This window comes from Sus scrofa, chromosome 6, assembly GCF_054392235.1.
Source record: "Sus scrofa isolate SSC_HxYL_T2T_F1_AM1 chromosome 6, Sscrofa_HxYL_maternal_Yorkshire_Landrace_v2.0, whole genome shotgun sequence".
NCBI lineage: Eukaryota > Metazoa > Chordata > Mammalia > Artiodactyla > Suidae > Sus > Sus scrofa.
The window spans coordinates 158,177,316-158,249,404 of NC_139388.1; the positions used below are offsets into that span (position 1 = coordinate 158,177,316).

Below are 72,089 nucleotides of genomic sequence, written 5' to 3' on the forward strand. Positions count from 1 at the left end.
CATTAGTCATCTCAACTTTCTGAGCTTCAGTTTATCTGCAAAGGGTGACTGATGTTATTGGTCCTGCTTATCTCACTGGGTTTTGGAGTTTTCTTTGTTTCTGTTTTTTGGCCACACCCAGCGGCATGCGTAAATTCCTGCGCTATGGATCAAACTCTTGCCACAAGCTTCTGCAGCGACAACGCCGGGCCCTTAACCTGCTGTACCATAAGGAAACTCCCTCACCAGGTTATTGTGAAGATCAACGGTGATGAGTGATTTTTTAATTAACTGTAAAGATATCTACGAAATAAAATACACAATCCTAAGTTATATTCTAAACTCTTTCCTGAATATTAAAACAGATGTTCAGCATTTTTATAAGTGCTGAATGATTCTATTCTAAAAAATAAAAACCAGCAGATAAGGGTCGCTGTTGCCACTTTCACATTCAAAGTCCGTCTGGCTTGATCTTTTCAGCACTCCAGGTATTTAGTATAAACCCCATTTTACAAATTAGAGAAGCGAGGCGCCAAAGAATTTATCCAAGACCACAACGTCTTCAAAATCCAAGCCTGGGCCATTTGCCAAGGTCTTTACACGTCAACAAAAGTCAGAAGAATCCAGACCCAGGACGCTAATATCTTTTCCCCGAAAGCCCCGCTTCTTGAGCCTGGGAGGGGCCGGTCGACGCCTCAACTCCGCCCCGTGACGCACGCAGCCCCGCCTTCACGCCCTCCGCCTCTCGCGGGATCTCTCGAGAGCACGGCTGGGGTCAGGTCCCATCATGGCGGCAGAAGAGGCGGATGTGGATGTCGAAGGGGACGTCATGCCAGCGGCGGCACAGTCTGGGTGAGACATAGAGACCGGGTTTTGCAGAGACGAGGAGGGGCGCGGATGTGAGAAGGGTACCGTAGAAAGGCCGGGGTTCCGGAAGGGTCCAGGGGAGCGAAAGACCATCCGCTGGGGCCGGGGTCTCTCAGAGGCCTGGGCGGCGCCGCGCCCATCCCGCCGCCCGGCTCTTCCAAAGCGCAGCCGGCGAGTACCTGAGACTTGGGGCGGACAGCGTTTTCTCCTTTTGCTTGGATGCTGTGAGGGCGCCGGTCGCCCCTAGCACATTGCGGGCTCTTAAGCAATTACTTCTTCCGTTAGTGTCACCCTAGAATCCGCCCCCTTGCCACCGCCCAATAATCATGAGAACAAGGGCTGTCCCTAGATGGGACCTGAGCGTAGGGATTCTGGTACCATCGCCTGCAAGCCCTGTGACCTTGGGTGTGTCGTTTTATCCCTACCCCCTATCGATTTTCTCTTCCACATAAGGATAGTTGTGAAAAACTTCCAGAGAGGTATCGTGACTTAAAGGAAAGGGCAGGACGTAGAGTTAGACAGCTTTGGGTTCTCTTGTAATGGCTGGTCCTGCGAGATACTAGTAGTGTGACCTTGGGCCAGACTTTTAATTTGTCTGAGCCTCAGACAGTTCGTGAGTAGGCTGACGATCATGTTAGGTACCTCGTATGATTATTGTGAAGAAAAAATGAAGTGATTATGGGATAGGTGCTCTGTAGATGTGTTCTTTACCGGCCCGTTATCCCTAGGGGTGGTATTGTGAGGACTGCGGCGGGGGGGGTGTCACAATTTATTTAGTATCTCTACCTGCAGAGCAGGCCAGTGGGGTTTTAAACAATAACCTTCAGCTTGAGACATCTAGCCCTTTGACTCCTTGCTTGCAGGGAATGAAAGCAACCATTTTTAAAATATGCTTTCAGAATCTCCTTTTAGTAATGGAAAAGGCCCAGATGGGTCAGGAATTCTAAGACCTCAGTTCTAAACTCAGCTATGTTGCTTGTACCTATAAAGAACGTTCGAAGTCTCTAGAACCATGTGGATTTGCCAATCTTAGACGGTTTTGACCTATTAAAAAGCAATTTCACGTGGTCGAACCTAGTGATAGGGCCTCTGTAAATTTTGAAGTGTACTGGCCCTGCCCATGAGGAACTAAGATAGTGGGTTTAAAGTTCTTCTGAACCCTAAAGCACTGTGAAAATGAGTAACCAACTTCATGTAGTCATTCTCCCTCAAATCTTTAGGCAAAATAGTCCAAAGCTATACAAATGGATAGGAAGGGTTTACTAACAATCATTGTTCACATTTGTGTAGACCTCGTTAATCTTGCACAAGTGCTTTTGCATGTGTGATTTAATTTGCTTTTCACAAGTCTGTGAAATAAGTGGGAGGGATTCTTATCTGCAGCCCAGAGAGAAATGAATTGGCCTTGGAAACACCAAAGATCAGCTGAGAGCATTGGCTCTATCTATCCGTTTTCCATAGGTTCTTTATTTTTCTGATTGTATTTTATTTTTATCCCTTTTTCTCTCTCTCTTTTTTTTTTTATTATTTTGCTTGAGCCTCAGTTTTATTGGTGGCACCTGTGATCATCTTAGTCTCATGTAACCAGTAATAGGGTTATTGGTTCCTGATGGTTAGAGCCATTGCCTTACAGAACTTCAGGGAGCATCAGTAACATATCCTGGTGAAAATTGCTCCCTGGTGTTAGGGCTCCAATCACATAGAATTTCTTGTGAATAAACACTTGAATTGTGTAGTTACAGCTGATAGCATTTGTGGAAGCCTTGAGGATTAATTAAAAACATGTTTAGGTCTCGCTAAGTGCTAGTTACCAAAGTTAGAAGATGGCGTTGCAATGGTTTGATTTCCTTTCTACCTATCCTGCCTCTCTTTCTCATTCTTGTTTTCTTCTGCTTGTTCTTTAAATCTTAATGTTTTGAAATTCCCTCTGTGGCATAGTGGGTTAAGGATCTGGTGATGCTGCAGCTGTGGCTCAAATTTGACCCCTGGCCTGGGAACTTCCATATGCCACAAATGCAGGGAAACACACACAAACAAAAAAACCTTTAATGTTCCAAGGGATTTTTGTCATAAGACTTTTCACTAACCACACAGTCTGTCTCTCAGGATTTAAATTTATTTGTTAGGTTGGACAGTATGAAATTTTGCCAATGTCCCACCATTTTTGACCTACAAAAATGATGTTTCCCAAATTTGTCACCAACTCAAATCTCTCTCCTGAGTTTCAGGTCCATTTATACAATTTTCTGAATCTCTCTGCCCTTGGGTGTTCTGCAGTCTCAGCTTATAAACTTTCTTCATCCAACCTGCCTCTCCAAGTTCTCTAAGTTCAGTCCACCCAGTCACACAAGGCATAGACGTAGACTTTATTCCTTTTCCTTACTTCTCGCATTCTATTCAGTCATTTATTAAGAGTTTATCGATTTTGAATATCCTCTCATATGTGTTCATTCTTCCTATTCACACTGCTTGTTCTTCAAATCTAAGTTATCATTACCTCTCTCAAGTATTTATATAATCACTCTTAACTGTTCCTTGTCTCCTTGGCCCCCTTTTATTCTTTCCTGAAGTTAGAGCAGTCTTTTCTTAACATGCAGATCTGATCATGTTATTCCCCTTAATCCTCAACTGGGGAAGGAGTTCCCGTTGTGGTTCAGCGGAAACGAATCTGACTAGCATCTGTGAGGACGCAGGTTCGATCCTTGGCCTCACTTAGTGGGTTAAGGATCTGGTGTTGCTGTGAGCTGTGGTGCAGGTTACAGATGTAGCTCGGATCTGGTGTTGTGGCTGTGGTGTAGGCCAGTGACTGCAACTCTGATTCGACCCCTAGCCTGGGAACTTTCATCTGCCGAAGGTGTGGCCCTAAAAAGACAAAAAAAAAAAAAAAAAAGAATCCTCAATTGGCTTTATGATAAGAAATCTTTATCCCTTAAGTCCTAGAAACCTGTGTTTCTGCTCTACCTACTTTGTTCATTTAATCATTCAATGAATATCCGTTATTTTCTATATGCCAAGTCCCGGCATATAGAGTCCTTGTTCTCATACAACTAACATTCTTATTGGATGAGACAGACAGTACACCTTATGTGTGTCCCAGAGGGAGATAAACTTGTAGAGAAGTTTTTGCAGTCTTAAGAGCTACAAAATTCTTATCACTAGACTACGTCTGAGAAAGGTCAGTAGCTAAGAAACTTTATAACTTCAAAGTATACAGAAGCAAGTATTAACTTTAATTATAACATAGATTGGACTGTCCCAAACTTAACCATTCAGCCTTTTTTCATATGAAGTGAACACTGTGACTTTAGAGACTTCTTATTAGTGAAAGAAGTGGAAATTAAGTTTAATCACCAGTGGATGTAGAAGAGCCCCCAAATAACCCAAGCTAACTTTTTTTTAATTGTTATTAAAACATCACATTTCTTATCTCTGCATTGTACTGTCCTCCTTTGAGTATTTTCTTTTTGGTTCTTCCATCTGTTCTTATTTTTCTTTTGAGGAAGGTGCTGTTGATGGGTAGCTTTTATGCTTTAGATATAACCAAAACAATTAATTGTAAAATTGAATTCCTATATCCACATTCATATCCATCAAAGAAAATCAGAAGAGTTGGTTCATAGCCACAGGACATATTGTGGTTGTGGCTTTGGGGTATTTTTTTTCCTCAGGAAGTTGTTTATTCTTAGGAAACAAAAGAAGTGAACAGACTTGATCAAAATAGCGTGGCTTAAAGCCACTTATATATTTCATAGGCCAGACATAGAGTAGACATCTGCAATGTTAAATCTCTTAAGGGGAGAAAGGAACTAAATTATTTGCTTAAGATCTGAAGCCTACCAGTCATTGTACTGTGTAAATCACATTCATTAACTGGTATAATCTCACTCTTATACCCATTTTCTTTATTATTACAGAAGTGATGAAAATACAGCATCTGTTTTACAAGACCACTATCTTGATTCATCGTGGAGAACTGAGAATGGTCTTATTGTAAGTATTTTGTGAAATTATCAAGTCCAGTGCCTAGAGAACTTTTTTTTTTAAACTTGGTTCTAGTTCTCAGCACAGAAGTAATACATTGAAGTATTTTTTCATTAAAAATAGAATGAACTTACTTCTACCTCTTTTGACTTTGAAAAATGGTCTTTTGGAAACAACTTTGGAGCCAGCTAGATTTAAGTACACATCGGTGCTCTCCCACTTATCAGATTTGTGAACCTCAGTTGGTTCATCTTAAAAAAAATGGGATCATTGCATGGTTCATTTCTTCATTTAGCAGTTATTTATTAAGTACTTACTATGTGCCAGACATAATAGGCCAAATTTGGGGGATACAGCTCATCAAGACAGACATGATCCTGTTCTCAAGGTGCTTATATTCTAAAGAGGAGTCAGGTAGTAAACAGACAGACTAATTATAGATCATGTAGAATATAAGCAAGATGCTGACTGAGAGTATCAGGGTGGGGAACCTACTTTAGATAAAGTTTACCTCCTCTGTGAGATAAACTGAGGAGGTGACATTTCAGTTGAAAAGTTAATAGGAGTAGATAAGTGAAGAGTTGAGGATAAACATTATAGGTAGAAAGAATAGAAGTAAGACTCTGGTTGAAACCCAGTGTCTGGAGCATGGTAGGAAAGGGGAGGGGATGACAGCTAAGACAAGGTTGGAGAAGCAAAGGACAGCTCTGTCATACCTGTAGGAAGAGGAGGGGAATCAAACTAGGCAGGAAACATTTGTACTAATCTAGACAAGATTTGGTGGTGGTTTGGCCTGAGGTTGTGGTAGAAGTTGGCAGATTTGAATTATGTTTTGGAGATGGCACTGCTTGGTGTACTGGATGTGGGGATTGAGGGGAAAGGAAAGAAATCCGGGATGATTCCTGGGTTTCTAGCTGGAATAGCTTGGTGACTGGAAGTGTTCTTTACAAAGTTGGGAAGGCAGGAGGAGAAGCAGGTGAAGGTATACGCTGGTGAGTTCTGCTTTGAATATGCTGAGAATAAGAAGTCTATTGGATATCCAAGTGGAAATTTTGAGTGGGTAGTTAAAATAGTCTAAAAAGAACTTGGAGAAGAGACCTGAGCTGAAAATTTTTAAGTTTTGAGAGTTGAAAAGGTGTATGATTGTTTAAGAAGAGATTGTGGGCTAAGGGAAAAAAAAAGAATTGTGAATTTTGGAAATAGGTGAAGTATCTAGCAAAATGCCTAATACTTCATAGTTCCTCAAACACGGTAGACAGTATTACTTTATCATCGGTAGGAGCCTGAGCTTTGGAATCTAAGCCTCAAGTCTCACCTTTTCCACTTGAAATGTTAGTGAATGCATCTATGGAAGTAATAATGCCTATCATGGCATTATTGTGGGAATCAAAGATAAGTTTGTGTGCTCACTAAGTGGTAGCTTTTTTAGTTGTAATCATTGTATTATTTAACAAGACAGAAGGTAATTTTAAAATGCAGAAAATAAAAACTATTCTTCCTTTTTTTAAATAGCCTTGGACTCTGGACAGCACCATCAGTGAAGAGAACAGAGCTGTCATTGAAAAAATGTTGTTGGAAGAAGAGTATCCTTTAATGATTATGAGGAAAGTAAAGATTTCAGGGTTAAAAATCTATAAATGCAAAATTTACACATGAGACCATTGTTAGCTACTAGACAGATTTTATTTGGCCCCCAACTGCTAGTATATAATGCTTCTGCCTGTTTTGTTTTACCTTTAAGTCTGAGATCTGACTCCGTGTTTTTGAGCCAACTCTTTATACTATTGAATAGAAATTAGAGTGTTAAGAAAAATCAGCTAGACTCTTTAGTCTAAGTCAAGTCATACAGTCCAAACCTCCATTTTCATTTATATAAGCTGAAACCCAGAGATGGTAATTTGTTCAAGGACAGAGAATTAGAATATGTAAAAGTTCTCACTTCTCACTCTGCCAATTTACAGGTGTTGAGTGGGAGGGAATCTAAGTAAAAAGCCAAAATTATAGAATGAAGATTTTTCCCATAGAAGTTGTAGGTCCTTATTCACAGCTCAGCAGCTTCTGGCTTCTTGTCCTTATTTCTTTCATCCATTTGCTGTCTTTGCAACTTTTTTGGGACTCTGTTTTCTTGTATATAAAATGAAGGGATTGAACAAAATGATTCCTGATTTTATTATTTATGAAGATTATTAATACTAGTCTGATAAGTAGTGGTTTATTAACCCATCTGTGTTGCATGCACTTTTACCTCTTTATTTATTTATTTATTTTTTGTCTTTTTGTCTTTTGTTGTTGCTATTTCTTGGGCCGCTCCCGCGGCATATGGAGATTCCCAGGCTAGGGGTTGAATCGGAGCTGTAGCCACCGGCCTATGCCAGAGCCACAGCAACGCGGGATCCGAGCCGCGTCTGCGACCTACACCACAGCTCACGGCAGCGCCGAATCGTTAACCCACTGAGCAAGGGCAGGGACCGAACCCGCAACCTCATGGTTCCTAGTCGGATTCGTTAACCACTGCGCCACGACGGGAACTCCTTACCTCCTTTTTAAAGCCAGAATTTCTGTTCTTTTTATTCCCAGTTATTGCTGTGTTGTTTTCAGGGTTTCTGTGTATCTTTAATATCATAAGTTAAACCCTTTTTTAGGCTTTCCTGTTCTCAGACTCTCCCCAAACATTGCAGTTAAAGCCTAGATCATTGCTTTTCAGTAGAAAAATAGTGCAAGTCACATATATCATTTATAATTTTCTAGCAGTCACATTTAAAACAGGTGAAATTAATAACATTTTATTTAACCTAGTAAATTTAAAATACTAACCATTTCAACATTTAATCAGTATATAAATATTGAGGTATTTTGCTGTCTTTGTTTAGTACTCTTTGAAACCCAGTGCATTTTTTTGTACTTAGAGTACATCTCAGGTTGTGCTAACCACATTTCAAGTACTCAGTAACTACACATATGGCTATTGGCTAATGTATTGAACAGTGCAGTTCTAGATGAAGGAATACTTAAGTAGTCACTGGTTCATTTCCAGATTTGGAAACAAAATGCTGAGAGTAGTAGAAGCTGTATGAGCTCTTTGAGGACAGGGATAATGTTTTCTTCTATCTTTTTCTTCAGCATCTAGTACCTAGCGTAGCAGCTGATGCACACAACACACAGTCACTATTTAAGTGAAGAATATCTCCGACTAATCTAAGAGTGTATCCATATAGGCCAGTTTTAAGAAGTCTGAGAAGGAGGCTCCCTGGTAGATTTGACCTGAGTGTTTGTTATTTTTATTAGGGTAGAGAGTAACACTGAACTCCTCTGTTACCTTCAGATATATGAAAACAAATACTTCCAATTATCCTTGCCAACCAGTTAGATTCATCTGCTACATGTTAGAAAAAAGGATTGTAAAACTCTGAAAATATCTTCTCTTAGCCACTTCTAATAGGGAAGAGAAACTAGCATTTATACAGCACACATTCTGTGCAGGCTCTGTGTGTGACTTCAAGTGTAATGTTTAATCCATGTAACAACCCTGTGAAGTGTATGTAAACCTTTTTATGATAATTTTTGCAGACCTGGACAGTTTTTGAGAGGAATTGTTTCAGCTAGAATTCAAGTGTGACTTTCATGAGTATATAAGTGCCTACTTTAAGTCCCATAAGAATTATATGATTTACTGTTTTAAAAGTTTCTTTAATAATTACAAAGGTATTATTTATCCAAAAAGTCACTTCCAGGAAAATTCTGGCTTGATCAAAAGGAGGATGATAAGAAATATACGAAGAGGTAAAATCAATTTATAAAACTTTTTAAAGTCTGAATTGTATTTTAAAAACTTCTTCACAAGCTTCCTTATTTTTTTTTTTCATGTGGTGCAGTCTGCAGAAAACAGCAAAAATCATGTATGTACTTACATTTTATATTTTAAAATCCTTTTGGTTAGTTAAAAATTATGGGAAAATTAAACAAAAAGTTACAGTTGGCCTGTGGAAAAGCCCTCTTGACCTTGGGTTATATAAAAATATGAAATCAGAATTTCTTGTGCAGGTGTTGGAATGTCACAGGTAATTTTATGATATTATTTGTTTGTTGGAATTTCTTCATGGCCCTACAGAATTAATTCCTTTGGATTGTGGAAAAGATGTTTTTATGGGATTTGTGGTAAAATTAAAGCTGCTTTCTAATATATTAGAAATTGACTTGATTTCTCTTGCCCTGTCACTTAACTTTCAGTCATTTCAAACAAAAATTTGAATTGTCTAGAGAAATTAAGTATTAACTATTTTGTAAACATCCTTTCCCTGTAATAGAAAAAAATTTGATGTTTTTTAGTGTTTTCTAAACTTGCATGTTTATAGTCCCTTAAAGGTTGGGTTTGCAAATTTGCAATTGCTAACAGTTTGAGCATTGAGCATGCTTTGGCATTTGCATTTTGCTGAACAAACAACAATAACCAAAATGTGAAGTCAGTGAAAAGATTAATGGTTTGCTTGAATTAAATTGATGAGCTTCATGACTTTTATTTTTAAATTCTTAATGTCCTGAACTTCAAAAGCAATAAATGTAATAATGTCTTAGTATTTTTACCTCTTTTCTGGCTTGATATTTACATTGATTAACAAAGAAGAATCAGAGAGATGATATTTATGGAGCCAAGTTTAAACTCTGACATGCCTCTCAGGATTTGGAAATGTATTAACATTTGCTGTTTTGTGTCCAGTCTAAGGAAGCCTATTTATCTATCATTGCATTGACTTCCTTTGATGTCTTTTAGTGTTACCTCCACTCAGACCCAAAGATTATGTCTTTTGAGGCTCCTATCATCCTGAGCTAGAGAAGTATACAAGTCAGGGTAAATCTGTTCCCCCAGGTAGAGGCTGTAGCCACCTTCTTCTTCTTTTTAATTCTTAGACTCAAGGTATTGAATTTAGCCCTTGGCTATCTATAACCTTTAGCTGTATAAATATAGAATGTTCCATTTCAGAAATTTTTTTTGCAATTCCTTTTTTTCCCCTCAGGGTACACTCTCCTACAAAACCAGCCAGTTACTCAGTAAAGTGGACGATAGAAGAAAAAGAGCTGTTTGAACAAGGGCTGGTAAATAGAGCAATTTTTAATTTATAGTAAAATAATTCTAGAAGCAAATATGGATAGAATTATAAGGTTAAATTAATTTACAGAGACTAGTGATTTCTTTTTAATTGCAGTGATCACACCTATAGTTTTTCTATAGTTAAGTGGTGTTTGTAGTATAGTATAAGAGGATTCCTTTTAATTCATATCTAAGTTAATAAAATACTAAGATAGATTTGAATTGATATTTTAGATAGTTTTTCACCCCCCCTTTTTGGTATTAATAAAATCCAAGAAAGTGAGCTGTATCTGTGTATATGTCACCAGCTACCTGGATTAAAAGGCAAAATTATTTAGTTACCTGATCTTTTCACTTGGAAAAAACTTGTATGTTTGGAACTGTCTGGGTGTTCAGCTGAGTTGTTTTAATTCAGTTATTTGGCATTGTGCACACAGTCTTAATACTTCAGTGGGTATAATTTAAGACCAGAAACATTTCTTTTGCATGAATGTTTCACTGAGATCTATTTAAATGTTCACAGGTTGCTTAATGGAAAAAATATGTATGCAAGTTTGTAATTATGGAAAAAACTCCTTAATGTAAGGAAACTTAACAAAATGTTCAGAAATATATATTTTTTTAACTGTCAATAGTAGATTATATCTTTGTCTTTAAGTTACATGTTATCCGTTATTATACTAAATTTGAAATTCTATGTATTTATATATTACGTATGTAGAATAATTAATATTTGTATAGAATTCATGAATGCAAGTTGACACATCATTGCTAATACTTTTTTTTTTTTTTTTTGTCTTTTTGCCATTTCTTGGGCCGCTTCCTGCGGCATATGGTGGTTCCCAGGCTATGGGTCCAATCAGAGCTGTAGCCTCAGGCCTATGCCAGAGCTACAGCAATGCAGGATCTGAGCTGTGTCTGCAACCTACACCACAGCTCACGGCAACACCGGATTCTTAACCCACTGAGCAAGGCCAGAGACCGAACCTGCAGCCTCATGGTTCCTAGTTGGATTTGTTAACCGCTGAGCCACGACGGGAACTCCCATCGTTGCTAATACTTCTACAGATTATGGGAAATAAAATGTAGTTGTATTTTTATAATTAGTCATCACCATGACATCTATGTTCTATGATGTTTTATATAAATACATAAACCATCTTGAGGGTTTTATCTCCTTGTGAGATTTTTCTTCTGTACTATTAATTTTTTTATATTGGCATTTTGGTTTGTTGCATGATTATCATGTATATAATCTAATTAACCAATCAATTATTTAAAATTGCTGATAGCTTTAGTTTTTTCTATTACCAAAGACTAGAATACACACACAGACAAATGGGTTGTGAATTTTTCAGTTATTATTGTTGACTTTGGTGTAGTTATAGGGGCTTTATTTGCATTGTTCAAAATTCAAATGGTACCTAAGGTTGTATGTAAGATGTTAGTCTCCCTCTGACTCCTGTCTCAGCCTATAGATGCTTTATTTATTTATTTATTTATTTATTTATTGCTTTTTAGGCCTGTATCCGTGGCATATGGAGGTTCCCAGGCTTGGGGTCCAAATGGAACTATAGCTGCCAGCCTACGCCACAGCCACAGCAGCGCTGGATCCAAGCCGCATCTCTGGGCTCCACCATAGCTCATGGCAACACCATATCCGTAACCCACTGAGCAAGGCCAGGGATTGAACCTGCAACCTCATGGTTCCTAGTCGGATCCATTTCCTCTGTGCCACAATAGGAACTCCAGCCTATAGATACTTTAAACTTAGAATGTTTTCCCACAAAAATGCAGGGAACCATTGCTTGTATTACTGCCTTTTTAACCTACTGGTATCATTTGCTTATAGATTGAATTTTCTCAGGTTGAGAAAAGGGAATTATGTGGTACTTAAATGATGAGGGAAGAGTTTTTCTTTCCTGTCTTGGCCCTTTGCTCTATTTTGAAATTGGTGAAGGTTTTCTTCACTCTTCTCATTAAGGTCCCCTCTCCAGTTTTTATAGTGCCCAAGCCCCTACAATCCTAACAAGTCTAACTTTATCTAGATCTCTCCTGTCTCCAAAAGTGCTCCATGTTACAAGTTACCAATTTGCCTTCATCACATGATAGAGATAACTAATTTTTCAGTAAATTGATCTCAGCGAAGTTAAAAGTTTTTTCATTTTTTTATTAGTTTTTTTGAAATATAGTTGATTTATAATCTTGTGTTAATGTCTGCTCTGTAGCCAGGTGATTGTTAAACATATCCATTTCTTTTCAGCTTCTTTCCCCGTATAGTTCATCACAGAATATTGAGTTCTCAGTGCTATACAGCAGGTCCCTGTTGACCATCCTTCCATGTACAGTAGTGTGCATATGCCAATCCCAAACTCCCAATCCACCCCCTACCCCATTTCCTCTTGGTAACCATAAGTCTGTTTTTTAAGTCTGTGAGTCTGTTTCTGTTTTGTAAATAAGTTCACTTGTATCATTTTTTTTTTTTTAGATCCCAGGTATAAGTGATATACGATACTTGTCTAAGAACAATCTTAAATAATTTATACACACTAATAATTTTTGCAGAAGTACCTTCAGTTTTTTTTTTTTTTTTGTCTTTTTGCCATTTCTTGGGCCACTCCCGTGGCATATGGAGGTTCCCAGGCTAGGGGTCTAATCAGAGCTGTAGCTGCCAGCCTACGCCAGAGCCACAGCAATGCGGGATCTGAGCCGTGTCTGCAACCTACACCACAGCTCACGGCAACGCCGCATCATTAACCCACTGAGCAAGGGCAGGGACCGAACCTGCAACCTCATGGTTCCTAACCAGATTTGTTAACCACTGCGAGTCCCTTCAGTTTTAAGACATTTCCCATATGTCAGATTTTCTAGTAAATACCAGAAGTAAATGTATAAGTTAATCATTTAGGTCAGTGACTTACTACTGTGAATCATGACTGTCTAGCCTGTAAATCTGGCCCTGGGATCAGCTTCTTCGAGTTGTGGATTTTTTTTTTCTTTAGTCTTAAGAATTCTTTTTTTTTTTTTTTTTGTCTTTTTACCATTCCTTGGGCCGCTCCCATAGCATGTGGAGGTTCCCAGGCTAGGGGTCTAATCGGAGCTGTAGCCACCGGCCTACACCAGAGCCACAGCAACGTGGGATCCGAGCCGCATCTGCAACCTACACCACAGCTCACGGCAGCGCCGGATTGTTAACCCACTGAGCAAGGGCAGGGACCGAACCTGCAACTTCATGTTTCATAGTCGGATTCGTTAACCACTGTGCCACAACGGGAACTCCCTTAAGAATTCTTTAAAAAGGCTTGTTGAGTTACTTTGAGAAATAGAGAGTGTCTTGTGTTGGAGATAATATAAAGGAGATTTATGTGTCAAATGATAGACGATACCTAAAAATCCTATCTAGATTTAAGATTATATTGCATTCCTGTCTGTACTTCAAACTACACCAGAGTTCTCAGTTTTTCACTCCACAGCCTCAGTGTCTGCAGGTACCCAGCCTTTGACAGTGGAGGGGTGTAGGGAGGTGTTGGTTGAAGGTTGCTTCATTTGTGATTTCCTGTTGTAAGTCAATTTACTGTGATACGTAGTGTAAGAATATCCGCTAAGGAACATTCTTAAGGATGGAATCTGGGTTAAAGGAATATTTTGAAATTCTTGTCATAATATATTCAGATGATTCTATAATTGGAATATATAACTTGCTTCCATTTTGGGCACTTTTTTTTTTAAGTTATCTCAAATTTGGAACATCATAATGTGTAATACTAATAGGACACTGTTAGGAATATTCAGGAGTGACAATAACTATAAAAAGAAAACAAGTTTCTAAATCATCTTGGTCTCTTTTCAGAAATCAAGATTCCAAAAGAAGATTGTGGGCTTTGATTTTAAGAGTCTTAACTTTATATGAGGCTTCATTGTGTGCTTTAGAAAATAAATAAATATGGGTTCTAGTTTTTGTTTTGTTTTAAAATATGGCAGTTGTTTGGAATATTAAGTAACTTAAAGCAATTTATTTCCATTTTTAAAATATAGGCTAAATTTGGCCGAAGGTGGACTAAAATTGCAAAGCTAATTGGAAGTCGCACTGTTTTACAAGTGAAGAGTTATGCCAGACAATACTTTAAAAATAAGGTAAGCAGAATATAAATGTCCTAGTGATAATATTTAAAATACAAGTCAGCAAAAATAGTTTTTTAATTCAGGCACTAATGTTTTAATGTTCAGAGTCGTTATAGTGAAAGTATTTTATACCCATAAAGTACCCTATAAATGTTTGTCTTCAGAAATCTCAAGGCGTATCTTGAATATATTGAATATTGCTAGTAAATAGGTATTAGATTAACTCCACTTTATTTCATACAGTTAAATAGAAGGACAAAATATTAATTGCTCAAAAACATCCTATAAAGCAAGTAGTATTCCAGAGAGAAAACCTTAGAGTTCATTGTTTCCAGGAAAATATCTTTTCTTCGTAAATATTTGCATTAAACTTTTAAGAATAATTAGCGCTTAGTGGCCATAAATGCTAGTAACATTAATCTAAAATCTTTTTAATAGCAATGAAACTAGCACAGTTGTTTTGAAGAATTGTCTTTGGAAACTTTAATAAATTTCACTGGTCAGAAAGGTATAGTCTAGTTCTTTAATCTTTCAAGTAATTTGTACTGTATTCAACCATGTTGTTTTGACATTTAGAATTATTCCAGTGTGTTCTCCCTGACCTCTGGGAACATAATTATACAGAATTTGAAAGTGTCTTAAGCAAAATTTGATGTTTTCTTTTAACGTAAGTACAGTTGACACTTGAAAAACAGGCTTGAACTGAGCAGAACCACTTATACACGGATTTTTTTTCAGTAGTAAATACCTCAGTGCTACATGATCCGCTGGTGTGGAATTGCACATATGGAGGAAGTTCAAATACTGACGAATCCCATACATGGAGGGCCACCTATAAGTTATACCCAGATTTTTGACTGTGCAAAGGATGGTGTCCCTAACCCCCTTGTTCAGGGGTCCACTGTAAAGGGTTTTTACCCCATATACCAGATTTATCTGACTTAGTGTCATTTAGGCATAGGAAGTAATGGAATGGATTTGTTGTAGATCTGTTGTCTCCATATTTTAACCATCAAAAGCATTTTCAAGACAGCTCACCAGGTTACTTTCATAAAGTACTATGAAACAGAATAAGCTTAATTTTTCATTTCTACTTCCATACCCCTCAGACCAGAATGTGTAGGGTATTTTGGAGAAGTGAAAGGGTACATTTTAATATTAAAAGAAACATTAATGTATAATGAAATATAATGCAAAATTTTATCTAACTTTAGAAAATAAACACAGACTTGAAATAAATAGGGTTGTTGAAGGCTATTTCAAGCTAAATGGCCAAATCCCCATTTCCCTCCTGTTGCTCTTTCCTTCTCCTCTATGTATAAAGCCAGTTACCCTCAAATACAGGATTGTGGGAGTCTATTGTTATAAAAGATCTATAAATAACCTCTTGGGTGTGTTTGTCATATGCAAGAGTTTTCAAAAACTCTGTATATAACAAAGATTTTATTTCAAATCCTACCCATTGCCATTCATCTTTTTTTTGTTACATTACCAGATATTTATGTTTATAATAGATATAAAAGATAATTTCAGGCCTTAAATTATAAACTCTGTAATATTAGAGGTACATTAAATGAACATGTGAAAACCAGTTTGTTTCTATTGACTTCATATTCAAATGAAAGATAGTTTTAATTTACTAACATATACGAGATAAATTCCTTTAAAGAGTTTTTTAGCATTATAAAAATGATTAGTTGAGATATCAGACATTTTGAGAACTAAGTCTTCACAGTGTTTTGATCTTGTAGAGAATACCTTAGTGTGACAATTGTAAGTTCATCATCTATGGTTGATACAAGCCAGATTCCTACTTTAAACTTAATATTGAAAAATAAGTAGTAGGCTTATATAGGTCATAGGTATTTGCTAAAAAATTACCAGACCATGAATGAGTCAAATATATTTATGGAAATTTGAAATTATGGTATTTTATATTTAAGATGAAGCTTTAAACCCTTCAGAGAAAAGCACAATAAAGGTGTAATATTCCATTGACATGCACTTAGTTTTACAACTTGGTATCCTATTTTTTGTGTGCCAGTGATTATGTTTTAAAATGTTAATATTATGGGGGTTTTATTGTATTTTTCAATAAGGTAAAATTAGATGGTCCAGAGAAGGAAACACTAAATCAGAAGAACAGCAGTGATTTTCAGATGAAAAATGATGTTGAAGGCACAGAGGTGTGGACACCTTCAGGTTTAAGGGGACGTGCTGATCCCAACTTGAATGCTGTAAAAATTGAAAAGTTATCTGATGATGAAGAAGAAGAAGTAGACATCACAGATGAGGCAGACGAGTTGACATCTCAAGCTCCCCCAAAGAGTCTTAGCCGTGATCTCTTATTAGACATCCCTAATAATAAAAGACATGCAGCCAGTCAAGGGGAATTCATTGCTTCTGGCAGCCAGGAAGATCCCATTTCTAAATCTTCCAAAGAGTGCCTTGAGAATATAAAGCAAGGTGCGATGGATACACGGACAAGTGCAGGAATTACATTTTGGACTGAAAATCAGAATACCAGTGACCAAAAATCAGTTGAATTAAATGTTCAGAAATGTCATAAACTGATGAAAAACTGTGATAAGCACGATGGAAATGGAATAATAGACGATACCAAGCAGTTGCCTTCTCCAGAGCCTTGTGAAGTTCAGAAAGACTTGAGTGATAATGAATTGCTTTTTCATTCTTCCTGCCAAATGGAGGAGGAGAGCCATGAGGAAGAAGAGCTTAAGCCACCGGAACAGGAAGTAGAAATAGATAGAAATATCATTCAAGAAGAAGAAAAACAAGCAATTCCTGAGTTTTTTGAGGGGCGCCAAGCTAAAACACCAGAACGCTATTTGAAAATTAGGAATTATATTTTGGATCAGTGGTAAGGAAAAATTGTGTATTAGATGCTGTTTTAAAACTGACGATACTCTAGAGTATTTGATTAGGCCTGTGTAGAATTTAGTATTTTACATTCCTAGAGTTCCAAAGAGCTTTAACATAATAATATATTTCAGTAGGCAAAACTTAGAATTTTTCAAAGTGAAAGGAAAACTTTTGAAAGTTTTGGTAGGTATTGACTTCTGTGGCTTTCTTAACCCATGTGTCTGTTCTTTAAGAGTCTTTGGTCCTAGAAGAAAAGGGATAGATGATTGCCTTAATTCGTACTGTTTCAGGAGCTACAGAATTGTTTAGAACCATCTTTTCAGAGGGCTTCTGCTGTAGCCTAGGAAGATTACCAAAGGAAAACAAATAACCAGGCTTATTAAATCAGTAACCTTCATTTTACCCACACAGTGTTAAGTATTTTGACATCTAAAGATAGCCCTATTCTAAAAGGGTTTTTTTTTTTTTTTTTCTTGTTCTTAACTCTTGGTTATCTTGTAGATTGTTGAGATTGGGAAAATATTTAGGTAAGGGTAATATCAAAGTGAAGAATATCTATAAGGAACAACTCTTGATATTTGCATCGTGTTTTATAGTTTACAGGATCATCTGACTCCTCACAATGATCCTGTATAATAGGCGGGAGGTATTTTCTCTATTTGATAGAATGATTTGAGGTTAGGAAAGGTTTCTGGAGCTGCCTTTGGTTATACAACCAGCTGCTGACAGAAGTGGGACTTCACTGCACATCTCGACTTTGTAAATCACTCTTCCATTATTCCGCATTGTCTAATTCACACTATTAAAAAAGATGAATTAAATTAGATCTCTATTGGTATCTAATTTTTAAATAAAAACGTGAATGGCCAAAATTAAAGTACTTCAAAATAATAACCAACTCAAAAACGCCTATATAAATTGTCAGTGATTACTTAATGTTACTTTAATTAGATATCATTTGTTAATTTGAATTTTAGATTTATGAGGCAAAATAATTTATATAGATAGCATAAATTTGGCAGTAGTTTTCCTAATGCCATTAGTTCATGAAACCAGTTAAGTATTGCTGATTCAATATGATGATTTAGCAGAACAATGTGAAAGCAAAAAGGAATGCTTTGAACAGAAACTCACACCTATTCAGAAATAAAGAGAATGTTTAGAGACTAGAGGTGATGTTAAAAAAGGGGCAGGGGAAGGAAGAGTTAAGTTTTAAAGATTAAAAAGTCTTGCTAGATTTGTTCGTAGCTAAAAGATCCTTTTTTTTAGAAGCCTGTGCAGTTGACTCCCTGTTAAGAGCAATATTTCATCAAAATAGTAACCAGTATCATTACTGAATGCTTACCAAGTGCCATGCGTTGTATTTAAATCATTGCTAGTCCTCTTGAGAACCTCATCCTCATTTAACAGATAAGAAAAATGAGGTTCAGAGAGGAGAAAGGACTCTGTTCCCGTTCCAGTTCACTTTAGGTGAAGGTGATTCCAGAGTCTTGACCCATTATTTTCATACTTCCAACTCAAGGCCTTGACTGACTTCAGTCGGCCTTGGATGTTTTTCTCCCACAGATCTTAGAGAATCTTCTCTTTCAGTTTGCTCAAGGGATTTTAAGAGGCCTTCTGTGACCACCGATTGTGTACAATATCTCACATATCTCCTCCCTCTCATTCTCTTACCCTGCATTTTATGTATCTTAAGGAATTTATTACCATTGATAATGCTGTATTTTTATTTGTGTATTGTTGTCTCTTTCTCCACCCCGACCTCCACCCCATTGACATGATAATGTAGGTTCCCTAAAGGCAGACTCTTCTCTGTCTTGTTCATTGTTCTTCCTATTGCTTAGAACAATGCTTGTAATACAGAGGCAGATTGAAAGAATGAATTATTGTATCATGAACAGGTACTTCTAGAGGCCTTACCCTTCAGTGCTGTACTAGTAGACTCTTTGTTTAAAGCTTTTTGATGTGGGTAATCGTTAATTAAATCAACACAGTTTATAGATTCCTACAGTTTTTTAGTTGTTGGGTATAGATAGCATGCTCATTCCAGCTTTCTTGCCTTCATTTACACAGTTCGTTTCCTTTTCTTTCAAGACACACTGAAATCTCACCTTTTTAATGGAACTTCTGATACTCTCACGTCCCAAATTACGTTTTACCCTTCCTGAACTTCTGTAGAATTTATGGTTTAAAATTTAGTTTTAGGCCTTCCCAAAACACACTAAGATATTCTTACCTATTTGTCCTACTCTGTCCCCTTATCCTTTTTTTTTTTCTTGTCTTTTTAGGGCCGCACCCTTGGCACATGGAGGTTCCCAGGCTAACAGTCGAATTGGAGCTGCAGCTGCTGTCTACACCACAGCCATAGCAACATGGGATCCAAGCCACTTTTCCAACCTACACCACAGCTCATGCAATACCGGATACTTAACCCACTGAGCAAGGCAGATTCATTTCCGCTGAGCCATGATAGGAACTCCTCTCTTATGCTTCTCACTCGATCTCCCTAGCACTTAGCACTACTTAACAATATAATGTATATGATTCATTAATTTATTGACTATTAAAATGTAAGTTCAGGAGCTGCAGATTTATCTCTATATCCTTAGTGCCTAGAAATTGTTCTGGTATGTAGAACACAGATATTTGTAGAATAAAAATTAAATACCTGTGCTATATGATATATCTGAATACTTGGTTTATAAAGTCTGTTTGAATCCTGTCACTTCCTTAGGTACTTTAATCTCTCTTACCTTCCTGTTTTCTCATCTCTAAAAATAAGAGTAATAAAATCTACTTTGTAGAATTGTGTATAACCCTTAGTTGGGCATCTGCTATAAGCACTGAGTAATTGTTTGATACTATGACAAAGTTCTCTGAGTTCCGTTACTCAGATTTTATGATACATTAAATTATTCAGTAAATATATGTTTTATTATGTCAACCTCTTCTTTCTTTCATATCTCTTTGGGCATTTCTCGATTCCTTTTGAATGCCCTATTGTATCTGTTTCTCTTTTCCACTTAGAGTACTTAATATTTGTTGGCATAATCATTAAAAACTAATATAAACCTTTTAAGGTTGTAAAAGCTAGCTTGTAATTAAAAGATGCTATCCAGCAAAGTAAAAGTGTATGAGCATAAGTAATGTATTAAAAATTGGAGCATCTAATACTAAATACTTTCAACATATTATGAAAATTCTGTTTTCATTCAGAGATTCAGGCTTGCATTTGGATCTGTAGATAAATAAGCTTTTACCTTCAGGGTCTTAGGATAACAAATCTATTGAATTTAATATTGGTAAAGAAATGATACTAGTAAAAATCACATTAAGTTTGTTTAAAGATATTTTATTTCAGGAAAAAAGTGCACTTGGGTATTATGTATTAGCATTGTACTTACTACACATTCACATTGAGAAGGGGGTACCTTTTTAAAATATTTCAGTATTAAAAGTTTCCCCCAGAAATCTTTGATGCTTTTATTTATCCAAAATAATTGTACTTCCATCTCTTAATTAGGGAGATATGCAAACCGAAATACTTAAATAAGACCTCAGTACGTCCTGGCCTGAAGAACTGTGGGGATGTTAATTGTATTGGACGGATTCATACATACCTCGAATTGATAGGAGCAATCAATTTTGGATGTGGTAAAAATAAAAACCGAACAACGTCTTTTACTCGACATTTTTTATCCTTGCAACCCCCATTACTTTCTTTGATACTTAAAATTCAAGTAGGTTTATTATAGATACAGAATACAGAAAGATGCTGTCATGTTATGGCATAAATACGTTATCAAGGTTTTGTTTTAAAACAGATTTCTGTTGATTAAACTGTATTTCCCTTTAACCTCCAGTAAAAATTGGTGGTGTGATTTAAAGGAACAATATTCAATCTGAGTAGTAGAAATGAAGAATGCAGTTCTTTGTCAAGTAAAAGTAATTTTCTGAAAAGTCTAATCAAAGCCCATTTAATTTGGAAGTACTGTGTTAAATGCTGGAAATAATTTCTAGCAGTGTTTAAATAAAATAATTTATGAGCCTCTACACTTAAATGTAATAAAAGTGCCAAAATATTTTTCATGGTAGAAAGTTTCTTTCACCCTAGTTTTTCTCAAATCTGAAGTCAATGAATATGCATTTTTTAAATGTATTCTGCCCTTTATTGAATTAACATGACAGAATTTTGGAGAAAAATTGTAGTTGCAAAATGATAAGGTAATTAGAATCCTGTAACCCATGGTTTGAGAGGAGCGTATTCTGTATTCTGTGTCTATGAAAAGACAACCAGAGATTATTTTATTTCATGTACAGATAGATAGAATTTACAGTCTGCCCTGGAATCTGTCCTTCACTTCAGTGTCTTTGTTTGCCCAAAGCACCGTAATAGGACTGGCTTTATAGGAAAACAAGATGTCGTAGCTTGCGTAGCCACTAAAGGAACTGCAAAATCATATTTTCTGTATTAGACTTTTAAAGTTAGCAAAGAGGGCCTAGCACTTATTTAATCAGAAATTAAACAAAAGACTTATTTCCTAAATGTTTCATTTTATTGAGATTTCCTTATAATAATAGAAATACTTTTATGTGAGAACTACCAAGTAGCACATCACGTGTATTATGGAGTAAGACAGAAGCTCAGGTATTAAAAAAAAATTAGAAATTGGCTTATAATTAATAGGATAGCTGTGTCTTCCTATTTAACAAATGAGTTCTATAAAATTATAATAGATTGTTTTGTTTTTCCTGGACTCCAATAGAACAGGCTGTATATAACAGGCCACAACCAGTTGATAAAGTACGAATCAGAGACAGAAGAGACACAGTAGAAGCCTACCAGCTTGCCCAGCGTCTGCAGTCCATGGTAAGCAGCCCCCTCTCTTACCAAATGATCTCGCCAGATTGCTCCTCACCCTATTAGGTTAGGTATGCCTATTTCTCTTCACCACTTTAACAAATGGCCATCTAGTGGAAGAACACCTTTTCTCTTGTGTTTCATCTATCACTTTTCTTGTTTCCATTCATGTTGATTTATAAGGCAAAAGACAAACCCTCAACATTTCCTCACAAACTTTACACAGAAGCATGATGCTTCACTAAAACTGCTTGGTTTTGATTCCTATGTGTAATGTATCTTTTAAAACTATACAGTTACGCTCTTTTCTTCTTCTTCATTTGTGTTTGCTTAAAATCCTTACCACAAGATTTAGCTTTTTGGAATAGCTCTTCAAAGTATTTTAGTCTTTATTTTTTAATTCTTTTTTTTTTTTTTTTTTGTCTTTTTTTGTCTTTTTAGGGCCGCACCCATGGCATATGGGAAGTTCCTAGACTAGAGGTCTAATTGGAGCTACAGCTGCCAGCCTACGCCAGAGCCACAGCAACACCAGATCCGAGCCACGTCTGCAACCTACACCACAGCTCATGGCAATGCCGGATCCTTAACCCACTGAGCAAGGCCAGGGATTGAACCTGCAACCTCATGGTTCCTAGTCAGATTCGTTTCCACTGCGCCACGACGGGAACTCCTATTTTTTAATTCTTAAGGTTAGTGAATTTTGCAGTATTCTTATTTTAAAAATAAGTTTCCTAAAAGGCAGAGTCAAATTGTGGTCTTGCTGGCTTTACTAAAAAAAGAGGTTAAATTGGTTAATAGGTGAGATAAATGGAAAAGGAGTATAGATGATTAGAGTAGGTAATTTTCTGAGAGTAGCCTGGACACCATTTCTGTCTAGTTTATTAAGGAAGGATGTTTTCATATACAGTTGCTGGAGTTGGTGCTAGTCACACACTGGCTTCTGGCAGCCAGTCTAGTTTAAAAGCTTCAGTACTATTTTTGTAAAACTGGATGTTACTAATCCAGTAAACCAACTTTATAAGTTTTTGCTATTTGTATTAACTAGGCAATGTCTTCCTTTCTAAGCCTGAGATATAATTATTTTGCTTCTAGTTTTCAATATTTTATATCTCTTGCTGTGTGTTCTTGGAAGTTTTCCACCAAGTCATTTTCTGGGTGGTTCTTTTTGATCTTAAAAAATATTTTTGTCTTTATTGTAGAGCAGAAATTATCACAGCATTATGTCAACTATACTTCAATAAAATTTTATAAAATGAAAAAAATATTTTTTTTTGTCCTAGAGTTTAACTACCAAATAGTGAAAGAAAATGAAAACTAAGGAAAAAATTGGGATGAAATTTAGTACATTATCACTGATTTATTTCTGAGCAGAGTGCCAACTATTGAACATAAATGAATAAAATGTAGTCAGGCATTGCTGATCAGGGATTATAATATTTTAATAGAAAAAAAAGATTTTTAGAATACTATCATTTTGGTTTTGAGTATTAATGTGCTTTGATTTCTCTAAGCTGATCTTGTTATCTTGTTACCTTGTGCTTTGTTTTAATTCCATTGCAGCGCACAAGGAGACGCAGGGTCCGAGACCCATGGGGAAATTGGTGTGATGCAAAAGACTTAGAAGGGCAGACGTTTGAGGTAACTTTGATCCTTTCAGATGGCTCAAAAGTGAAAGTTGTCTTGTCAGTATATATTTGTATATCTTAACATCACATACATTATACTTGTATATGTGTATATATAGATATATATAGTTCCCATTTTATGTATTATATAACATATATACACACACAGATATATATATATGTGTGTATATATATGTATATATTTCCCATTTGTTTAGAAGTCACTAGTAAGCAACGAAGTAGAAGGCATTGAGGATGCAGTTAACTAAGAGTTTGGGCATTTTCAGAACTCGGATTATCTGTCTCTACATTCTGGTCTTTAGCTCTAGAGTATCTGCCAAGGTGCCAGGGAGTTGTGCCCTGTTCATTTCAGTGAAAAGTCATTGAATGATGTTCTGATCTACCAATTAAAATATTGTTCCAAGCATTAGCCGTAAAATTGAATTACAAGTATTAAAGTATTTCTACTAATAAAAATTATGGCCCTAAAAAGAAACATGGGGAGTGAATGTTCGTGTATACGTACATGCGCACACACACATATTCTGTCTATATGCAACATATGAACAACCAGTCAGTCAAGTGGAAAGAATGTGTGAAGGTGTACTTATTGGCTTTGTTTATATGTGTAACCACATCAAATCTCAGGATTTTCTTTATAAAATGTGGATAATAATACCTCCCGCAGAGATTTGCGTGAGTTAAGTGAGGTAAATGAAATAAAATGTATGAAGGTCCTGATACTCAGAACTCAGTAAGCGTTGCATGCACCAAGAACTCAGTAAATGTTCTTTCTTTTTTCCCCATTCTGTGCCTCTAACCGCACACCCGAGCATTGTTCTAGGCACAGTAATTAGTATCACGTGGTTCCTGCCTAGAAGGAACTTATGTTTCTAGTAGGAAAGATAAATCCTGTGTAAGTTCCATGAGATTGAACTCAAGAGGTATAAGGTCCTCCCAAAGGGCTGTGATCAGGGAAAGTTCCGCAGAAGATGCGACGTTTGTCATCTGTGACTTGAAGGAAGAACAGAGAATCTCAAAACGTGGAAAAATAGAGGAGGGAACTCCAAGCTGAAGGAGAGGCTGAAGCAAAGGAATATAGGCACGGGAAAATACCAGATATATTCTGGAAAATGTGTAGTCCATTTGGGCTAGAGTATAAGGTTGGTAGTGGAAGTGAAATGAGAGAGATCCAATTCATTTTGTATTTATAGAGGCCTTAGTATATCAGACATTATTGTCAATATTTTACAAACATTAACTCACTTAGGCTTTACAGAAACACCTTGACATTGTTATTAGTACTATTATTATTGTTCCCATTTTAAAGATGCAGGAAACTGGGAGTTTACTAGTGGTCTGGTGGTTAGGACTCCATGCTTTCACTGCTGCGGCCTGGGTTTGATCCTTGATCTGGGAACTGAGATTCCCTCATGAAGCCATTGCACCCTACATACCACAGCTAAATAAATAAAAATGAAAGATGTTTTTAAAAAGTACGGAAAACTAATACACAGAAAGCTTCAGTAACTTGGCCAAGGTTGCCCAGGTTGTAAGCAGCAAAACCAGGCATTCTCTCTGCAGAGTCTGTGATCTTTAGCTTTCTGCTGTGATGTCTCTCTATTAATTCTGCCTGCCATGGTTGATGGACCCTTTGATCAACTGGTGCTTATGTTTTAGCATCTCTCTGCTGAGGAGTTGGCAAGAAGGAGAGAGGAGGAAAAATGCAGACCTGGTAAATCTTCAAAGGTGCCAAGACCAACAAAAAGGTATACTGTGATACATAAGTGTGATTTTTTTTTTTTTTAACATGTCACAAGTGATTAGAAAATATATGGAAGGAATATCTGATACTACAATAATGTATTATTCACATTGTTTAAAAATACTGCTGAAATGTTTTATTTTACTCATTAATTTGGGAGACCTTGAGCAAGAGTTTTATTTAGTTCATGTTGAATGAATGTAGGATCCAACATATGTTTTAAAAGGGCTTGGTTTATGACAAGTGGTCATTGAATTCCTTAGACCTGAACAGGTAACCTCATGAAGTAACTAGTTTTCTCTTTGGTTGGTACTGACTGTTAGCGAGGCTTTTTAAAAAAATAATATAAAATTTGTAACTTGAAACATAAAAGCTCACCAAAAGTTGTGTCTTCCCTCCCTCCCTCCCTCCCTCCCTCCCTTTATCCTCCCACGGCATAAGTTCCCAGGCCAGGGGCAGAATCAGAGCTACAGCCACAGAGACACTGGATCCAAGCTGCATCTGTGGCCTGGGCTCAAAACTTGTGGCAATGCTGGATCCTTAACCCACTGAGCCAGGCTAGGGATTGAACCTGCATTCTCACAGTGACAACATCAGGTCCTTAACCCACTGAGCCACAGTGGGAACTCCTGCCTTGATTTTCTAGACCCTTACTTCCTAAAGATGACCCCTGAAACAGGTTATAGTTTTTATTAGTGTCCCTTTTATTTTTTATTTTATTTTTTGTCCTTTTAGGGCTGTACCCGCAGCATATGGACGTTCCCAGGCTAGGGGTCTAATCGGAGCTGTAGCCGTCGGCCTACGCCAGAGCCACAGCAGCGCGGGATCCGAGCCGAGTCTGCAACCTACACCACAGCTCACGGCAACGCCAGATCCTTAACCCACTGAGCGAGGCCAGGGATCAAACCTGCAACCTCATGGTTCCTAGTTGGATTCATTAACCACTGAGCCACGACGGGAACTCCAGTGTCCCTTTTAAAATAAGATATCCAGGAATACTACTCGGTTATTTTCAGTGGAAAGAGCCCTAATACTCAACCAGTTGTATATCCCTGGGTAAGTTACATAAAGCCTTTATAAACCTTGGGTCTTCATTTATATAATCATAATTGTAATAGCTAACCATTTTATAGGTGAGGAAACTGAGAGGCACAAAGAGGTGTATAACTTGCCTATGCTTGTTAGTGATGATGGTGTGATTTAACCCAGGCATTAAAGATTGAGTCCATACCCCTGATTATTATGTTACATATTACCTCTCTAAAATTAAATCAAATGAAATCAACTATGTGAAAAAAAAAAAAAAACATACAGTCATCCACAAGCTGGGACTCTTCATCAACTGTCTAGACATTTGATTTTCTGAGTCTAAATGTAGGACATACTTATTATAATTTTCACGTCACTTCAGTTTATCAGGCTCTTTTTGAATTCAGATCCACTTTTCTCATGTTAGCCTTCATAGTTTTGAGTCATCAACATTTCATTAAGCTTGCCTTTTCCACCATTGACCCCTGACCTTGTTACCACTGTGGCCTGGGTCGCCCACTGCTTTGGTGCAGGCATGGCTAAAAGTTTTACATGTGTTTTTGTGTCTAGCCTTGCTTAGGTGTCCCTCTTTTTATCTTTTTATACTTTTTCATTTTAAAAGATGAGTCTGTCATAGATTTATTTAACAGAACTGTTTCTCATTTATTCATTCAACAAACACTGAGTCCCTACTCCATGCTGAACACCTTATTTTACTGACAAGGGTTTTTGAGAAACTTCCCGTCTCTTGAATTTTCTTTGCTGTATTATGTCAGGGTTACATTTTCATTGAACTTTTGAAACTTGATTTCAGTGTAAGACACATGTCTAGCCATTTATAATGTTCTCCTCTTTGGGTGTTAAAAGTAATTAAGACAACAGAATTGCTTTGTCCCCCAAGTTCTGTTTCCCAGATTTTTAATTGAGTCCAAAAGAACAGTGCTTCTTCCACAAGGATTGTATGGAATGTCCTAAGAAATTCTCCTAGTTTAATAATTTTCTCACTTGTGCAGAATTTAGGTTTATGTTATTGATACGTATTTTCAAGTTTGTAAATAAATGTTAGCTTCTAATTATGTTTTTGAGATTATATTAGGAATGATTTTTTTTTCTTTTTCCTCTTTTCAGCTCATTCGATCCCTTCCAACTGATACCTTGTAATTTTTTCAATGAAGAAAAGCAGGTACTACTTATGCATCACTGAATAACCATAAATGATGCTCTCCTCTCAAGAACTGTTTCTCTTTTCTGTGTAAAAGGCATGTGAATATGAAAGATTGGATAAGGCGTGTGTATATGAAAGATTGGATAAGACGCTCAGTGTCAGCTAAGTGATACAGATGGAAAATGAGAATTTCACCATGCTAGGGGTTTGAATTCTATTATATGTATTTTTAAGTCTTATTTTTGCTGAGCTTTGATTGATAGAATTTGATGTGATAGGTAAAGGAGAAAAGGGTGGACATTCCAATTAGGAAAAACAAAATCTCTATTTTTATGCTCCCCCATTTTTTTTTTTTTATATTTCAGGAGCCATTTCAGGTGAAAGTGGCTTCAGAAGCACTTTTAATAATGGATTTGGTAAGGATATTATATTGTGTTTACTTAGTTATTCTGATTTCTATTCTTGTGTATTTTTATTGCAGGCATAAGAGAGAGTATGGAAGACGTGTATTTTGGATCTTAACTATCCTCTTTTACAAGGAATCTAAAAATAAGTCTTTTCTTTTGGAGAAAAGCCAAACAATTGCATGTTTCCATATTTTAGAGAAAATAAATTAATGTGAGTTTTTGCAGACTGTTTATTCCATTAACCCTATTTTAATCTCCTAGTATTCTTGTCTGCTGCCTTCTAGATAACTGCAACAAAGAGAACAACTCTTAGCATTTGGAGGCTTCTCGTTTTGTGCTAAAACACTGAGACCTCCAATAGTTGTGTGTGTGTGTTCATGATGTTTTTCCATAGGAGGACCCAGAGTGATTTTTCTTTGTATCCTTGTGATACCTTTCCTCAGTAGAGAAAATAAATGTTATTTTCATTTTGTAAATGAAAGAAATGGCATCTTGGAGGGTTTTAGTGTTTGGTTCAAAGTTTCTTAGCCAGCAGTGAAAATAGATCTAAAATCTTAAGCCTTAGTATGCTGAGCCTAGCATCTGGTTCCTCTACTCTGCTACTCTACTTTAGAAAAAAGTAATTACTGCTATTGTAAATTACTCTCCTATGATAAGTGGGATTTTGATTTTTCTTCAGGTGGGTTTTATCTCTGTGTTTGAGTTGAGTCTGTTTTGTATTTCTTCTAGCATGCTCATGTATCTATGGCAGAAGTGATTGGTCTGTTAGGAGGAAGATACTCAGAAGTTGATAGGATAGTTGAAGTAAGTTTTTTTCTTAAAATTTTAAGAATTATTTAGTCCTGCTGCCATACCAAATATTTTTATAGATTTAAGTGCATATAACTAACATACAGAGTTTATGATATAAATGAGAATATGCAAATGTGGAAAGTTATATATTCCCAGAGGTGGGTGGACATTCTGTGTAATGAGCATCTGTTTCCTTTTACCACCAAGAAAAGGAAATGCTGCCAGGCCTTGGTTCCTTGTTGGCCTTCACAATAAAAAACTTCAGCTGCTAAGAGGCTATGCTAACCTTATAGTTGAAACTTGCTCTATATCATTTGCTAGAAATTATCATCATAAATTATTGGGGTCATCAAAAGAATGTACAGATATGTACATTCTTAATTTGTTTAGGTAGAAAAATGGATTTTGAATTCCTAGCATACGGCCCCAGTTTTGGAGAGTAATTCATTTGCAGTTAAAGGCTGCCAGTGATACAGGCAAATGAAAGTTTCTTATCTGTGTATGAAAGGACTAAAACAATAAAGTAAAAGTGTAATCATTTAAGGATTAATCCTTTATAGGTCTGTGCAGCAGAACCATGTAACAGTCTGAGTACAGGACTGCAGTGTGAGATGGATCCTGTCTCACAGACACAAGCCTCGGAAACCTTGGCTGTCAGGGGCTATAGTGTTATTGGATGGTATCATTCTCATCCTGCCTTTGATCCTAATCCTTCCTTACGAGATATTGACACTCAAGCCAAATACCAGGTGTGTTTATAGGTCTTTGTGTATGTAGTCTGTAAATAATTGCATATTCTCACATTCTCTCAAGAGTAATTGTGTTTGTTTAAATTTAAAAAATTAGCTACCTTAATACACACAGGCCATCAAAATAACAGTGGTAATTCCTTCCAGAGCCTTCAAAAATAATGGGAATGACTGGTACAGGGACTGGGTACAATTGAAATAATTTGGGAATATAATATATTTTGCATCTTTGGAAGAAACAAGATTTTGTTTTGTTCTGCATTTTGTATTTGATATTAGGATGTTTTTCCCACAGGTAGCTGTTTATAAATTATTACCACATTGATAAAGATTACAGCTGAGGGGTAGTGAATATGATTTGTAACTGTATTGATGCCAAATATAGATCTTGCAGGCCAGGCAATCTTTTTTTGTTTTATTTATTTACTTATTTATTTATTTATTTTTGTCTTTTTAGGGCCACATCCACGGCATATGGAGGTTCCCAGGCTAGGGGTCTAATCGAAGCTGTTGCTGCCAGCCTACACTGCGTCTGTGACGTACACCACAGCTCATGGCAATGCCAGATCCTTAACCCACTGAGCAAGGCCAGGGTTTGAACCTTGCAACCTTATGGTTCCTAGTCGGATTCGTTAACCACTGCGCCATGACGGGAACTCCCAGGTGATCTTTTTAATGGTGATCTTTTCAAGTTGGTTTGAACATGTTTTGGCCTGAAAAATTTAGGGTACAAAATGAATATAAAAGATGCTTAATTTCGTTGCTGTTTGGAAGTGAATTTTTTAACACATCTTTGCATTCCCTTTTCTTCTATTAGATGTTTAAAATGTTAGTATGGGTAAATACTAACTTGTAAATGTATGTAGTTGAAACTAATTACACTTTTTTTAAATTGTAGAGTTACTTCTCCAGAGGCGGTGCAAAGTTCATTGGAATGATTGTTAGTCCCTATAATCGAAATAATCCTTTACCTTATTCTCAGATTACCTGCCTTGTTATAAGTGATGAAGTTAGCGCAGATGGCTCTTACCGTAAGTTTTCAACAAAAACAACTTCAACTTTATCCTACTTCTGCCTTCCTTTTTTTGAATCACTATGCAAAGCAATTTTATGGAAAAGTTTGTGTCCTCAGCTGGAGCATCACTGCTTGGATACCATGTAGTATAGCCACCTGCTTTCCTTTTAGGATTTCCTTCTATATTCAAGTCCCCACTGTTACCATGGCCACTGGGCAAAAGGATTACGACATAGAGAAAACTTATTTATGGCCTTGGAGACATTGCAGTTAAAAAAAAAAAAAAAAAAAAAAGACAAAATCTCTGTTCTTTTAAAATTTTTTGATAAAGGCAGACTGGCTTTCTCTGTGATGGCATTGAAATGAAAAAAATACAAAGAATAATGACCACCCTATCACCAGCTCTCCTTGACCTCCCAGTGTAGGCTCAACAGTGCCTAATTATTTTTATATCTCTTAGTTTCCATTCTATCTCAAGAAATAATTTGGTTGGTTCAGCCCATCATATGACTTGGTTCCTTTGGGATTTATACCCACTTCTGGTCTAGTCAACTCTGGCTGGATAGAGAGTTAATGTAGCAGACCAGGAAAAGTAGAGGGGGCGTAAGAAACAATAGCATCTCTAGCATATTGTCTTCATCCTTAATACCTCTGCTCTGGGTCACTGCTGTCTCTGAATACTGTCACTCTACGTTATACTTTCCCCCATTAGCTCCTGAGCTCCTTAAAGGTAGATACACTATACTTCTTTTTCTATCCTCAGTTTCTAGCACAGGGCCTGGCATAAAGTAGTTAATAAACTAATGTTTAACAAATTAATTTCTTCATTTTTAATGATACCATTTAGATGCCCTCTCTTTGGTAAAGACCTCAGAACTACCACGCCCCCTCCCCCCCATGTCATTTATTATTAGTTGCTCTATTTGTGTTCTTGCCTTCATGGTCACTTTCGTCTCTCAGTGTAATTTATCTCCTTAGCCCGTCTCACTAAACTCTGAGCCCCAAAGAGCAGGAACTATTTCATCTTTGTATCTCCAGTAGCACCTAATCAGTTGCTGTCCACCTAAGGAATGTCGGTGGTCTGTAGGATTTTATTGGCTGAATAGTACTGACGTTAACTGTAGTACAAAATGCTCATTTTGAACATAGCACATGTATACATCATCTTACCCCAGTATAATTTTACAAAAAGTTACAAAAGGAATCACAGTTTACTAGTTTTTAATTTAAATCATGTCTTAATATCACATTGTGCTAGATTTTGGCGGTGAGCTTCTATTCTTGCTGTCTAACAGATGTAGCCACATGTGCTGTTTAAATTAATTGGAATTAAATTTAAAATTCAATTCCTGGAACCCTACTTCTGTCCCAAAAGAAGTAATAAGGACTTGTCAGAAACAACCAAAATACTGGACAAAATATATGAATTAGTGGTTTTTATGATATACCATCAGGCAGTGAAGGACTATATAGAGAGATGAAAAAGGGAACCCAAGTTACCCTGGTTTATTAACTTAAAAGAGCTTCTGAGTATGGCCTAAGAAGGAGAAACCCACGCCAAGCCTAGCAGTCTCTGAGTTGAGATAATAGAGGTGAGACCAAGGAGACCAGGGCAACTAAATTTGTTAAACAGAACAGGAAGCCAGCTGCCTAGAGAGCAAACTCTGAGATCTGTAGACAGTTCGAATATATAGATAGAGACCAATGCTTGTGTGTGAAGGAAAAAGAATCACTCAAGATTAGCAGGCACAGTGGATGCTCACATCAGACAGCGTACAAGTATTCCACGTTGTTACCGTTGTTGTAGAAAGTTCTCTTGGGCAGAGCTGCCTCTTTCCTGACTTGATCATTGTCAGTACTGCTTATTAGGTCTTAATCCTTGGTCTTTCTCTTTGTTCCTCTTGGAAACCCTGCAGTTAAAAAATTAAAATTTCCTTGGGATTTCCTGGTAGTCTAGTGATTAGGACTTGAGGCTTTCACTGCTGCAGCCTGGGTTCAGTCTCCCGTCTGAGAACTGAGATCCCGTGTTGTACACTTTGACCCACCCCCCAAAAAAGAATTTCCTAGAACCCGTGGGATACCTTGTGTTACAGTACCTTGACTGAGTCCATTATTTATTTGTTCATTCATTGATTTGTTATTTCCCCCCTGTGTTATACACCCAAATTCTTTCAGTACAGTATCTCTAATGGTTAATCAGTTTCTCTATTTGTAATAGGCAGGAAATGTACTTGGTGATTAATTTTTTTCTGGTGTTTCAGTAGCCAAAAAAATCAGTACAAAAGGAGATTTTTACTGGTCTAGTGCCATTTTTTTTTAACTTAGAAAATGTTCTTAATATCAGATACAATGTGTATACAATGTGTGTGTGTTATTTTTTTTATGAGCACAGACTGAAATCTTTTAGTCTCATTTTTTAACTTTCATTAAGAGTAGGAGTTGCTCACCTATATTCAGATCCCAACTCTCACATTTATTATTTTGCCTTGGACAGGTTATGTAAGCCCTCTCATTCTCCTTTGCCATATCTGTCAAATGAGAAAAAAACTTTACCTTGTTTAAAGGGGGGGTTGTAGAGACTGTCAGTAATATATATATATATATATATATATAAAGTGCTTAGTAAATAATAGGTCTAAAATAGTATTATAGGCTGTTGCCTGTGCTTGGTAGGTAATCGAAACATATTAAGTAAATGATTGTTAGCACAAAAAGAGTTTGCTTAATGGCTTGTACACTGTAATGTGTCTCTCTTCTTAAGTTCTTGGAGGGAGAAAATGAAATGGAGAAAAGACCAGTTATATCTTCAGGCTTGCTGTTCCCTTCTTCCACACACCCGAAAAAATAAAGGGGAGATGAAAGCCTTTTAGGAGCATACTGACAAATTACGGTTGTATTGTGAGGAAGTATAGTTATGACTTTTTCTTTGTCCCCCTGTAATGACTTCTGATTTGCTAGCATTTTGTTTACTTGAAAAGCTTTATGATAGCAAAAACCCAAGTTGAGAGGCAGTATAAAGATTTAAGAATATAAATGCGAGTCAGACTGCCTAGATTCAAATCCTGGCTCTACCTCTTAGTAATTATATATGTCCAAGAACAGGTTATTTAATAACCTCTGTGTGGCTCAGGGACCTCATCAAAAACAAAAAAAATGGGACAATACCGGTAGCTAGTGCCTTTAAGAACCTAAAGCCTGGCACATAGTAAGCATTATGTAAGAATGACTATTATTATTGTCACAGTATTAGCCTTTACGAATCAGCTGAGCTTCTCATACACCACAAATGCAATTACATGGGGATTTTGAAGGGTATGTGAGAAATGACTAAGTAGGTGCATCCTTTGTTTCTAACTTATGTATGTGATACTCACCCCTTAGACTCGTTTCCTCCAGAGTTTAGTGTGACTCAAATGCAGTTACACCTCTCTAGGATTAAACCTATCCCCTGTCTAGTCTTGGGTCAGCACACAGAGGCAGGTGGAAGAAATGTGGGCTCAGAAGTCAGGCAAGCCTCCTGGGGTTTAAAATCCAAGTTCTAGGGAGTTCCTCTTGTGGCTCAGCAGTACCAAACCTGACTAGTATCCATGAGGATGTGGGTTTGATCCCAGGCCTCACTCAGTGGGTTAAAGATCTGGCATTGCCATGAACTGTGGTGTAGGTTGCAGATGTGGCTTGGATCCTGCGTTGCTATGATGTAGGCTGGCACCTGCAGCTCCAGTTCAACCCCCTAGCCTGGAAACTTCCATATGGGTGTGGCCCTAAAAAGACAAAAAAAAAAAAAAAAAAAAAAAAAAATCCATGCTCTTCTGCTTTACTAGCAAAAGCAGCTTGTTCAGTCTGTCTCAGCCTCAGTTTTATCTGTTAAATAGGAATAATGCTGCCTACCTTACTTATGACGTTGTAAGCTTGATGACCTATGTTAAAAAAAAAAAAAAATCCCTGGGATAGAATATGTCTTGGTTTGCCTAGGTCAATCCCACAATCCCAGTTTAAGCCTGTGGTTCTGGCACAATTATCGATAGTGCCCACTTTCACTCTGAAAGTCTCTTGGTTTGGATGATAAATTATGTGATCATCTTACCTGTCCCAGTTGCTTGCATAGAATTGTCATGCAAATGGCACTTTTATTTATTAATTGTTTGGATTAATAATGCTTGACGGACCAAGTTCAGCCAGGCAGTGCATATTTAATGAATGCCCACTATGTTTAAAGTGCTGTTTGGCTGGTCTGCCAAGCTGCAGTTATGAAAACACTGAAGGGAATTTTAAGTAATTAAAAGGAGATTGGAGATTTAAGAAATAGTTGGTAAAAATGTACTTCTTTATGCTCTTCTAGGTTTACCTTACAAATTTGAAGTACAACAGATGTTAGAAGAACCTCGGTGGGGATTAGTATTTGAAAAGACAAGATGGATAATAGAAAAATACAGGCTATCCCGGAGGTATGTACTGTGGTTTGAGATGGCTACACATCTGCAGTGTTGCTCATTAAATTATGTTTTAGAGAAAACCCAAGTTAAATATAAAATTGTGATGCATGGCGTCAGTGATAGTCTATTACAAAACTGATTTGTTTATAGCATTTGTTTCATCGGTTTGTTTTCATATTTCTTCCAACAGCAGTGTCCCCATGGATAAAATCTTTCGCCGGGATTCTGACCTGACTTGTTTGCAGAAAGTAAGCAGCCTTCATTTTAATTGGTTTCATTGTTCACAGATTCTAAAGCTATTCATCTTAATGTGTTTTCCCATGATGCCTAATGCTTTGTGGATACATTTTCTGTGTATTTTCTTTATTGCTTTTTCCTTTCTAAAATTAATTTCCAAGAGATAATTAGTAATTTGTTTTTGTTGCCCATGCTTGCATATAGTAGTGATACTATTTTAGAATAAATTTGTCAATGTTGGGTGATAAATTTCTTAGCAGATTATTATTGTACACAATGGAGAACATTTTTCTCATTTTATTAAATTCAGAAGCTCCATGTTTCCATTTAGCTTTAACAACTGATCATTTTTAAGAATGATAATATATATATCGAACCATTAAATTTAAACAGTCATTTTATTTAACTTTCCAGTAGGAAATAAGTCTTAAGTTCCTTTATTTTACTTCTAGTTTTATTTCTGTGAAAAGAATGAATTAAGACCAGTAGTATCTAACTATTAAATTTAAATAGTTATTTTATTTAACTTTCCAGTAGGAAATAAGAGTCTTAAGTTCTTTTATTTCACTCCGAGTTTTATTTCTGTGAAGAGAATGAATTAAGACTGGCAACATTTGTTTTTCTTTTTTATAACAATTTGAAAATAGAAAATTTAAACATACTGTTTCTTTTTATCCCCTCCTATTATATAGCCACTCTGTGTTCTTTTAGGAGGTTAATATGAGCATTTGCCAGGAAGTAGACTCTAGCATCCTACTTTTGAAATGATAGACTCCTGCATTGTACATAGATTTTTTTATCCCATAGGATTATTTTGCTTTGTAAATAAAACTACATGTAAAGTCTTGGGTTTATCTCCTTATATAAAATCAGAAAGCACCTAACCTAAGCATTCCCTAACAGTGGCTTCTGACACTTCAGCTGTATGGTTGTTGAATACTATTTTATCCTTGACCACCGTTAAGGAGACTGTTTCTTTTTTGTGCATTAGAAATTTGGAAAGGGATAAAATAATGATAGTAATGCCCTTTTACACATTTTTGTGTATTTAAATATAAAACTTTTCTTTTCAACTAGCTTTTGGAGTGTCTGAGGAAAACTCTGAGCAAAGTGACCAATTGCTTCATTGCTGAAGAATTCTTGACTCAAATAGAAAATTTGTTCCTTTCCAATTATAAAAGCAAGCCAGAGAATGGAATGGCTGAAGAGAACACTACTGTGGGGCCCAAGGAATTGTTAATGTGATGATTTTAAAGTAAGACATTTTACTCTTGACACAATAGATCCTGCTTTCAAAGTTATAAAGTTGAAATTATTGCAATTTAGTTAACAGTGGCACAGCTTTGCTTTTTGGTTAGTTCACAGAATTGAAGCTTGCCACAGAAACCGTGTAGCATACGGCAATGATCAGAGTTGTGTGAAGCTGTGTCCCCCTTAGCTGGCAGTCCTCTAGGGCCAGTAAGCAGGGTGTGGACTGAAAGGTGGCCTCACTGCTGCCTTCAAGTTGGTACGTGGAGTGTGTCTCTGATTTTCACTTCTCCCGGAGCTAGTCATCTCCTGTCTCATAAGGAGTACTTTATTCTTTTCTTGTGTTTTCCTCAGGCTAGTTTATGGTTGCAAATGAGGCAGGGGTGGGTGGTCACTGAGGTTATTAACATGGTTGAGAAGTGCTGGTGTAATGAACCTGACAGCAGCTCTGGGAGGCCAGGGCAAGCATCAGGAGAATATCTTAGCAACTGAAGATACCTAAAGGAGAGAATCAAATTACCAGTTTTTTAATTACAGGTATTTGCTTGCATTTTATTTTGTAACAACACTACTAGAGGATATGCCATTTTCTTGCCATCTGAAACATTTTGTATGGATTTCAGATACACAAAATAAGTAGCTTCAACTGTATGCCCACTTAAGTTAGTATATGGTAAAGCTTTGGTTAACTAGATAGAACACAGGTAATTATAACCCTTTAACTGGATTTTTTTTCCTACTACCTGCTATCAGGAGAAAGAGGCAAATTACAGTAAAACTTAAGTAAGTCAGAGAGATGTAATTTAAAGACAAAAAAATCCTTCTAGGACATAACAGTATATTAAGCACAGTTTCATATACTTATTGAAACCAGAACAGGGGCAGTTAGTAATGTAAGCTTTGCAGACCACATACCATCTCTGACCTTCTTTATATTTTTTAACAATGCTGTAAAAATATACAACCGTTTTTAGTTCATGAGCCTCACAGAAAACAGGTTGCTGGCCATTATCTTCCAAGCCCTGTTCCAGGAATTGCAAACAGTTTTCAAATGCATGAGGCTGAGACACCGTGAACGGTCTTCCATCTTCAAAACAACAGTAAAACTAAAAATTGTGATTTACTTTTAAGTATATTTTCAAATGAAAGTTAGCAGTCATGCTGCCTGATTTATTCTGATAGATTTTAGTTCATTTCTATTAACTAAAGAATTGACTTATGCCAATTCTTTATTAATAACGATATTACATCTAATCTGCGTATACTTTTACTTTTTTTTTGATTTAATGAATATCTAAGGAAAATAAGTCAGTATTGGAAGGAGCAGTGAGCCAGTTTTAGATGACCTGGGTCCTAACGCAACCTGGTGATTTGGGGGGATGTATTTGACCTTCTCTGGGCCTACATCCTCCTGGTAACTGAGGTCCAGGTTATCTCCCTGGCATCCTTCCAGATCTAAAATCTTAAGATTCATTCTAATTTATTAGACTAAGTACCTGGAGATTATATTTTTTAGATGGTATGGTTCCCGAATTAAATGTTTCTAAAGAAAAGTGGTAGTATTTTCCATTTTTCTGTATGCATTTAGGATAAACAGTGAAACATAACTTATAGAGCAGTTACTTTTGGGACTGGACTTATTAGAGCTAGAGGCCAAAAATTAGGAAACCTGAGTTCTTACCCCACTTCCATTACTAGCTTTGTTGTGTGACAGTGATAAAATCACATAATCTTCTGGACCTCAGGCTGGCTCTTCATCTGAAATTCCAGGGCAGAAAGTCTGATTCTGCTAAAGGGAGTAATTCATTCCTTACTGCTCTTCCTTGTGACATGTTTTCTTCACTGTACATCAGGAACAGACCCTAGAAAGTGGTAATAATTAGCTCTCTTGATGGGCGTTTCCCTCTCATCCTTCAAAGACAGGCTGCAGCAGCTAGTTTTAGTTTTCAGGTGGATATTTTGTGCTGGTTCCTAAGCATTAGTTTTTTGTTTTGTTTTTATTTAGGGCCGCACCCAGGGCATATGGAAGTTCCCAGGCTAGGGGTCAAATCGGAGCTACAGCTGCTGGCCTATGCCACAGCCACGCGGGATCTGAGCCCTGTCTGCAAACCACACCTCACGGCAATGCCAGATCCTTAACCCACTGAGTGAGGCCAGGGATCGAATCTGAATCCTCATGGTTCCTAGTTGGGTGCGTTAACCACTGAGCCACAAAGGGAACTCCCTTTAATCATTAGTTTTGAAACTCATGCCACATGTCCTGCTGCCTTTTCTTTCTGCATTTCCCTCCAGCCCTTTTTTTCCATCCTCACTCCCTCACTTCTTAACTCGCAGCGTGTAGGCGCAAGACCCTTCGTTCTGTCATGTGTTGAGACCGGGGCCGGAAGGATAGAGTTGAACAGACCCACTCCTCTTTCCCAGAAGTGCACTAATGCTGCCCCAGCCTTCTCTCCAGAACTTTCCTCCCCACGGGCATGCCTGGGCAGCAGGGGAGACCACAGCCTCAGTGTGCAACCTGTGGGGGCCTCCTGTTCTCCATTTACCTTCTTTCTGTTCATCTGGTCCAAGGGATGTGCCAAGGAGGACCTGGTGTAGTCAGGCTGCCCGAGGACTGATGCAGAGGAACCATCCGACACGTGACCGCCTCAGGTCATCAGCTGGCATCCAGTTGGTGGGATTCTCCGTAGAAATTAAGTCAGGGTACCCGAATTTTGTGGTCCCCTCCCACCTGTAGTCTTCTCACAGCTGGAGACTTAAGTCTGAAGTCACACGTCTTGACATTTAGGAACACTTCCTTCACACAAGCACAACAGAAAAAAGCACATACATTTGTATCAGCATCTGTTCCAGCAGGTTAGTACAAAATGTAGCAAAGAAATTTGAACTGCATCTCCAATTTACCAATAGTGTAATCGTTTTCTTACAAATTAATACCATATTTTGCAGTATTTCCAGAAAATCACCATGAAGAATAATGTAATATACTTGAGCTTAATTCCTGATCTTAAATGTTTTTATGTATGCTATTCCCCACATTCTTTTTTCATTTACCCTGTAATTTGTGCTTTCTGGTATTCTCTAAATCTTACCTTTTAAGCCACCTTAACCCTTTTTGGAACAAGACGAAGAATAAATGTTATCCCTTTAAATCAGGTGAAAGTCAAAATATCCCAGAGAAGGTCTGATTATATCAGGACTCTATATGAAACCAACTTGGAGAAGGTAAAAATAACTCATGATATCTTGGTGGTTTTATTTTATTCCTTTGACTGGATTTATGAATATATTCATAAGAACTTTAATTTCAGCAAAAAGTGCCAATCTGCTATCTTTGAGGTTTCTGTGGAGTACTCTCTTAGGAATGAAGAAATATTAAGTATGATTTTATAGTTTGCATTCCTGTTTCATAGGTTATTGCAGAACATTTGTTTGAACCTATGAATTATAAAATAGTATTTAGATTCTAGCATGATTTAAAAATAGGTTATGTATATCTTTAAAGTTGTGGACTTGATGTGTAAATTGTATATATTATGTGTAAGTTTACCATGATTATTAGTAAACCTGTTGCTGTTTTGTTGTCCCCCAATGGTATCAGTGTTTATGGATTTCTTTTATTGCTTTGAATTTTGGAATATTCTGTTAACAAAATATGATTTAAATGATTTTATACATTTAAATATGCCATGTTGTCTATATTAAAGAATATTGTAAATATTAATGTTTGTATAGTCAGGAAAGCTTTTCCTGAAAATGATTGAACCTTCCTCCCTGTACCTAACTGCGACATAAAAAAAAAACTGATTTTAAGCTTTGGGGTTTTATCTTGTGAGAATTAAAGGAAAACATTCTGAAGATTCTATATAAATAAAATTTTGAAATAGTGAATCATTTGGTCTCTGAATTACTAGCTGCATGCACATAGAATTCCATCCAGTGCCCCATTAATTCAGCATACATTTGTTGAGCATGTGGGAGCACAAAGATAAATAAGTCTTGGGCTTTTTTCCCCACAAGCATCCTAATATCTAATAAGTGGAAACACTGAAAACCTGACATAGGAGCTAGGACACTAGAGTACAAACTGAGACTGATTATAAATACCTGTAAGACTTCAAAGAAGAGGTGTTTAGGTAAATGAGAAATAATCCTCTAGAATGTAAGCAGTGAGACTGATTTCTTGGAAGAGATGGCCTTTAAACAGACTGGCAGTTTTCATTTAAATGACATTTGGGGAGAAGAGTGACCTTAGCATAGGCAGGGAGTTAAGGAAAGAGAAAGCTTTAGAGAAAGGCGAGTCTGGTCAGAGGGTAGGGTATAATGAAGATGTTACTTAGGAAGGTAACTCACATTCAGTCAGTTAACGACGTGGAAAGTATAAATTGTGAGAAGAAAACTCACCTTAGAATAAACTCATTAACTGGTCTTTAACTTTTTAGTCCTTATTTGCTAGCCTATGCAAAACCTATCAATTAAAAAAAGCAATAGGGAAAAACAGGATCAGACTTTATATATTCAGCACATATGTATCTTCAATTTCTATCATTTCATTAAGGACTTTCATATCAACACATAAATGTATTCATTCTTTGCAAGGATGCATAGTATTCTGTAATGCGGGTTTGCTGTAATTCGATCAGTTTGATAAACAATACATTTTTCTATGAAAAAATAGTTCCCCTTTTTCTGTGCACTTAGAATTTCTCCAAATAGTTTTAATTGCCAGATGAAGATCTATGTACCCTTTAAATTTTGTTAGTATTTGCAGAAAAATTTTCAATTTCCACAAGCTAATTTTCCTCATAGGAGTACAGCCATATTCATCATGTTGTTTACAGAACCATTTTGAATTCAGGCTCCTAAATGAAAATAATTTAGGCAGCAAAGTGTAATAAAATCCTAAGAATCCTAATTTTACAAGGCATTTATTTCATGGGAAGTTCACCCCTCTGTACAGCTGTAATGGATTCTTGCTAATTAAGCATTTGCTATAATTTTCTGATTGTGGCCTGCGTAATACTCAGCCTCTGGCTTCAGACCAGCATTGTCCTGCAATCCTGTTTGTACTCTAATAATGGTTTTTCTTTCTGTTGCTGATGTGTTTCTACATCAGTGACTCTCAATTATCTTCCTATAGAAAGCTGGCTTAAATAAAACATTGTCAGTATTTGCAGAGAGATACAGCTAAATAAAAATTTGCTTTTGTCTTCCGTATTTTCCCTGCTATCAAAAACAAGCCTTACCACGTTGCAGCAGCTGTGGCATAGGTCATGTCACAGCTCCGGCTCAGATTTGATCCCTGGCCTGGGAACCTCCATATGCCATGGGTGTGGCTGAAAAAAAAATTTTTTTTAAAAGGCTTATTAAAAACTGACTTGTTTACTCAGTATAATCAATGATTCCTCTCCCACCTTCCCCTATTAAAAAGTTCACCTCAAACCGTAGAATTTGACAGTTTCTGAAAGCAAATTAACTGCTTAGTTCATTTTGTTTGATGAGTGATGACTGGACTTTCTTTTGTTTGAAAACATCTGATATGACTCAACACTAATTGTGGGATCCTGAGCCATCAGTAACCAGAAGATTGTCCATATCTGACTTTTTGTGAAAGAAAATGTAGTAGTTTAAAGGAAATCTTGATAAGGCCTTTTTCAGAACATACCTTCCTAACCACAAAATGAGTGGCCTCATTCTCCCTGCACCCCCCTCCCCCACTGCCAACAGAGAGAGAGAGAGAGAGAGTTTCTTTTATGCAATATCTTAAAATAGATTGCAACCTCATGGAGCTGGAGAGTATTAGGATAATTACAGCTAGCTGCTGTATCAAGCCACCCCTAATTTTTAATGTCTTAACACAGGTTTCTCACACAAAGTGCACCGCAAGTGTTCTGAAGATTTGGCTTTCCTGGACAGCTTGACTCCCATGGGTTTTTTCTCCTTTCACATGTGGCTCTGTCGTCTTGTGACGAAGTAGCCCAGGTGCCCTCCATTTCAGCACAGGTGAATGAGAAAGAACAGAGAGGCTCACACACGTGCTATTTACCTTGGCTTAGAGTACACATTTTGTTTTTGCTCACATTTCTTTGACCAGAACTAGTCATACGGTCCCACCTGGATGCAAAGAGGGGCTGCTCACTGGGGTCCTGATTGGGCAGCTGCTTTGCAAAATTCTACACTGGAAAGAGAACTCGAGTCTTTGTTAGTGATTAGCCATCTCTGTTACATACAGATGGCTACCCTCGGTTTTATAAAATGTTATAAACTCATCTTCAAATAGGCTTTGAATTATTGTGCCAGGAGTTCCTGTTGTGGCTCAGCACTAACGAACCTGACTAGTATCCATGAGGATGCAGGTTCCATCTCCGGACTCCCTCAGTGGGTAAAGGATCCCACATGGCTGTGGCTGTAGCCCACAGCTGCAGCTCCAATTCGACCCCTAGCCTGAGAACTTCCATAAGCTGTGAGTGCAGCCCTAGATAGATAAATAAATAAATAAATAAATAAAATTACTTTGCCAAAACTCTAATACTATAAGAAAAAGGATTAACATATACCCCTCAAAGAATCTTAAAGTTGGAAAGGAATTTGAAAATGTTTAGGCTTAGAATCCTATTTTATATGAAGAAACTGAGGTCCACAGAAATGAAGAAATGTGCCCAGTCTCATAGTCACGTTTGTAGGAAGGTTACCTCTAGAAAAACCCGTTTGGCTACTGCACCATCCTTTTGCGTTATTCCAAATAATTTTAATAAAGAACTATTCTGAAGACTTTATGTGCAATTCCAATGTTCAATATAATTTATGTTTTAATTTAAAATGTAATTTTGTCTTTTAGAACTGCACAATCTAATAAATATACAGAACATGACTTTTATGGAAAAATTGAAGAATTACTTTCAGAAATGATATAATTAATGGCACTTTATTATCTTTATCTAAGATTAGCTATATTAGCTTTATCTAAGATTAAAAACCCCCAAATCCTTGCTGTTGGCTTATAAATCCGCAAAGCAGTATTTGTTCTTCATTTTAAAGAAAATGTTAAAGCCACTAGAGGGCGCTCTGTCACAGTCTATGAGCATGGTAATCTCAGCCCCGCGCTGCTGATTGCTTTACAGAGTCAGAGATTACACATCTAACTGAATTTGCAAACGTTTTAAACATTCAGTTGCCTAGTTCCTTGACATTGTGTGATCTTGGGGTAAACTTCCTTGTTTCACGGTATCTCCAGGTTAGCCATTTTCATTTTTGAAGATACTAAAATAATAACATCCATCCATTTATAGATAATGTTCTAAATGCTATAGAGTATCCATTTAAGCTCCACAGCAACCCTGAAAGAAGTTTTATTGTCCTCATGTTAAATTTAGCTTTATAATGTTTAAGTAACTTATCCAAGGTCTTGCAGTCAAAAGTGGCAAAAACAATTCAAACTGACATCCACATGATTCTACAGTCAGCTCACCAGCTACCATGTTGTTGGTTTCAGAGCTGAAAGAATCCCAAGGAACAATTTAGTTCCATCTCCTCATTTTTGGATGGGAAAACTAATGCAAGAAGATGAGAAGTGACTTGTCCAAGTCACAGACCCAGTTAAGGGCAGAATGGAAAATCAAGGTCCCCCCGTTGTCAGGGCTCCTCATGGGAATCCCTGCCTTTTCTGGGCAACTAAAAAATTCCTGTGCTCATAGACTCTGCACCGCACTATTGCCTGACACAGCAGATGAAGCCATGGGGTGATTAGTCTCTTACCTCAGCAGTAGAAGAAAGAAACCTTATGGATTGAAATGTGTTCCAACATGGTTCTCTGTGTTTTGCATTATGGCCAAGCCTGGGAGAAATGAATTCAGAAAACACCTGGCATTTTCAAGAGTAAATAGCATCTCGGAGTTCCCGTTGTGGCGCAGTGGTCAACGAATCCGACTAGGAACCATGAGGTTGCGGGTTCCGTCCCCGGCCTTGCTCAGTGGGTTAAGGATCCGGTGTTGCCGTGAGCTATGGTGTAGGTCGAAGACTCGGCTTGGATCCCGCATTGCTGTGGCTCTGGCGTAGGCCTGCCGCTACAGCTCTGGTTCGACCCCTAGCCTGGGAGCCTCCATATGCCATGGGAGCGGCCCTAGAAAAGGCAAAAAGACAGAAAAAAAAAGAGTAATTAGCATCTCTGCCTCCAACAGTTGCCCCTGCCCTCTCCATACTGTAGCCAGAGCGATTTTTTTATGAAGCATGAATCTGAGCATCTCATTTCTCTGCTTTAAATTCTCCAGTGGCTCACCAAGCTTTCCACACCAAGTCCACCCTTATGAAACGCTCCTATCTGTTCATCAGTCTCACCTCTTACAAGTCCCAGCCCCCCCTTTTCAACCCAGCCTTTGTGCACACACACATACATTTGCACAAAATCAGAATTCAAACGGATATCCATATGATTCTACAATCAACTCACCAACTACCATGCTATTGGTTTCAGAGCTGAAAGAAACCTAGGGAACAATTTAGTTCCACCCCCTCATTTTTGGATGGGAAAGGTAATGCCTGAAGATGTCTTTGCTCTAGTCATACTGAACCATTGGGTAAATCCAAACACATGCAGCTCTACCCTGCGGGCCTGTCCATGTCTTTCGCTCGGCATGGGACACCTGCCCTGGTCCCACCATTGTCTCAAGTCTTTGGAAACTTTCAACACTCAAATACCACTTCTGCCTGGAAGCCTGCTCTTCGCTCTTCTATTCCGCCGTCCAGACTGGGCTGATCCTTTCTGCTGAGCCTCTCTGACACCCTGGTCTTACCTCTGCCACAGCAGCCCCAGGCATGCTGCCTTTTGTTTGTCTCCTTGTTTTTCTGGACTGTGATCATCTGAACAGCAGGGACTCTAACTCTCTAAACTTTGTATCCCCAGTGCCTAATATGATACCTATCATAGATTAAGAAGGCACTTGATGTCAGTTTGATGAATGAATAAATGATGGAACGAATGAAAGAAACAAAAAGGAAAAACAGAAGACAGATCCTTTAGGGGTGAATCAGCTCTGACACTCAGATGTCAGGTGTTTTTGTTTCCTACTAAGAGGAGGGAAAAGAACTGGGGCAGGACTGATTATTTTGAAAAATGAGTCCCAGTGTCTGGGTGGGAGCTGAGAGCCTGGGAGAAGCAGCATCTCTTCATTAGCTTAAGTGCGACAAGAGCTTCCGGAGACATGAATCAGCTGATTAGCAGGGGCTACTTGTTCCAGAAGACATGTCCTGCAGTTTCCTCAAAAACGCAAAGAAAGGTGGGATTATAACACAATACACATAATTGCATTTTCTAATCGAAAGTGCAACAGATCTTGGGTATTATGAGGCTTCGGTAGCTTTACCATTTCACATCCTGAGCGTTTTCATCACTGAAATCTGGGGGATGGGGCGGGGGGGAGTGGTGCTCAGGCATTTTGATCCATCACCCCGTGTTCTTTTCTGCAGCACCTACACCTGGAGAAAAGCAGTGGCAGCAAAAAAGCAGGCAATGAGGTGGCATCCATCTCAAGATGACAGAGATGCTGGGGCACTTTTCAGTCGGGCAGTGAAAGGGACTCTGGGTTCTCTGGGCAAGTGGAGAACTATTGTCCTCACACCTACTGAGTGGAGCGGGAGTGGCGCTGGCTCACGTCCAAGCCCTGTCTCCACTTTGATAGATGCCCTTGAACTGCACCACCTTTTTATCCAGGGGGTCAACACAGCCCCCAGGGGCAAAGGGAGAGCAGAGGGTGCTCTGGGCAGACCAGCTCTCTGGACCCGAAATGGACTGACCTCTCCTCCTTGGGAGAAAGGACAACTACAACAAAACACAGAATGACAAAACCGAACAGGCCTTTGTAGAACTGGAGGAGGGCTTTTGTTGTGGCTGCAGAAGGGGAACAAAAAGGATCTCGCCATGCCCGTCCCCCTCCCCAAGGTTTGATGTGCAGCCATCCTTCCTCCTGGCCCTGGGCCACAAAACTCAGCTGTGCACCTTGTAAGGCTTTGCAAAGTTGGTGGGGTTTTTCTGATTTTTCAAAGAGATGGGACCACATGGAGGGAACTGGGGCTTTCTTTTCTTTTTTTGTCTTTTTAGGGCCGCACCTGAGGTATATGGACGTTCCCAGCCTAAGAGTCAAAGTACAGCTGCAGCTGCCAGCCTACGCCACAGCCACAGCAATGTGGGAGCCGAGCCACGTCCACAACCTGCGCTCAGGCAATGCCAGATCCTTAACCTACTGAGTGAGGCCAGGGATCTGCCCCCATCCTCACAGTTACTAGTTGGATTCGTAACCTGCTGAGCCACATTGGGAACTCCCAAGCTTGGGATTTCTAGTCAAAAGATTTCTCTGTAAGATGGAGGTCAGGATTTGGAAAGTAAAAGACAAAAGAACAGTATTCTGAGAAGAGGGTGTGGTGGCAGCGGTGACACAGTGACAAGAGAAGACAGTGCCATATGGTTCCATGTGAAGGGGCCACAGCACGAGAGGTGGAAATGGGGTGAGCTCTTGCGGGCAACAGGTCATTCTAGAGAGAGGTGTCAGACTCAGGAAAAGCCACTCAGGCCATCAATAGCCACTGTCTTCAAATCCTAAAATGAAGGGGTTCCCACTAAGTCAGTAGTGTTCAGGCTTTTATTTAGCTCAAGATCTCTATTTAAAGAACAGCTTATGTAGTTGGAAGTTCCCCATGGGTCTAGTGGCCTGGGTTCTTCCGTCCCTGGTCCGGGAACTGAGATCCTACATCAAGCTGCTTCATGCTGCAGGGAAAAAAAAAAAAAAAGAAAGAAAATTGCACGAAGAAAAGCTAACGTAAAAACCAAGCTATTGTGACAGATAATAAACCAAGTATTATCTGTAAAACAGATTAATAGTCCCAAAGGAGAAACAACCTTGGCTGTCAACTGGAAAATGCATATAACAAATGTGATCTATCCACACAAAGGAATGATATTCAGCCATCCAAAGGAATGAGGTACTGGTAGATGCTACAACAGCAATGAGCCTGGAGAACATTATGCTCAATGAAAGAAGCCTATCATAATCCACACACATGAAATGTCCAGAACAGGCCAATGACAGAGACAGAAAGTAGACTAAGGTTTCTGGGGGCTCCACAGAGGGAAGAATGGGGAGAGACTCTAATGAATACATGGTTTCTTCTGGATTGATGAAAATGTTCTGGCCTTAAATAGTGATGATGAGGAGTTCCCATCGTGGGGCAGTGGAAACAAATCTGACAAGGAACCATGAGGTTGCGGGTTCGGTCCCTGGCCTTGCTCCGTGGGTTAAGGATCCGGCGTTGCCGTGAGCTGTGGTGTAGGTTGCAGACACAGCTCGGATCCCGAGTTGCTGTGGCTCTGGCGTAGGCTGGTGGCTACAGCTCCGATTAAACCCCTAGCCTGGGAACCTCCCTATGCCCTGGGAGTGGCCTTAGAAAAAGACAAAAGAAAAAATAATTAGTGATGATGATGATGGCTGAACAACCTTGTATATTATATTAAGTATATTAACATTGTGAATATACTAATAACTGAACATACTCAAAACCATACTTTAGGCATTCATGTTGTGGCTCAGTGGGTTAAGGACCTGACATAGTACCCATGAGAATGTGGGTTCAATCTCTGACTCAGTGGGTTAAGGATCTGTCATTGCCACAAGCTGCAGTGTAGGTCGCAGATGTGGCTTGGATCCCACATTGCTATAGCTGTGGCACAGGCTGGCAGCTGCGGCTCTGATTCAACCCCTAGCCTGGGAACGTCCATATGCTGCAGGTGTAGCCATTAAAACAAAAAAAACCAAGAACTTTAAAATGGTGAATTTAACAGTATGTGAATTTTTGTCTTAAAAACAAGACAAAAACCAGATAAAGTATAGGAGGCACTGTAGCTTTCACAGCTGCCCCAAACATTTCTGGTGTCCCTCCCCATTTGCTAACCAAGGGCTTCCAGCTGGCCTCCAGAGTCCTGGGGAGCCAAGAAGGAGAAAAAATGGGGGTCTTAAAACTGAAAGTGTGAACTTTCACTTAATTCTCCTGTTTGTCCCCAATCCAGAAAAATTCTGCTTTCCCCTTTCCAGATGCCAAACAGGTGGTGACTTAATGGGGTTGGGGAGGCTCAATTGCCTGCCATGGAGCAGGAAGACACTGAGGGGGACCTGCTTCTTGAACAGGTATTTTACCAGTCGTCACCTTTCTGGGCCCGGCTTCATCCCCAGTGCCAGATGTGCTAGGTGCTGTAAATTCCTGAGCCTTGAGGGGTGGGAGAGGTTCTACAAGGTAAATGGGTTACTTCTTGCATCTCCTGACTCTCCTGGGTCTGCTAAGTCAGGCGTCTCCTGCCTGTCTGCTCTGTCACATCTGTCAGTACAAATCAACCACCCTGCTGTGATTTACTGATGGTCTGGGAAGAAACGGAGGTTCACCGAGCATATTCAATCTTCTGTCTTTTACCCAGAGTCTGCCATGCTGCTCTATTTTCTTTTCTTTTTGGCCACTCCTGAGGCATGAAACAAGTTCCTGGGCCAAGGATGGAACCCACGCCACAGCAGTGACCTGATCCACAGCAGTGATAAAACCAGATCCCTTACCTACTGAGCCATGAGGAAACACCTCTTTCTTTTTTCTTTTTTTCTTTTTTGGCCACCCTGTGGCATATGGGGCTCCTGGGCCAGGGATCAGATCGAAGTCTCAATTGCAACCTATGCCACAGCTGCGGCAATGCCAGAACCTTAAACCCACTGTACGAGGCCAGGGATCAAACCTGTGTCCCAATTCTCCAGAGACACCACTGATCTCGCTGAGCTACAGCAGGAACTCCTCCTCCATATTTTTAAAATTCCCTTCCATTAGAACACATTAACTGTATAATTGGGGGAAAAAAAAAAAAGAGAAGGAGAGAGGGAAACATTTTGGAGGCCAGCTTGAAAGAGGCACTTGGAAACTGCTAACAGATTTGAGAGCAAGGCAGGACTCCAGAGAGGTGGGAGGCAGGGGTGCCATTAGCAGGGAGCTGGAATCAAAAACCAGAAAGAGGTTCAATGATGTTCGGCCGGTTGTGTGGCCCCATTCTTAAAGGAGGAATTCGCCTTTGAGCTATGACCATAGGACACACAGGGAAAGACCAGCTTTGCAGAATGACCAGTTAGGTGTGCAGTGCAATTAGGGCCTGACCCAACACCCCAAGTGCCTCTGACCTTGGAAACTGGAGCCACTTGACACCCTGCTGCAGGGCACCTAGGCTCAGTGCTTCCCTAGATTTGGGAACCAGTTCCGACTTTAGCAAAGGCAGGCAATCCAGGGCACCTCAGACCCTAGAGCACTGAGCATCCAGTTGGCCCAGCTGCAAATTCCCCTCTGACTCACACTCAACCTTAAAAACCATCCAGCGGAAAAGGCCCCACCTTTTACCCCAACTCCGGCACCAGCCTACCCAACGTCTCCTAAGTCCAGATGTTCTTAGGCCTTCCGCCCAGGCCTGAAATCTAAGCCAGAACACACACCTGGTAGCTAGATCCATATTACCTGCTGCCAGTCGTCTCTGATAGGCCCTTTGATGTTTCTTGAGACCCACCACCACCATCCATCCCAGAACCAAAGCACTGCTCTCCCCAGGGACATTCATGGTCAACAAGGCAGTTAAAGCAGCCAACACCATCCCCACCCCTGGAGGCTTGAGGTAAAGATGCAGGTGTAAGAGAAAGAAGCATGTCACACTTGAGATAAATGCTCCAAATTTATCCTCAAATGGATCTCAACCCCTAGGCTAAGCCCAGACCTGGTCTATCTTTCTGGAGCTTCCTGGGGCACTTAAAAGTTTGGTGATTTCTTCCCAGTGTCAACAGATGCATTTCCCTATTGCCCAATTTAGACTTGACTTTGGGAAGTCCCTGCCTAGAGCTGCCTCAGCCAGTTTTGCAATGTAAATTCAGAGGAAAGACTGGATAGGAGCCAAAATAATGAGACTGCCTTTTCTGCAACCAGATCTTACTGGTTCCCTGCTAGTAATTAAAACACATGCTTTGAGAAGGTAAAGACAATGAAGGGCCAGGGAGTCCTAGGATCAGGTGGAAGAAAGAGACAAGACATCACCTTGTGGCTATCCTTGTGGTATTAAGGCCAGCACTGCCCAGATTTAAACCCACTGCCACGACTCACTAAGTGTGTGATCTTGGGCAATGATTCTGCATCTCAGGCAGCAGTGGCGACCAGCTTGTAAGGCTGTTGCAAAGAACATGTGAATCAATATGTGCAAAACACTCAGAACAATTCCTGGAATGAAGCAGGTGCTCAATGAATGTTAGTTATCATCGTTGTTGCTTTTCTCATTCTTATCATGATTATTGGTGACATTAGCATTATTACGTAGATCCTGTATCACTCAAGTTTCAGTGTGGGGAACAAAGACCACTGTAGGTGTTTTATGCAAGAAAGGATTTAACCCAGGAAATTAGATGCTTATAAAACCACTGGAAAAGGGATGAAGGTATGGGCTCCAGTCAAGGCCTCCAGGAATGACCAAGGTGTGATCTGTCAAGGTTGCCAGGACCTCCAAGGCCACCACTAGAGCCTGCCAAAATCAAATCCCACCAATGTCGGCTCTCCTCCACATTTTCTGTAGAGTCAAAGCAATTCCACACTGGAAAACAGTATGGAGATTCCTCAGAAAACTAAAAATAGAACTACCATTTGATCCAGCAATCCCACTCCTGGGCATCTATCCAGAGAAAACCATGACTCACAAAGACACTTGTACTCTGATGTTCACTGCAACACTATTTACAATAGCCAAGACATGGAAACAACCTAAATGTCCATCCACAGAGTAGTGGATCAAGAAGATGTGGTACATATACACAATGGAATATTACTCAGCCATTAAAAGGAACGAAATACCGGCATTTTTAGCAACATGGATGGACCCAGAAATTATCATACTAAGTGAAGTCAGCCATACAGTGAGACACCAACATCAAATGCTTTCACTGACATGTGGAATCTGTAAAAAGGACACAGTGAACTTCTTTGCAGAACAGATGCTGACGCACAGACATTGAAATACTTGGTCTCTGGAGGACTGAGAATACTGAGAACAAAAACACTGAGAACAAAAGGGGGTAATAACAAATGTGTTAATGTTCTGCTATTGTGTGTGTGTGTGTGTGTGTGTGTGTGTGTGTGTGTGTGTTTGGCAGCACAGAGATATGGAAGGTGTGCTAAGTGTGGTCTCCAAGGCAGTTTCCTATGAGTTGATGACAATGAGACCAAGGAAAGATTTTTATGAACCCATCACAACCGTTTAATGTAGGGACCTAGGAGAAATCAAGATTTGCTTTGATTGAAAAATGAGGTGACAGAGAATATGGTATCCAGAGCCAGAACCTTCTTCTGACTTGCCTGGGAGAAAACCTCTTCTCTAGGTCACCATAAGCAATATCCTTTGATTACTGAGAGTAACCATCTTAAGCCTTGAGATTATTGGCGTCCCCAGTTCAGAAATCAGTGGCCAAGGAGGCAAGATCCTTGAAAGAGCCTTCAACTGATAATGAGCTCCTCTTGGACCCGGGATGGCCAATGGCTACCCTTTGTGGGACCTTCTGATCTCAGCTTCATCCAACAGAAGCCCAACTTATATCCATTGTAAAAACCTAAGAAATTGGAAGAGAAGAAGCTAAGTCTTGCCTCCAGGAGAGGAAAGCACACAAGGTGAAGCTGGTATTCATCAGGTAAGAGCTTATGAGCTAAACACACAGGCCATATCAAGGAGGCTAGAAACCATACCAGCGTCCATGCCTCTGGAGGGCAGTGGGGCTAAAGGAGCTCAGGTGATCCATGAAGTGAGCCTGATGCTCATAGGAGAGCATACAGGTAAAAGCACCCCCACATCATCAAGTACAGAGGGGCCCTGACAAAGCTAAGACAGGAACATCCCCCACACGTAGGTTGACAACTCATCACCCTCACGTCCTTGGAGCACCAAGGGAAGCAGACCAGGAATGAAGGTGAAGATGTGGGAGACGGTCTCGGGAGGCAAGTTCCCCAATGCTGCAGCGTCTCCGCATCCATGTACAACCCTGCTTTTTTTTTTTTTTTTTTTGGCACTTGAATGATTTTTTTTTTCCATTATAGCTGACTTACAGTGTTCTGTCAATTTTCTCCTGTACAGCAAGGTGACCCAGTCACACATACATATATCCATTCTTTGTCTCACATTATCATGCTCCATCATAAGTGACTAAATAAAGTTCCCAGTGCTATACAGCAGGATCTCATGGCTTACCCATTCCAAAGGCAATAGTTTGTATCATCTAGACAACCCTGTCAACTTTGACTGGTAGGAAGCAGAAGAGGGGACAACTCAGTAGGAGGCCTGGAGAAATGAGCAGCATCAGATAAAGCAAGCAAGTGATAACACGTTACGTCTTGGCCCATTCAGACCTTCAGGGAACCTGAGGAAATGTCACTGGTTGGTTATATACTGCTTCATACGCAGTCATGTCTCTCCCAGGGAAAGAAACTGGGAATAAGAACTTGGTTTCCACAATGTGCAGGATCAGCAGTACCATCAATCTCATTATTCTTAGGAGTTAGGATGTATAAGGTTGCTATGAACACTGAATTAGCAAACACGGAACCGCTGCTCCTAGGGGAAATTCAGGGTTGCATTCCTGCCAGCCCCTGGTCAGAAAATCTTCATCAATCATTACACTATTGTGTGTGTGTGTGTTTCTGTTTAAAGACAGCTTATTGGAGTTCCTGTTGTTGGTGAAGTGGAAAAGAATCCAACTAGAAACCATGAGGTTGCGGGTTTGATCCCTGACCTCGTTCAGTTGGTTAAGGATCCGGTGTTGCCACGAGCTGTGGTGTAGGTCACAGATGCAGTGTGGATCCTGTGTTGCTGTGGCTGTGGTGCAGGCTGGCAGCTATAGCTCTGATCAGATCCCTAGCCTGGTAACCTGCATATGCTGTGGGTGTGGCCCTAAAAAGCAAAAAAAAAAAGAAAAAAAAAAAGACACCGTATTGGTATACACCATTGCTTCATTAACAGTGAGCTCACAGACTACAGCACTGCAACTCACACCTGGCATAAGTTTATCTAGCACATGCATTTTCTCCATCAGACACATGCCAGCCTTCGTATACACAGGAATATTTTATTGCGCTTCAGCACTGCTCTTTGGGGGCCCTTTTAAACAGCAAAACCACCAATAAAAAGCACAAAAATATGAAAACGTGGCACTAAATAGACTACAAAAAGGACATTTGTTTACAATATGAACTGAAAAAAGGCGGCAGAGCCTGGCCTAGCTCCACCTCAGCTGGGAACATGAAGTCTGGGCAACTCAAATTTTTGGCTGCTTTATGCAGGTCTGCAAATAGCCACAAAAGCACCTCAATTGCTTTTGGAGTTATAAATACATTTTAGCGAGCAGGTAAGTTTACAAATACAGAATCCCTGAATAACAAGAACGGACTGTACATCTTTTGCGGTCACATGGGGATCGTCTGCAAGAAGAAATAGATGCTCCAGAGAACGGGGGTGGGGTCTTAGACATCTCAGCGAGGAGGAGGCACAGTAGGGCAAACCCTTGCTCTCAGGTTTTGTGCACAATGAGAACCTTCTGCAAACCCTCCCCGGAGCTGGTAGACACACACTCTTACAAGTATAATAACCAGCTTTCCATCTATTTCATATTATAGTTAATATCATTCATAACAATATCATTCATAACTCTTCCTCTAGACTATGCAAGGTCCTGAGGACCAGAAAATTATATATTTTGTGGTTTCCCCCCCACCATGCCTTGTACATGGCAGATTCACAGCAAATGACTTTTCAGTAAATATGAAGCTGGGAACCTTTTTTTTTTTTAAGGGCTGCACCTGCAGCGTATGGAGATTCCTGGCTAGGGGTCAAACTGGAGCTACAGGTGCCAGCCACAGCCACAGCCACAGCCATGCCAGAGCCAAGCTGCATCTGTGACCTACACCACAGTTCATGGCAACACTGGATCCTTAACCCACTGAGCAAGGCCAGGGATTGAACCCGTGTCCTCATGGATACTAGTTGGGTTCGTTAACTGCTGCGCCAAGATAGGAACTCCAGAAGCTGGGAATCTTAAAACTGAGTTGCCCATGAGTAACTATCCAATCTTGTACAATAGCACAATATTTTTTACTTTGCAGTGTACCTTCACATCCACTGTGCTATTCAATCCTTATAGTCACCTTGCAGGAAAAGTATCCTCTTTGTAGGTGAGGAAACATTTCCAGTCCAAACTGCTCTCTTATGCACTCCAGGCCCATGTTTCAGACACCAAAGAACACCTCATCTGGACGACCCACGAGCATTCCAAACACCATGGATCCAGAAAGGAGCCCGGTGAGCTCCCATCCTCCATTGATCCAAACCAGAACCTGCTCATCTTCTACAACTGCCCATCTCCATGAACAGTGCCACCACCCACCTAGTGAGCTAGGCAGAAACTGGCAGGACAGCCCACGCTCCTCCTCCCCTTCCCACCCCTCATGCCACCTGTCTGTGAAGTTTCCTCCCAGTGCCCTATCTCTCAGCCCACCTTTCCCGAATCACACTGCCTGTGTTAGCTCAGGCCTGGATCACCTCTCCTGGGCTAACGTGTTAGCCTGGATGCTATTTCAACCTCCTGTCTTGTTCATCACACTTCTGCCCCACCCCAGCCCTAGTACCCTTCGCTTCTAGACCACACACCCCCATATTGATGGCATGGTCTTTTTTTTTTTCCTTTCTTTTTAGGGTCACACCCGCAGCATATGGAGGTTCCCAGGCGAGGTGTCGAATTGGAGCTGTAGCTACCAGCCTACACCACAGCCACAGCAATGCAGGATCTGAGCTGTGTCTGTGACCTACACCACAGTTCACGGCAATGATAGATCTTTAACCTGCTGACTGAGGCCAGGGATCGAACCTGCATCCTCATGGACACTAGTTGGGTTTGTAACCTGCTGAGCCACAGTGGGAACTCCTGACAACATGGTCTTTATAAGCATCAGTTTAATGGTGTCCCTGTTTTCCTTCAAACCATTCAAGCTTCCATTATCATTAGGACAAATTCCAAATCCTTTAGCTTATCATGGCTCCTTTTGGGTTCAACTCAGCTCTCCTAACTTGCAGTTTGTATCCCAGTCTTACTCAGCTATTCATACCTCATGGGCCCCAGATCTCAAGACTCTATCCCTCTGAGTATTTTGTTCTTTCTGCCTGGAATTTTATTCCTTCTCTTTCCACCCGATTAACTTAGCATCAGCTTCTCCACCAAGTTTCCCCTGACTTCTCTGGTCCCAACACAGGACTAAGATCCACAGCCTGTTTGGATATGAATTGTTGTTTTCTCTCTTTTCCACTAGGGGGTGTGCTCCAAGGGCTGAAATTGCTCATCCCTATCTTTAGGGTCTAGCGGAGTGGCTGTCACTTTTAAGTGCTTAGTAAATGTTGAATGGGTGGAGGGTGGATGGATGGATGCCTGCATGCATGCATGGATGAATAGGTCCCCTCTTCAAGATGGCATAGCCAGCAGAGAGAATGGCAAGGACGCAAAACCCAAACCTTCTTTTCATATCCTTACTTCTGCACTGCCTATCTTTAAAACCAGTTCTTCAACCTCTCCAGTTTCGCAAATTACCCCTGCCATGGCAGGCTGCTTGCTACAAATGATGATGATATGCCCTGAGAGCTCCAGTTGCTCAGATGAAAGGCTCTGGGCCCGGTGAGTACAAGGTGGTAATTTGTCCAATGGGCTTCTTATGTCCTGGACGGCACGTTGCAGAACCAGCTAATGAAATCTACATGGTCATTAGGCAAAATATTCCAGCACCAGGTTGGAGGGATCATTACGGCCTAATTGTATTTTTCCCCAGTATTTTAGCCCAATGGCCTAGAAAAAAATCATTTAGAATTGTGATTTTTATAATTATCTTTTTTGAGTGATCTGTCCACAATTGTAATTATCATCTAACAGGTTTGAGAATTAACTCTGGTGTAGGCACTACGCTGAGGGTTCTATATGCATTATTTCATTTGGTTATCTCCAAAACCCTGTGAGGTAGGTTCTATTTGCCCTGTTTTACAGATGAGGAACTTGAGGAGAAGATGGGCCAAGAAACTTGCAGGACCTCATCCCTGGTAACTGGGTTGAACTAGAATAATCAGTTTGCTATCCAAGAGTGTGATCTTATCTACAGCTTTCTGCTGCCTCCACAGTTTTCGAAAGATTCATTTATTCAATTACTTTTTTTTTTCCTTTTCTGCCCATCCCCATGGCATATGGAAGTTCCCCAGCCAGGGATTGAATGTGAACCAAGCTGTGACCTACACTGCCGCTGCAGCAATGCCAGACCCTTAACCCACTGAACTGGACCAGGGATCAAACGGTGCCTCCAGAGAGACAAGCCAGGTTATTAACCTGCTGTGTCATATTGAGAAAGCTTATTCAACTAATTTAGAAATCCTTTTTTCTTAAATTGGGGCAGAGACTATTGTAGGTGCCGGAAATACAATAGGGACCAAAACAAAGTCTGCGTTTACATGGAACATATGCTCCAGGGACAGAGGAAGGCAAATAATGAATAAATAAATGTATATTTTATATTTGTAAATGCTACATACAAAGGTTAAGAGAATGTATAGAGAGAACTGCCTAAGGAATGGATGCATCTAAATTCTGAAATACTCGTATTTGGTCTAAATTCCCTGGAGACTCACTCTGGGTCTGGGATTGCCTGCAGATTGATTGGGAAGTGTTCTCAGGAAAGGAACGTGTAAGGAAATGAGGACAGCAGGACCGGGCAGGGGAGAAGTTGAACCACAATGTGACTGCATCTGGGCTCTCGGGAGACACTACAGAGAACCTGCCACTGAGAGGGCTCCTCAGGGTTGTCCAGATTGAGGCAAAGGAGGCTGTGAGCCCCCCTCACCAGGCATTGCTGTCACTGGGAGGGTTAGGGGTTGGGGTTAGGGTTAGGGTGAGGGGCACTTTTTGGAGTCCTGGGTGTTGTTTCTGGACAGTAGGTATTTCCTGTCAAGTCTCTCTTGTAGCGTTCTTGGCTGATGCCAAAGAATTAACTGCCTAAGCCTTTGTTCATCTCTACAAGCCAAGATAATAATACCTCTGCCAGAAGGGTTGCTGGAAGGATCAGAATGATAAAATGATAAGTGACCCAGTAGAAATATAAGAGATTAAATGAATTAAGGTCATATATGCTGAGGAACAGTATAGATCATGTGTGGGGGGAAAAAAAAAGAGTACTATGAGCTTTCTAATGAAACACAGCAAGCCCTTGTCCATCCTTGGTACTTCATTCCAAAGAAAGACTCATTTAACTCATTAAGCTGTCTTATGAGACAGCTACCTCTATATTTATAATCAATATGCTTATTTTGCTGTTGCCTGTTTTATCAAATTTAGACATTACCTATGGCCTTTTTATTATGACCCAAGCACTTAGCATCCTTATACTACCCACTCATTGCCCATCTGCTACCTAGTTTAAGTAAAAGTGAAAATCAGGGTTTCCATGATAATGACTGTGTAAACAATTCTACAAATCAAAACTACAATGAGTCAGAATGGCCATCATCCTAAAATCTACAAACAGTAAGTGCTGGAGAGGGTGTGGAGAAAAGGGAACCTTCCTGCACTGTTGGTGGGAATGTAAGTTGGTGCAACCACTATAGAGGAGAGGAGGTTCCTTAGAAAACGAAATCTTGAACTACCATATGGTCCAGCAATCCCACTCTTGGGCATGTATCCAGAGAAAACTATCATTCAAAAAGATACATGCACCCCCAATATTCATTGCAGCACAATTTATAATAGCCAAGACATGGAAGCACCCTAAATGTCCATTAACAGAGAACCGGATAAAGAAGATGTGGTACGTATATGCAGTAGACTATTACTCGGCCACTAAAATAATAAAATAATGCCATTTGCAACAACATGGATGGACCTAGAGATTGTCATACTAAGTGAAGTCAGACAGAGGAAAAACAAATATCATATGAGGTCACTAACATGTGGAGTCTAATAAAAATGATACAAAAGAACTCATTCACAAAACAGAAACAGATTTAAAGTTTTTGAAACCAGACTTATGGTTACCAAAGGGGAAAGGTTGAGGGGAGATATAAATTGAGACATTGGGATTGACATCTACACGCTATTATATACAAAATTGATAGGTAATAAGGGCCTACTGTACAGCACAGGCGAATCTACTCAATATGCTGTGATGGCCTATATGGGAAAAGAATCTGAAAAAGAATGGATATATGCCGGACAAAACTCTACTTAAAAGAGACACATACACCCGCATGTTCATTGCAGCACTATTCACAATAGCCAGGACATGGAAACAACCCAAATGTCCATCAACAGATGATTGGATTCGGAAGAGGTGGTATATATACACAATGGAATACTACTCAGCCATAAGAAAGAATGACATAATGCCATTTGCAGCAACATGGATGGAACTAGAGACTCTCATACTGAGTGAAATAAGTCAGAAAGACAAATACCATATGATATCACTAATAACTAACTGGAATCTAATATACAGCACAAATGAACCTTTCCACAGAAAAGAAAATCATGGACTTGGAGAATAGACTTGTGACAGGGAGGGAGTGGGAGGGATCGGGAGCTTGGGCTTATCAGATACAACCTGGAATAGATTTACAAGGAGCTCCTGCTGAGTAGCATTGAGAACTATGTCTAGATACTCACACTGCAACAGAACAAAGGGTGGGAAAAAATGTATACATGTAAGAGTAACTTGATCGCCGTGCTGTACAGCAGGGGGGAAAAAAAAGAATGGATATATATATATATGTATACCTTATTCACATTGCTGTACACCTGAAGCTAACACAACATTGTAAGTCAATTAAATTCCAATAGAATTATAAGAATAAACCCTCCATCAGATTGCCCATCTACCTATTTTTAGGTCTCATTTTCAAACGTTCTTATATTGAATACTCATTTATCTCATTACCTGTTCCTTTTGTTTACATGTGGGGCCATCTCGCAGGAGCTTCCGTCCTTCTGCTGCACACGAGATGGGTTGCTCTCCAGGGCTATCACACAGCGGCCATGCAGGGGATTCTCCCGTTGTTTTCCTGGGGAGAGTCCTCCGTTGCCTGGATTTCACTTCTTCTCTCCCTCCTTTTGCTTAGAAAAGGAACTGGGCAGGAAGGAGCTCATGTTTCCTCTTCACATCATTCTCTGGATACCCTATGTATTTGCACATGGCCAATAGCAGGATGGTTTTCTTCCTTCGAAGTTAAACAAGTATAAATTAATCATTACATACTAATCCACTTACTTAACAAATATGGACTGGAACCGAGGCCCTGTCCAAGGATCTGAAATCTGTAAGGCAGGGATTCTGCTCTTAAGACATTTTTTTTTCCACTGGGGAAATACAAAACCAGGCAATGACTTACTGTGATCAATGCATTTTTTTTTTTTTTTTGGTCTTTTTGCCATTTTCTTGGGCCGCTCTCACAGCATATGGAGGTTCCCAAGCTAGGGGTCAAATCGGAGCTGTAGCCGCCGGCCTATGCCAGAGCCACAGCAACACGGGATCCGAGCCGAGTCTGCAACCTACACCACAGCTCACGGCAACACCGGATCCTTAATCCACTGAGTAAGGCCAGGGATCGAACCTACAACCTCATGGTTCCTAGTCAGATTCGTTAACCACTGAGCCATGACGGGAACTCCTGAATATTATAGTAGAAACTTCATAAGGTTTTATAATAGCACTCTTCCCAACCAAAAAAAAAAAAACCACTTAACCCAACTTGAGGGATTTTTAAAGAATTGAAACTACTTAAATTGAATCTAACAAATGAGAATGCATGTTGGTTTGTAAAATACATAGTTAGATAAGATATTTTGCAAAATGCTTATAATTGTTCTGGTATACTGAAATTCTTCCAGTTTCCACAACTGTGTTTAGATCTCCTTGGTCTTCTGAGTTTCAACATTTTTTTCCCTAGTGAATTGAATAGTGCCTGTTACATAATACATAGTTATTGAATGAATGGATGTCAGATGTGGCATTACAAATCAGTGAAAGAAGAAAGGTTTTTTTTTTTTTTTTTTTTTTTTTAAAAAAGGACTTTATTAAATGGTCCTGAATCAGCCATTAACACACATTGAAAATAATAAAATTAATTCCTTACTTTACTTTATTTACCAAAATAAATTCCAGGTGGACTAAATATTAAAAATTAAAAAAAAAATAGAACTACCGTATGATCCAGCAATCCCACTCTTGGGCATATATCTAGACAAAACTTTCCTTAAAAAAGACACATGCACCCACATGTTCCTTGCAGCTCTATTCACAATAGTCAAGACATGGAAACAACCCATGTCCATTAACAGATGATTGGATTAGGAAAATGTGGTATATATATACACAATGGAATACTACTCAGCCATAAAAAAGAATGAAATAATGCCATTTGCAGCAATTCGGATGGACCTAGGGACTCATATTGAGTGAAGTAAATCAGAAAGAGAAAGACAAATACCATATGATATCACTCGTATCTGGTATCTAATAAATAGCACAAATGAACCTTTCCACAGAAAATAAAATCATGTACTTGGAAAATAGACTTGTGATTGTGCCTGGGCGGAGAGGGAAGAGAGTGGGAGGGATTGGGGGCTTTTGGTTAACGGACGCAAACTACTGCTTTTCGAATGGATTAACAATGAGATCCTGCTGGTGTAGCACTGAGAACTATGTGTGGATACTTACAACGTAGCACAATGGGAGAAAAAATTTATGTATACATGTATGTGTAACTGGGTTCCCATGCTGTACAGTGGGAAAAAAAAGTGTGTTAGGGGAAATAACAATAAAGAATAAATTAAAAAAAATAAAAAAAAACTTTTTGAAGACAAAAGACTATTTTTATGACATGAGAGTAGAGAAAGATAATTAAATAGGATAATGCATAAATCAAAACATTAAGATTGACACCAAACGATACTTCACAGAATATTGTCAAAAATTTCTTTTCTCCTATACTTTGAATGTCACCTTTGTCAGCCTGATAGACTTTGATTCTACATGTGACCTTGGTGTTTACTAGCTAGATGAGCTTGGTTAAATAATTTAACTTCTCTGAATTCTGGTTACCCCTTCTGCAAAATGAGGTATCATTTTGGAGCATTAAGTGGTTGATGAATGTAGAGGTCTTAGCAGAGTGCTTGGTTCATGATAGGTGTCTGGTGGCTAGGTATTGGAGTTCTCTGGAAAAATGAGCTATGATCCTATCCCTCATCCTTGAAGAACTTATAGTCTATTGGGCAATTTAGACAAATAAACAGACAGTTAACTATCCAGTGACAAGTTCCATCACAGTTGTCTTCACTTTGGTCTACAAAGAAGCAAAGGCACCCCAGCCCAAGGGGAACCCCTCTTGGCCTCCTCTGTTCTGTACCATTCCTCAGGGCTCTATCTCAGCTCCCCTGTTCTCACCAAGCGCTCTCTTCCCATTTGATCTCATCCACTTCTACAGCCATGAATGCCATCTCTACGATGACAACTGCAAAAATTATCTCCCACCAGGACCTGACGTAACGACTTGAAAGTCCAATATATATTTCAGTCTTAGTATGTCAGAAACTAAACTCTTGATCTTTCTATGACCCTAAATAAACTCTTCCCCATTGGCCCAGCTCAACCAATGGTCCTCAACCCACTCAGTAATGCCAATTACTCATGACAAAAACTCAAGGCCAGTCTTGGTAACTCTTCCTGACTTATTGCATAAACCATGTTCATTCATCCTCTCACCAAAATACTTCTTAAATCCATTCACTTCCAGTCACCTTGACTTTAAGGGCCCTGGTTTAAACCATCATTGTCCCTCACCTGGATTTTTGCTCTAACTACCTAACAAACCTCCATGAGTCCCCTCCTAGCCTTCTTCCCTTCCTCATTCTTCATGCAGGTAGTTTGAAAATGCAAATTGGATTGACATTTCCCTACATGAAATCCTCAGTTGGCTTCTCATCATGCTTAAAACTCTTAATCTCTTGCCCTCATCCACAAAGCCATGGATTACCTGGCCTCCACCCACTGGCACTGCCCTGTCTCATTTCCTTTGCTCATGAGCTTCAGCCAAACATTTGTCTTCTTCCATTTTCTGCATCACACTACCTTCTGCCTCAGTCCCTGGACAAGCAGTGCACTCTCTGCCTTAAAACAATCCCTGCCTCCCCCTTGCCTAGTTAACCCATCTCATCCTTTTGGAGCTCTCTCTCCCTCTTTTTTTTCTTTTCCTTTTTAGGGCCTCATCTGAAGCATATGGAAGTTCCCAGGCTTGGAGCTGAATGTGAGCTTCAGCTGCCAGCCTACACCACAGCTACAGCAATGCAGGATCTGAGCTGTGTCTGTGACATACACCACAGCTTATGGCAATGCTGGGTCCTTAACCCACTGAGCAAGGCCAGGGATAGAACTCACATCCTCACGGATGCTATCAGGGTTCGTAACCCACTGAGCCATGATGGGAGCTCCTGGATCTCTTCTTAAATGTCATTTTCATAAAGGAAATTTCCCTGTTACCCTTATCAAAATAGTTTGTAATAACCTATTTGGGAAAAAAGAATAGATATATTTATAGGTATGACTGATTCACTTTGCTCTACACCTGAAACTAATACAACATTGTAAGTCAACTATATTCCAATAAAATCAAATAATAGTGATAAATTATTTAAAAATCAAGTATTTTAACTTTATAATCATCTCCTTTTAATCCTTCCCTGTGCTTATCAATTTAAAATTATCTGTTTATTTTTATGATTATTGTGTATGCTTATCTCACCTAAGAGACTAAAAGTTCTCCAAGGTAGAAACTATGTCAAATTTGTTCCCTGTGCTATTTTGTCCCTTGTTGTAGCTCTTTTCTCCAGCGTAGTTGACTACACAGGGTAGGAAACTGGTTATCACCCTGGCCACACAGATTTTAAAGGGTATTGTTATGGGCTGAATATTTGTGTCCCTCTCCCCAAACTCGTATGTTGAAGTCTAACCCCCAGTGTGATGGTATTTAAGGGTGGAGACTTTGGGAGTAATTAGGTTTAAATAAGATCATGAGGATGGGAGGCTCATGACAAGATTAGCACCCTTATAAGAAGAGAAAGACAGAGGTCTCTCCCACAACACACATGCACAGAGAAAAGGCCATATCTACAAGGAGGCAGGCCATCATCTGGTACTATATCTGCTGGTGCTTCGACCCTGGTCTTCCCAGCCTCCAGAACTAGGAAAAAGAGATGCTGTTTAAGCCATCCAGTCTACAGTATTTTGTTATAGTAGCTCTAGCTAACTACGAGAGGTGTTTCATAAATATATTTATTTGGGTGTTTCGAAAACCTATTGAATCAAGAACTTTTAAGAGAGGAGCCCAGAAATCTGCATTTAAAAAATAAATTCCACAAGTGATTCCTATTTAGACAACCCAGCTCTGGGATGTTTGCAACCTGCTGATCTAGAGAAAGAGGCCCAAGATTAGAAATCAAAAGACTGGTTTGAATTCCACTCTGCAAATTATTGGGTATGACACTTAGTAGGAAAGTTATTTCCTATCTCTGATCTTCAGTCTCTTTTAATGGAAATTTGGAGTGATGAAAATACCTGCTTTAAAGTGTAGCTGGGAGGCTCCAGTGAATAATATATTCTAAAACTTCCATCAACTGCAGAGCAAAGACAGAGATTTTCTACTTGCTGAGGATCTCTTCTAACAGTGTTTGCTCATCATCTCTGACAATCTCCCCATGCAGCCCACACTTCTCCAATGAGATAACATCCCTTTCTTCCTACTTCTAAAGAAGGACTAATAACCATGATTCACTGAGTGTTTTGCTTCTCCCAAGTTCTGGGCCGTCATTATTTAGATATACATCGTAACACACCCACAGCCTCAATAGCCCATTTGCTTCTGGGGAAGAAACTGAGATCAGGCAACGGCAGCAAAGCTGGGAGGAGGAAGCATGGCCTCACCTCGATGGGGTGAGGTTGAGTCTGTGGAAAGGAGCAAGGAAAAGCCACCACAAGGAATTGAGAGACCTCTGAGCAGTTTCTTAACTCACATTCACATGCTCAATCTTTTTTTTTTTTTGATTGCACCCGAAGCATGCATGAGTTCCTAGGCTAGGGATCACATCAATACCACAGCAGTGCTCTGAGCCACAGAAGTGATGACGCTGGATCCTTAACCTGCTGAGACACCAGGGAACTCCTTTGAAAGCTTACTCGTTGGGACAATGGCAAAATCAAGACAACTGGATTCCCTAGCTGAAGTGTAATTAAAAAGAAATGAACTCTCAAATTTAAGCAATTTTCTGGGTGAATTTAGGAAAATCCCATCAACTTGGTCCTCAGGGATCTTATATGTGGAATTGGTAGTACATATAAATGAATAAACGTAGTACATATAAATGAATCTTTCCTGCCTGCAAGAAAGATTTTTGTTGGGAATATGGTATCAACACCTAGTCACTGAAGCCAGACACCTTGATCTGATGGTTCCTCCCAGGTCATCTTAATTTCCCTCATCTTCCTTCGCTTCCCCATCCCTGCTACATTGAGCTGATTCAGCCCATCGTTATTTCTCACCTGGACAATTTCTCCTGTTCCCAACAGGTCTGCCTCCTTTCATTCATTAACTTACTTGTTCCCACATTCATTCATCTGAAATACATTGAATCAAGTACCTCCTCTGGGCCAGCCATTGTTCTAGTGACTGGGGATCTGACAGTGAAGAAGACAAAGTCCTAGCCTTCCTGAAGCTTACGTTGTCATTGGGAGCAATGACTGAAAACCTAGTTAATACACATGAAAGTTCACTTTCAGTTCTGGAAAGTGTTAATAAGAGAATGTGAAAGTTGGGAGAAGGAAAAGGGAGAGTGGCATTGGGGGGGCTCTAATTTACTCAGGGGAGTCAGGAAAGAGCCTCTGAGGAGGAAGTGAGGGAGGGGGCCTTGTGAGGTCAGGTAGGTGCCGGGGGAGTGGTATGTGCAAAGGTCCTGAGGTGTGCACAAGCTTGGTGTATTCTAGGAAGAGCAAAAAAGACCAATGAGACTGGAATGGGGTGAGGTGAAGGATCATAGAAGATGGATGTAAGGGGTAGGCATGGACCACAATCTTGTGAGAAAAAGAGATACTACCAGTGACTTTGTGACTTTGAGCTTGAGCAACTGAGAAAGTGGTGATGCCTTCTAGTGGGTGGGGAAGATGTGGGAAGAATGCAGATAGGTGCAAATTCTTGATAGTTTGGTTCCTCCAATTTTGATAGGCTTATTAGATAACTAAGTGCATAAATCAAGTAAGATGGATAAAGAAGTCTGGAGCTCAAGGGAGCGGTGTGAGTTGGAAATGTGAATCTGGACTTACCCAATGTTATTTAAAGCCGGGGGGCAAGAGAAGGTACAGATGTGATAGAAGAGATGGGAGGATATTGCAACAATTGGACGCTTGTGGGGAGAAAAGCATCCAGTAAAGGAAATGGAGAAGGAGCAGCCAATGAGGTGGGAGGAACTCCAGAAGAGGTGGGAGTGGCAGCCAAGAAAAGAAAGCATTTTAAGAGATAAAAATGGTCACCGTAAAAGTGCTTCTAATTTTAATGGAGGATTTAAATCCATTACATTCTTTGAACACTGGTCATTTGGCTGTCTTTCTCACAGCTGAATTTTGTGTTTCTATCTTACCACGGCTTTTTCTCTTTTGATTCAATTTGGAACTGGTTTAGAGGGAGTCTCAAATTGTTGGGTATACACAGGAAACAATTTTACTTTTGCCAAACATTGCTTCCAAACGCTGCTATGCTTCCCTTCTCCCACTGGGTAATGGCTCCTTTAGTGGCGTGTGGGCCAGATGACTTGATTTTCAACAACTTTTGACTAATAGCACAGTCTAGTTCTGTTTTTAAAAACTCTGTTGTGTTTATTTAAAGACCCCCTCCACCCCCGCCCCAAAGGCATACCTTTCATTTGTAACATTTTTAGGGGACATTTTCAAGCATGCACCAAACACAGGGAAATTCTATGCATTTAAAACATCAATCTTTCAACAGGTTTGAAACTCTCCTCTTCTGGAGGCTGGATGGGGACAAGTGGGGGCCAAATGCTGTCCTGCCATCAAGCGGCTCATTCCTGCACTCCCTTTGCAAATTCGATCACTCCTCTCCCCGACTCCCCACGCTGGCGTTGCAAGGCAGCCCGCTCCATGCTGTTGACTCTCTCCATCTTCCCCTCTTTCCTGGCACTGGAAATACCAGCCCTCATCCCTCTCTGCCAGTATTATCTCTGAGCCCATCTGCCACACCGCTCAGGATTTCAGAAAGGGGATGGGGCAGCACCGTCCCCATCTTGAATCACCCTCCAGTTCTCTCTCTCTCTCCCTGCTCCCTTTACCCTGTATCCCTCTGATTTCTAATGTCACTCTATCTTGTGTATTTATTGACTTACTCTTTTACTTATTCAACCTTGTTCATCGCGTCCCTACTAGGGGTCAGGCACTTGCTCAAAATGGTGAACAGGTAGATATGCTTCCGCCTTGATGGAGCTCACAGTCCGGCAGGGAAAACAGACATTCGGTACACAGTGGCCCTAAGGGGGATGCTATTTTGCACCTTTTACACTCATAGATCCTTGTCTTTTAAATTCAGTTTTACTGTAATTGTAGTGTATACATGTAAGGATAACCTGACCCCCTTGCTGCACAGTGGGAAAATAAAAATAAATAAATAAATAAATAAATAAATTCAGTTTTAACATCCCCTCCTCTGGGCATTCTCTCCCAATTCTCCTGGCTGGGCTAACACACTGCTGTGTGCTCAGCTGGCATCCTATCAATGTCTCTCCACAGCACTTCACACACTGCCCATCACCCTGGGCACACTTGTCCTCCCCTCAGTCAATGGTGGGCATCTTAGGGGCAGGCATTGTCTCATTTATCTCTTCATCTCTGGCTCGGTTCCTGTGTGTAATAGATTCCAATAAACACTAAGTTCAGGGCAGACTGAATAGCCTTTTCTTCATTGGATTCTTCCAAGGAGAGTCCCAGGAAATAACACTTCTGAACCACATGGGAAATGAATCAAGAGTAAAAACACAGACCAAGTACTACCTTTAGAATTGTTGGATGCTCTGTTGGAGCATGTAGCTTAGTTTGAGGGCCCCATGGGTCTGTCAGGGAATCCTTACTTTAGGCAGATACCTGCTCAGGTGAGGGGCCAGCAGGGGCAGGCAGGGAGGTGGGGAGGGAGAATCATAGCGAGGGTATGCTCCGTGGGCAGGCTTGCTCCCAGGAGGAAGAGGGCAGGGCTGATATTCTCCCAAACTTACCATGAGAGCCATCACCCACCTCCCCAGGGCAGAAGGAGAGAGGCCTGGAGCACAGAAGCTACACTAGTTTAGCTCTTTCACAGGAAGGAAGCACCAGATGTCAGCAAGACATAGTCCCCACAATCAACTACATCGTATTGATGAAATAAAATTCACATTTTATGGCAAAACAAGAAAAATTGACACCCCTTTTGTGTATATTATGCATCTGTGTTAACCCAACCTCCTTAGGAGGGAACATTCCTGAATCGTGTAAGGAGTCAGGATGATCTAGTACTCGTACCTCCTCAGGAGATAACCTTCTCTCTTAACCTGGTAAGTGGGTCATGATGACCTGTTTCACGCTTCCTACATGCTGCCCTAGGTTGTGGAAACTGGCAGTACATCATCAGACCTACAACCCTTTGTCTCGAAAACTTATGTAACTGTGCTTTGACCTCTAATGGGCCGAAGAGTCCTCAGAACTTTCTCAAAGATTGGCTCCTGGGTTATAACCCTCATTGGGAAAATAGAAATTTCCCTTTCTTAGATAGACTGTTGATTAATTTTTATCATCAACAGTATCAAGTATGTTTCTAGACCCCTTTGTTTATGTTAGATTGTTCAATTCTTACAGAAGGGAGAGGTGGGTATCACTTCCACTTTACAGAAGAGGAAGCCAAGGTTCATATTGGCTAAATCACTTACCTGAGATTGCAAATCAAGGTAGTGGTAGTCAGCCCGAATTCAATTGTGTTATTAGTAATTCTGGCTGAGGTATGTTTAGGTGGTTATTATGTGCTAGGCCCCAGATAAGGATATCAACACAACAAATCCTCATGGCATCCCTAAGTGGTAGGCTTTTTGTTTGTTTTTGTTTTTTAGGGCTGCACCTGTGACATGTGGAAGTTCCTAGGCGAGGGGTTGAATTGGAGATGCAGCTGCTAGCCTACACCACAGCTCACAGCAATGCCAGATCCTGAACCCACTGAACGAGGCCAGGGATCAGACCCACATCTTCACGGATACTAGTCAGGTTCATAACCTGCTGAGCTACAATGTGAACTCCTAGGTTTGTTTGTTCATTTGTTTGTTTTTTCCATTCTGTAGATGAGGTAATTTCAGCCATGGTCAACAGCTCAGGGCTGAGATTCAAAGCAGGATCTGTCCTCCAAAGCCTGGGTTTGCCTCCCGATTCTCAGACCACTCCAGCCTCAAAGTGGCCCAAACTACAGGACATATAGCATCCCCTAAGACAGAAAGCTCATTTCTAGGTTAGAGATTAAGTCTCCAGGGTAGGGTTGGATCTTGCCATTTGTCAGCTGTGTGGTTCTGAGCCACGGCCTCAGTTTACTCTCCTTCCAGGGGGACATAATAATGCCCACGTCACAGAGATGGCCAGACTCAGAAGTGAGTGGCACTTCACACCAGGTTAAGGGTTCAGGTGACTCCCCTCTTGGCAGGAAGCAGGCAGACAATTTGTGTCCACTCCTTGGGACGTTGGTTCCTTTCTCGGGGTTTGTTCGGCCCAGCCTGGTGCCCTGCCATGTCTCAGCCTGGAAGGGATGTCAAAGGAGGGGCTCTCCCTTGGATGGGGGCAAGGTTGACATTGGGGTCCTGTGACAGCAAAGGAAACCCCTAGCTTGGGAGGGGGCAGGGCGATAGGGTGGTTGGGGTGGGCTGAATTGCTTCCTAGGTATTGCCCTTAATCCTCTCCACAGACCTGAAAGGCAAACACTATCTCTGTTTTTCAGAGAAGTGGGATCAGGATGCCGAAACCAAACCAAGCGACCTGATGAACTGAGCAGGATCTGGGGCTGGCGGAGGATCAGTAGAGAGAAAAGATGAGAGGCTTACTCACTCATGCTGCCGGGAAGCCTTCTATGCCGAGTGTGTCTTGTCTTCCATCCCACATGGAAGAAGCTGAAGCCTCGAGCTGGGCGGTCTGGGCTCAAAGCTTACGTAACATGTGCTCATTTATAAAGAGCCTGCAGCCCTGCCTGCGGTCCACAGCTGGGGCAGTGGAGGAGGAGTTGGAAGAGATGCCGCCCTGACCCCAAGCAGCTGTGGGGGTCTCCTTTCCAGGTTGCTTGTTACTTAAAGTGTTACCAGAATCATCTGGAAGTTTGTTAAAAAGGCAGGATCTCAAGTCCTGTCCGAGGCCTCCTGACCAGAATCTGCCCTTTAGCGAGATTCCCAGGTGATTCAAATGCCTTTACCTTTTTTTTTTTTTTTTTTTTTTTTTGTCTTTTTAGGGCCACACCCGCACCACGAGGATGTTCCCAGGCTAGTGGGTAGAATTGGAGCTGTAACTACAGCCTATGCCACAGCCACAGTGATGCAGAATCCCGAGCCGCATCTGCGACCTACATCACAGCTCACGGCAATGCAGGATCCTTAACCCACTGGGGGAGGCCAGGGATTGAACTCACGTCCTCATGGATCCTAGTCCGGTTCGTTAACCCCTGAGCCACGATGGGAACTCCAGATGCCTTTACATTTGAGAGGTCCTGTAGCACGCCACGTCTAGATTAAAGTTCCTTCTAAACCTAGGTTCTCTTGTTCCATCACTGGTGGATATGTCACTGTCACCTCTTTTGCTTCTTCAGCTCTGGAACCTCCTACAACAGCCACAACTGACCGTGTTCTTTGCTGGGCACCTGGGATTCCTGACACTCATTCTTGTCCCACCTCCACCCAGCTGGAGAGCCCTTCAGGGCACAAGAGTGCAGCCTAGATGCTGCCCACACAGCAAAAGCCAGCCTGTGCACTTCTGTACTGCTGTCTGCAGACCCTGTCTCATTCTGAACTCTACAGCAACTCCTTAAGGTAGATTTTATTATCAAAATCAATACAAGACTTGACCAAGTTTTCAGAGCTGACTTAGATCAAGATAAACAGCCCTCCCAAGACTCCTGTCTTGTCACTTTTTGTTTTCCCCTAGAAGAAACCACACCGCCAATTAGGAGGTGCCGACCTATGGGTATAGTATATATATATTCTTGGCTGCTCCTGTGGTATGTAGAAGTTCCCAGGCCAGGAATCGAACCCACACCACAGCAGTGACCTGGGCCACAGCCATGGCAATGCCAGATACTTAACATGCTGGGCCACCATGGAACGCCATGTGTATTATTTTTAACAGAGGGCATGAGGAGTTCCTGCCGTGGTCCTGTGGGTTAATGATCTGGCTTGTCTCTGGGGAGGCACCGGTTCGATCCCTGGCAAAGCACAGTGGTTTAAGGAACCTGTGTTGCTTCAGCTGTGACGTAGGTCAAAACTCGGGCTTGGATTCGATCCCTGGCTGGGAAACTTCCATTAATTCACAGGGGCGGCTGAAAAATTAAAATAAATAAATGATAGATAAATAAATACATAAATAAATAAAAGAGGGTGTGAGGTTATCACAAGTAGCAATCTTCTAGAATTCCTGCTGCCTGTAGGGGAGAGCGTCCAGTCCTGAGGCAAGCTTTCTTCTGCAGGCAGGGATCTCTCATTACTCCAGGAAAGGAGTCCCGAGCCAGCAACTAGCAGCCTTGGCCTCCAGACTCAGCTGTTACTCACTTGCAGACTTGGGTTAAGTGAGCTTACCTGGGTGAAGGGCTCAGCCCCGTGCCACACACGGAGACACGCAGTGGCTCCCTTGGCCTCAGTTTTCTCATCTGGAAAATGAAGATATTCTGCTGGAATCAGTTGTTTTCAAACTATGGTCCAAAGTGCTTTGGGCATGTCTGAATCTGCACCAGGTTTGGGTTGAGATAGAAAAGAGAAAGCAAGCAGACGCCTGCACTGCCACTGACTTCAACCAAAGCCCCAGACTTTCTTTCTTTCTTTCTTTTTTTTTTTTTTTGCCTTTTTAGGGCAGCACCCACATATGGAAGTTCCTGGGCTAGGAGTCAAATCAGAGCTACAGCTGCCAGCCACAGCAACGTGGGATGTGAGCCACATCTGTGACCTACACCATAGCTCACAGCAATGCCGTGTTGGATCCTCAGCCCACTGAGAGAGGCCAGGGACCGAACTGCCTCCTCATGGATACTAGTTAGATTTGTTTCCGCTGCGCCACAAACGGGAACTCCCCAGAGCACAGACTTTCAATCCATTTTACATACAAGCTTCCTCCGGAGACTTTCTCTAAATATATCTATACACTTTTTGGTCTAAAATAATTTTGGAAACCATTGTGTTGAATATTAACCGTGGTCCCTTCCAACCAGTGCAGACTCTGATTCCAGGCCTGGCAGGGATGTATTAAGTGGGGCACTAAACAAATACCTACTGAGTGCCATCACATCACTAAATGAGGGACATAGACCCTGACTGCTGCTCTGCCATGTTCATGTCGGCTACTGTAGGGAAAAGAGGCCCCAGGGGCCCATCTATGACAGACACCCCAATATCTACTCAGCCTTCTTTCTGCAGCAACAAAGCCCTGATCTTAGCTGGACATGTGCTGC

At 40.0% G+C, this 72,089-nt stretch overlaps 1 protein-coding gene across 50 annotated transcripts; it reads left to right on the forward strand.

Annotated features, from left to right (window-relative positions):
* Window positions 1–756: 756 nt before the first annotated feature.
* Window positions 757–40,129, forward strand: MYSM1 (Myb like, SWIRM and MPN domains 1). 50 transcript variants are annotated; one of them, XR_014808158.1, is made up of 21 exons: window positions 757–831; window positions 4,761–4,836; window positions 6,340–6,410; window positions 8,530–8,607; window positions 8,700–8,723; window positions 9,840–9,918; window positions 13,949–14,047; window positions 16,135–16,913; window positions 20,439–20,569; window positions 21,682–21,785; window positions 23,337–23,414; window positions 25,082–25,170; window positions 27,324–27,378; window positions 27,726–27,978; window positions 28,497–28,571; window positions 29,120–29,308; window positions 30,207–30,339; window positions 34,663–34,768; window positions 34,947–35,004; window positions 36,071–36,248; window positions 38,576–40,129. XR_014808158.1 is itself a non-coding variant. In XM_021096568.2 (21 exons), exons 1-20 carry the CDS (start codon window positions 767–769, stop codon window positions 36,236–36,238), a joined length of 2,508 nt encoding a protein of 835 aa, XP_020952227.2. In that variant the 5' UTR covers window positions 757–766; the 3' UTR covers window positions 36,239–36,248; window positions 38,576–40,129. The 50 variants fall into 50 exon arrangements, 23 of the variants coding, with proteins under 23 accessions (XP_020952227.2, XP_084821079.1, XP_084821080.1 ...); XR_014808160.1 differs by having other exon boundaries at window positions 38,810–40,129; XR_014808161.1 differs by having other exon boundaries at window positions 30,291–30,339; window positions 38,810–40,129.
* The last annotated feature ends 31,960 nt before the right edge of the window (window positions 40,130–72,089 follow it).

What these genes read in the sequence shown, in the direction of transcription:
- MYSM1 (XM_021096567.2), top strand. Translation starts at nt 767, where the DNA reads ATGGCGGCAGAAGAGGCGGATGTGGATGTCGAAGGGGACGTCATGCCA. An exon ending in CCAGCGGCGGCACAGTCTGG is followed by an intron (nt 832 to 4,760) that starts GTGAGACATAGA and finishes TTATTATTACAG; the next exon opens with AAGTGATGAAAATACAGCAT. An exon ending in AAATACAGGCTATCCCGGAG is followed by an intron (nt 34,769 to 34,946) that starts GTATGTACTGTG and finishes TTCTTCCAACAG; the next exon opens with CAGTGTCCCCATGGATAAAA.